At 45.9% G+C, this 71,459-nt stretch overlaps 1 protein-coding gene across 6 annotated transcripts; it reads right to left on the reverse strand.

The window, feature by feature from the left end:
• Window positions 1-866: 866 nt before the first annotated feature.
• Adamts10 (ADAM metallopeptidase with thrombospondin type 1 motif 10) lies at window positions 867-33,487 on the reverse strand. 6 transcript variants are annotated; one of them, XM_036170580.1, is made up of 25 exons: window positions 33,191-33,487; window positions 28,788-28,974; window positions 28,223-28,569; window positions 26,894-27,050; window positions 25,162-25,379; window positions 20,315-20,398; window positions 20,066-20,211; window positions 19,315-19,358; window positions 19,082-19,187; window positions 18,853-18,999; window positions 18,565-18,706; window positions 13,072-13,179; window positions 12,571-12,716; window positions 12,413-12,476; window positions 11,338-11,440; window positions 10,929-11,062; window positions 10,703-10,826; window positions 6,314-6,394; window positions 6,059-6,222; window positions 5,835-5,961; window positions 5,612-5,741; window positions 4,285-4,489; window positions 3,770-3,946; window positions 3,530-3,692; window positions 867-1,548 (listed from the first exon to the last, which is right to left on the reverse strand). In XM_036170580.1, the coding sequence occupies exons 2-25, from the start codon at window positions 28,873-28,875 to the stop codon at window positions 1,439-1,441; spliced, it is 3,315 nt and encodes a 1,104-aa protein (XP_036026473.1). In that variant the 5' UTR covers window positions 28,876-28,974; window positions 33,191-33,487; the 3' UTR covers window positions 867-1,438. The 6 variants fall into 6 exon arrangements, with proteins under 6 accessions (XP_036026473.1, XP_036026474.1, XP_036026471.1 ...); XM_036170581.1 differs by lacking the exon at window positions 33,191-33,487 and adding an exon at window positions 33,042-33,177 and having other exon boundaries at window positions 28,421-28,569; XM_036170578.1 differs by lacking the exon at window positions 33,191-33,487 and adding an exon at window positions 33,042-33,177.
• Between the last annotated feature and the right edge of the window lie 37,972 nt (window positions 33,488-71,459).

The following is a 71,459-nucleotide window of genomic DNA, read 5'->3' on the forward strand; positions in this document are numbered from 1 at the left end:
GTGAATTTGAGGCTAGCCTGGTCTACAAGAGGCAGTTCCAGAACAACCACAACTGTTACACAGAGAAACATTGTCTCGAAAAACAAAACAAAGAGGTTGTCACTTTTTCATGCCACGCACTGAGGATGTGGCTAAGACCGAACCGGACGGTTGAGTCTAGCAGGGACCCAGACTGTTGAGAATCTAGCAGGGACCTGTGTTCAGATCCATCTTTGGTCCATGTCTGAGGAGTGGGATGTCTCTGTGTCCTGTGCCCTCTTGATGAAGTGTGCCCCCTCCTGGTCATAGCTGAGAAGCCCCATCTCCAATATCCAGGGTAGTAGCACAACTCAATATGTAAAAAGGGGCAGAATGATCACATTTGGTTGGGAGTACAAGGAGACTGGACCTTTGAAAGCTTCTGTTAGAAACTGTACTTTTATCTTAAAATGATAATTTGTTTCAAGACAAGGTGTAGCCCTGGCTGTCTTGGAACTTGCTCTGTAGACCAGACTGGCCTTGAACTCAAGAGATCCACTTGCCTCTACTGTGGATTAAATGTGTGTGCCACCACCGAAGTCCTCTCTCTTGGCCGAAGATGACCCATTAGGAAGTGTGGGCACCCGCTCCACTTTTAAAAGATCTTTAGTTTGTTTATTCATTCATGTGTGTGGACACATAAGCCACGGCAAGCTTGTGGAGGGCAGAGTACAATTTACAGGAGTTGGTTCTCCTTGTACCATGTGGGTTCCAGAGATTAAATTTAGATTGTTAGGCTTGGCAGCAAGTGTCTTTACACACTGAGACATCTTGCCAACCCTAGCTGTGTTCCCTTTTGATCCTAGGGTAGGGACTGGATGAGATGCCTATACAGAGACACAGATTCATTCATGAGCACAAGACAGAACTTTATTGATGTAATGCTTCTTGGTGAGGAGTGTGTGGGCCCCAGGATAGGGCTTGTTAGCACCATGGTGGGGGTAGCCTAGACCTTGGGCTCCCCCTGGGGCAAGCAGGGTGGAGGCTGGGGTAGATCTTTCCCCTGGTCAGTCTGGAGGAAGGTCACAGGGAGGTGGCATTAATCCCACTCCCCCATAGCAGGTGTAAATCCCCCCAGCTCAGAGTGGAGGGATAGAACAGTGCTGGGGGGCAGGGCACCAGCATACCCCGTCCCCACCCCCACTCTTCACAGTACATATTCCGATCAAAGGGTGGGGGGAGTGTTGGGGGCTTAAAGATGTGTGCAACAAGGGGCAGTCCTCTCCCTTCCCTGTCAACTGGGCAAGAGGGTCCCTGGGGTAGCCAGCTCTTCTCCATCCCCTAGCCAGGAATTCTATAGGGTTACCCAATAAATAACTTTCAACTACATCTCACCATTCAATCCCAGCACCTCCCCCCTCCCCCAGGCCCTCTCCTGTGGGCTTTTCCCTTAGCCTGTGCTCCTGGAGCTGCACACCCCCTAGCGGCCTTGGCAGGTCTTGCAGCACATCTGGCGGAAGTAGGCTCGGCTACAGAACTGAAATTTGAGCACCAGGGGGCAGTAGGCCACTTTGTTCACATCCTTGCATTCTGTAGTGGTGGAGGGGAGGGACAGAAGAAAGAAGAGGGGGGGAGGGAGGGAGGGAGGGAGGGAGGGAGGGAGGGAGGGAGGGAGGGAGGGAGGGACAGAATGAATGAATATCAGAGTCCAGCGCTTCTCCCAGCAGTCGTGAGTTCTAGCTGGCCACTTGGCTTTCCTGTACAAGTTTCCTCATCCTTCACAGAGGATTTATAATCATGCTTGCATCACCAGCCTATTTTTGAGGATCTATGTACTTATTATTATTCTATATATGGTGTGTATGCACAGGTGTGCATGTCACAGCACACATGTGGAGGTCAGAGGACACCTTTGTGGATTTGGTTCTCTCCTTCCATTGCTATGTGGGTTCTGGGGATTGAACTCAGGTCTTTAAGGTTGCACTACCAAGCACCTTTTCTCACTGAGCCATTTCACTTTGTCTCCTGGTTATTGTTTTGAGGGTTTTGAATACAGCATCTGGAGCTGCCTAAGACTTATTACTAATAAGAAGAGCATTTCTCAGTCTAGGATCTCTCCTTTTTTTCTCTGCTGGAAACTGAACCTAGGGCTTTGAGTATGTGAGGCAAGTACTCTTAAGTTATATTCCCTAGCCCTCCTTTGACATTTTATTTGACAGTGTTTGGATAAATTGCTCAGACAGGACTCTATAGTATAGGCTGGTCTTGAATGTGCAATCCTCCTGCCCAGGCCACCCCAATAACTTAAGATGACAGACTGGTTATCCTTTTCATGCCTAGAGAACCTGTTTGAGGCCACCACCATACTAGGTTCCTTTGGCTTTTCAATAAACCTTGTGCTCAGCTCAAAGAATTCATATAAAGACTGAGAGAACATTCACCTAGCACCCAGGAAGCCCATAATATTTAACAGCCTCTGTTGGGGACCGTGGATACAAATTTTCACTTAGCAGTGGTATGTGGTTTCTTTTTTTAAAAAAAGATTTATTTATTTAGTGTGTATATATAGTGTTCTGCCTGCATGTATACCCGCAGGCCAGAAGAGGGCACCAGATCTCATTACAGATGGTTGTGAGCCACCATGTGGTTGGTGGGAATTGAACTCAGGACCTCTGGAAGAGCAGTCAGTGCTCTTAACCTCTGAGCCATCTCTCCAGCCTGGTAAGCTCCATATCCTTCATGTAACACTTCTTTCCAAATGAATGTATCATTTGTACTCTTCACAGATGAGGTTACTGATACAGTGTTTGAAAGGCAAACACCATAGTCATTTAGTTTTAGAGTTTGGAATAAATTTCTCTACTTGCCTCTATCCAAAAAAAATAAAAAAATAAAAAATAAAAAAAAAATAAAAAAAAATTACAGCTGGGTGCAATGGCTCACACACCTGTAATCCTAGGTATTACAGAGGATTGCTTGAGCATGGAGTTTGAGGTAACAATGCTTGATTTAATAAAAAAAAAAAACAACAAAAAAAAAACAAGCAATAAACCCCCAAAACAAACAAATAATGAAAAATAAAGAAAAGAAAAAAAAGTACTTAGGTGAAAAAAAAATAGGTATAGTCAAAAACATCAATAGTGCCTGAGTTGGGCTGGGGCTGAGATAGTAGCACCCTCGAATACAAGCCCTGGCTACAGTCACTGGCACTGCAAAAACTGGATGTGGTGGTGAAGTCCTGTAACTCTAGCACCCGGAAGGTGGAGGCTAGAGGGTCAGGAGTTCAAGGTCACTCTTGGTTGTATGTTGAGTTGGACATCAACCTGGGCTACATGAGATCTGAGTTTGAATCTGAGACCCACATCATGGAAGGACAGAACCAACTCCCTGCAAGTTACCCTCTGACCTTCACAGGAACCCCAAGGTAGATGAATCCCCATCTCACCCCCAAATTATGCAAAAACAAATAAAATTGTAATCGAATCTCAAAGACTAATAATCAGGAAACTTGGCCCATGCTCACTTGTGGCTTATCAAAGCCTGGTGCCCTTTTCCCCTGTGGTCCACATACCTTCTGGGCCATCCCCAGGGGGCATTGCGCTGTCACACTTTGCTTCACACTGCTGCATGGTGGATGGCCGCAGGGCCTCGGTGCACTCTCGAGATGGCTGGCCAGTGTGGCTGGTGCAGCGCACTGTGCGCTGCTGCTGGCCAAGGCCACACTGTGAGGAGCACTAAAGGGAGGAGCCACTGAGTCATCTCTCTAAGACCACAGTCCTCACCTTTATCCCACAGGGCAAGGCCCACCTACCTCACCCCACTCGCTGGCCACCCATCGAGCAGGAGGGCAGCGGCGCAGGTTGCATCGCATAGTGGCTGGTGGCTTGGCTGAGGGAGGGCAGTGCCCAGGAGGCAGAGTGGACCGCTGATCCGCACTCTTACAAAGGACTACTCGGTGGCGGAGGCCAGGCCCGCAACTTGGGGTGCACTGCAGTTAGAAGCGGTGTTTTATATTCAGTGGATGGGTGGGTGCTAGGTCAGTGTGACACAGGAATGGACCCTGTGCTGTTCTCCAGCCCAGTCTCTGTTACTGTGTCACTTGCAAGCCTTACCACCTGCCCCAGACTGGGACCACCTTTCATTTGCAATAGGCCATGCCAAGCCCAGAGTCCAGAAGCCTTGGTACCCATAATGCACCTCTCTTGATCATGGTAACAGTGGGGCTTGGGGCAAGATTGTTTCAACAGCTTTTCCACACAGACAGCCCAATTCCGTGTGCTTTCTGTACTGAGAGTGGGTTGGGTGGGAAGAAAGGTAGAAGCTGACCTCAGACCAGTCCAGGGCTGCCCACTCAGGAGGGCACAATGGGCCCTGGCAAGCCTCCAGCACAGGTGGGCGTGGCTGTGGACAGGCACTGTCGTCCAGGGCTTTCTCCTCAGCAGCAGACACCCGGCGCTGGCACACTACTGAGCGGCTTCGCACACCAGCATCACAGCTACGGCTGCATCGTGACCAATTTCCTACAACCCAACTGTGGGGGTGGAAAAATGGGTCTGAGTGCTGCACAGGGCAAGGCAGCTCAACCAGCGAGATTCTGGATTTGCCTATGCTAGTCTTCCCCAAACCGGCACTGGGGGGGTTAACCTATATCCAGACTTCAGACAGGAGGGAGGGCTCTAAAGAGAACCCATTTCTTGGGCTGTGAGGTTGACTACAGTGCATGACAACTCAGGCTGTAGAACAACTGAATGTTTTAATTGCTTTCTGGTGTATGTATGTTTGTCCATGTGTGTGCATGAGCATGTGTATACTTGTGATGCCAGAGGTGACCCCGAGTGTCTTCCTATACCACTCCCCACCTTTAAAAAAAAAAAAAAAAAGCAAACCCAAAACAGTGTTTCTCACTGAACAGAGCTCACTGACTGGCTAGCCTGGTTGCCATTCCAGTTTCAGGGTTCTGTTTCCACCCTCTCCTAAACTAGGGTTAGGTGCCTGCTAACCCATGTTTTGCTTGGGTATCTTACCTGTGACATAGGCACTTGTGACACATCAATTGAGCCATTCCTCAGTCCCTGTGTGTGATTTAAATTTTTTAATCTTGTTTTTATTTATGTGTATCTTTGTGCATGTCTGTGTGAGTGTGCACATACATTTGTATGTGGGTGCCTGTGGAGGGCACAGAAGAGGGTATTGAATCTCTTTGAGCTGGAGTAACAGGCATTTGTGATGCATCTAACATAGACACTGGGGTCAGAATTTCTCATAATTAAGAAGTAAGTACTCTTTAACTATGAGCCATCTCTGAAATTCCTGCTCATTGGTTTTTGAGACAAGATATTATGCAGTTCAGGGTGGCCTCTAATTCACTACATAATCCTGGTTGGCCCTGAACTCTTAACCCTTCTGTCTAAGCTTCCTAAGAACTGGGATTAAAAGCATGAACTATTATATTCAGTTGACAAGCTGACTTTGACCCTCATCCTGCTGAGCACTTGACACCTTGACCCTGTGAGCCCCATAATTCCAATTTTAGTATATGTGTTGCTGAAGTGAGCACAAGACCCATAATTCCAGTACTCTTCCTTCTGTCACCCCAATCCTGCAGTGATCCACTTACTTTCCACTCTCCAGTGAGGACTATCCCTATACTCACTCTGGTGGGCATGGTTCTGTGTTGCAGGCACGCTGTCTCTTGGGCAATTTGCTGTGGGCACTGCAATAGTGCGGGGCTACTGCTGAGCTGTCCAGCTGATTTCGGCACTCTACCACTTGAACCTGGCTGCCTGAGGGGAGGGAGAAGCCCTCTCAGCCCTGGCCAGCCCAGAGAAGCTCAGGTTGGCTGCAGTGCTGGTCCCTGGCCCGCACCCTGGCCTCACCGCCTGCACATTGGGCTGAGCATTTGGTCCAGGGGGCATAGTGCCAGGAGTAGGGAGGCAGTGCATCACGGGCAATGGGTGCATTGAAGCGGTAGCGGAGAGCAGGCAACTCTGCCTGGGCCAGCACCTGGAGGTACAGGAAACAGTCATTGGAGGTGTCATGGAATCCCCATCCCATAGGGTACTCAGGTCTTCCTGTACTTTGCCCCCAGCTTCATTCTTACCATGATAATGATAGATGCATTAATGGGCCCCAGGGCTTCTAGGCTCTGGGCCTGATCTGGGCCCTGTCGTAGATGAAAGGTGGTCCCAGCCAGGAGAAGGCGGTGAGGTTGGTGGGTCCCGGGTAGCCCCTCTAGTAGCAGAGACTCCTGGTCCCCCTTTAGGGCTGAGGTAGAGCACAGGGGTCAGAAATGAAGTCACTTTGCCTGCCCTCCAACTCCCATGGAATCACAATCCTCATCCCTGTCTTTGCTTACCCAGGTGACTAAGGGACAAGTTCAGATCTTGGATGAAAATGTGGACAGAGCCTTTGGGGATCCAGACGACGTCCTCATACCCTGGTGATGGAGTTCAGCTGTCACGCACTCAGCCTGCCTCCACACCCACCTGTGTCCCTCTCCCTCATCCTTCACCCCAATGGCTGCAGCTAGCCATCTCATGCTACATGCTTAAGGGGATATACCACGGCAAACTCATTTGGACTTTATAAAGTATGTAGACCATCATGTTCTCTCCCCTCCCTGTGTGTGTGTGTGTGTGGAGAGAGAGAGAGAGAGAGAGAGAGAGAGAGAGAGAGAGAGAGAGAGAGAGAGGAGAGAATAGTGCACAAGTACCATGGTATGTATAGATTAAAGGGCAAATTATAAGAAGTCTGTTTTCACTGGGCAGTGGTGGTGCACACCTTTAATCCCAGCACATGGGAAGCAGAGCCAGGGGATCTCTGTGAGTTTGAGGCCAGCCTGGTCTACAGAGTGAGATCCAGGCACCAACACTACACAGAGAAATCCTGTCTCGAAAAGCCAAAGCCAAAGCCAAAAGAAGAGGAGGAGGAGGAAGAGGAGGAGGAGGAGGAGGAGAAAGAGGAGGAGGAGGAGGAGGAGGAGGAGGAGGAGGAGGAGGAGGAGGAGGAGGATGTTTTCTCCTTCCACATGTGGGTCCTGGGGATCAAATTCAAGTTCTCATGCTTGAATTTTACTGACCAAACTATCTACTTTTGTCATTGTGTTTATTTTACAGATTATAAAACCTAGGTGGAAGCTATGCAGCTCACCAGGGGTTTACAGGTAAGAAGTGGCTGGCTGGGTTTGAACCCAAACTTGCCTGCCTCAGAGGAATAGGTGGATCTAAGTCCTCATGTCTCACTGAGCAGTAAGGCTGAACTGAGGCAGAGGAAAAGGGTATCATGGAAGCCACAATCTATACAGGTAACAATGAGATTTGAGCATCAGAGCTGGTCTTCCATGAGGCACCACCACTGACTGCCAGCTGTGACCCCTACATCTTTGCTCACCCATGCGTCCAAGATTCTTAGTTCTATGCCTGGACCCCCATATTGCCTTGCATCCTACAATCACCTTTCCCTTGGGCTGTATTTCTGCTTCCTACTCTAGTCAGTGTCTTTTGTTTGTTTGTTTGTTTGTTAGCTTGTTTTGTTTTTCAAAATAGGGTTTCTCTGTGTAACAGCCCTGGCTGTCCTGGAACTCACTACGTAGCCCAGGCTGGCCTCAAACTCAGAGATCTGCCTGCCTCTGCCTCCTGAGTGCTGGGATTAAAGGCGTGCGCCACCGCCTGGTAGTCTAGTCAATATCTTATCACCAGAGCCCTTGGTGCTGTGGACACTGCAGGGTTGGGTCAGGTTAGGCCTAAGAACCCCCAGTCTTTCATCTGTCTTTCCTCACCCTCTTATCACTTCACGGTCCTGAGTTCTTCACTCTGTCTCCCAGCCCAATGCCTTTTTTGTTCCTCTCAACGTTTCTCTTCAGAAACAGCTTATTGCTTTTCTCTGGTCACCTGGTCTTCTACATGGACTCCTCTTGCTATCCTCTACTGCACATCCCAGAACCATAAACAGCAGACGCCCTATTATCTAACTTCTAATCTCTTCTCTCTCTTTTTCTGTACTTTGTGTGTGTGTATTCATGGGTGTTCAGGTACATGTATGTGTGCATGTGCAGGTCAGAGGTCAGTCTCAGGACCTGATCTTCAGGAGCTGTATACTTTTTCTTTTAAACTTAAAATTTGAAAATTAATCATTATGTAAAAAAAGTTGAAACCCTAGATTTAATTCTTATTTTTTATTTTATTTTTCCTTGGGGCTAGTGACACATGCCTTTAATCTTAGCACTCCAGAGGCAGAGGTAGGTGGGTCTTTATGAGTTCGAGACCAGCTTGGTCTATATGAGTTTCAAGGACAGCCAGAGCTACACAGTGAGACCCTATTTTAATTTTTTTAGATTTACTTATTATGTGTACAGAAGAGGGCGCCAGATCTCATTACAGATGGTTGTGAGCCACCATGTGGGTGCTGGGAATTGAACTCAGGACCTTTGGAAGAGCAGCCGGTGTTCTTAACCTCTGAGCCATCTCTCCAGCCCAAGATCCTATTTTAGAAGTACATTGTTAAGTGTGTGTGTTTGTGTAGACCATAAGAGGGTACCAGAACCTCTGGAGCTGGACTTACAGGTGGTTGTGAAGTCAACTGATGTGGGTGCTGGGAACAAAATTTGATCCTCTGTAAGAACAGTATGTGTTCTTAGCCGCTGAGGTACCTGTCCAGCCCCCACATTGGTTTTTGAGGCAGCATTCCTCACAGGGATCTAGTACTTTTGGATTAAGCTAGACTGGCTGGCCAGCAACTCTCAGGGATCCTTCTGTTACTGCCTCCTCAGTGGTGTGATTATAAGCGCATATCACCATAACTGGGTTTTTGTATGGGTAATGGGGATCACACTCATGTCCTCATTCTCCTGTGGCAAGCACATACTGACCAAGCCATCTTCCAGCGCTTCTCACTTCGTTCCAGGCTCCTCTCAGTCAGCCAGCTTTACAGGTGTGTGCCCCTCTCACCTTTTGTATCCTCCCTCTCCAAATCTGAATCTAGGCTATGATGTAATTTAAGCTGCGTGCGTGCGTTTGTGTGTGTGTGTGTGTGTGTGTGTGTGTGCGCGCGCGTGCGCGTGCGTGCGTTTGTGTGTGTGTGTGTGTGTGTGTGTGTGTGTGTGTGTGTGCGTGTGTGCGTGTGTGCGTGTGCGTGTGTGTAGAGATCAGGACAGCACATACACTGGCAGCTGGTTCTTTCATTCACCTTAGGTTCTGGAAATTGTTAGGCTTTTGCAGTAAGTGCTTTTACTGGTTCAGTATGTGGCCCATGCCTAGATTTTTTTTTTTTTTTTAAATGTGGGTTCTGGGGAACAAACTCAGGTCTTCACCCCTGCACAACAAACACTTTACTGACTGAACATCTCCTCAGGCCAGATGTTTTAGTCTTTTGTTGTTGTTTTCAAGACAGGGTTTCTCTGTGTTGTCCTGGAACTCACTCTGTAGACCAGGCTGGTCTGGAACTCAAGAGACCTGCCTGCCTCTGCCACCTGAGTGCTGGGGTTAAAGGTGTGTGCCACTACCACCTGGCCAGATGTTCTATTATTTTGTTTTGAAGACAGGGTTTCTCCATGGAACAGTCCTGGCTGTCCTGGAATTCACTTTGTAGACCAGGTTGGCTTCGAATTCACTGAGATCCGCCTGCCCCTGCTTTCCAAGTGTTATGTTCTATTCTTAAACTAACCAAAGAACCAACGAAACAAACAAACAAACCACCACTAGTCTAACCATGCCTAGGGAGTGACACACACATTCTGCAACTCATTCTTTGTGGTCCCTGCCAATTATATACCATCTGGCCACAATCCCTCTGCTAACTTTCAGCTCCTTCTAGAACCCTCTTATCATCTCATCCCTTCTCCTTGGGTGCTCTCTTTCTCATCCCAAGCTGGAAATGGTGTTCTGAACACCCTCCTAGTTCCCTGACTGTAGGACCTCCCATACCAGTATAGAGGGTTCCCCAGCTCCTTAGACTCACAGGATGGAAAATGACCCCTTACATTCATCCTGAAGCCCCCAGAATGGTGGAGGGAGAGATCTGAATCCTCAGTCCCAACTCATATGAATTTCCATAAGCTAAATCCCAAGCCAGTCGCTAAGCCCCCCCCCCCCTTTTTTTCTTTCTTTTTTTTCTTTAAGATTTATTTATTTATTATGTATACAGTGCTCTGTCTGCATGTGTCCCTGCAGGCCAGAAGAGGGCACCAGATCTCATTACTGATGGTTGTGAGCCACCATGTGGTTGCTGGGAATTGAACTCAGGACCTCTGGAAGAGCAGTAGGTATTCTTAACCATTGAGCCCGCTAAGGCCCTTCTTAATTATGACTGTGATGGGCTAACATGGATTGGCAACGTCACAGGATCTAGAATCACTTGGAGACAAGTCTCTGGGAATGTCTGTGTGGGATTTTTTTAGATTGGGTTGACTGAGATGAGAAGGTCCACCCAAATGGGCAGCACTGGTCCAGGGCTAGAGGATCAGACCGCATAAAAAGGAAGAAGAGAGCTAAGTACCATGATGGACTGTGTTCCTATAAACTGAAAACCATGTGAAATCTTCCTTATTTCTTGTGAGGTATTTTTGTCTCAGCAACAAGAAAATTAAGGGCAATTCTGTGCTCCCAGGACTTTTGGGGTTCCCCAGACCCTCACTATAATTCAGATTCCACAGGATCCCTAAAGTCTAAGGAGTTACTGGTCTTGGCTACTATAATAAGGCTAACCCAGATCCCAGCCATGGGAGGGAAGTAGAGGCAAGGGTTCTTACCACTTCCTGGTAAAGCTGGGCTGAAGACCCCCTCGATGGTCTCACAGGCACTGCCATCACCCCCACACACTCGACATTTGTCTTCTCGGAGATCAGAACCCAGGACCCGGTCACAGCCCACATGCTGCACAAGAAGAAGATGGTGATGTTGATAGTGTCATGGAGACCTCTCCCTCCCCTAAACTTCTCCCCAGCCTCTTTCCTCCTCTTTGGGAGTCTCCTCTACCTTGCACTCGCCACTGACACAAATGTCCACTGTGTCGGGGCGGCAGGGTGTGCCATCCACCACAGCTGCTGCTCTCTCCGTGTAAAAGTTGAAGCCTTCCGCTAGGCAAGTCAGTGAACAGGCCTTCACGCCCCCTGGGGGGCACAGCCCCATCAGACCTGGAGCCAGGTCACCCTGGAACTCCTTGTCTGAGGGGAGGTAAGGACAAGAGCAACAGACCCCAGACTTGACACCATGGGCAGAGGGAACAGCGATATTCCCCTACATATAAAGTACCATTGAGTTATATCAAGGACTGAGTTATATCAAAGACAACTGTTTCCTTGGGTAAAGGATGAGAACTCCATGAGTCTATAAGCCAACTGCTGTTGTCCTCAATGGTTCCATGGCCTCTGGGAGGCTCACTCACCTCCTCGATATGTCTTCCACGTGTAGAACTTTCCACGGAAAGGAACACTGTCAAATTCAGAGCACTGCATTTCTCTGAAGTCCTGGGAGCCAGGGGGACAGTCCTGGGGCAGGTGTGAGGAAGAATTAGGGTAGAGAAGTTTTGTTCCAAATGGCATGATTCTGATGAGTGAGACTAAGGCAGAATGGTCCACACAAGCCACGAAGATGCATAAGATGGCTGTGTGTATGTGAACATTTGTGTCTGTGTTCCTGCCTGGGTGCTGGGCATCTGAATTGACCTCATAATTGCACTGTAAGCCCTTTACCAAGTAAACCGTCTTCCTATCCCTTGTGTATTTATTTTTGAGACAGGCTCTTGCTGTAGATAGGCTAGGTTGGCCTCAAATTTGTAATCCTCCTGACTCAGCCAAGTGCCAGGATCGTAGGTGTACACCACTGTTCCTGGCTTGTGAATGAGACCTGAGTGATTCATTAAGTTAAGGCTGCACTGGGGGTAGATGCCTGGGTTCTGAGTTCAAACTTTTCTCGAGACAGGAGATACAAGATGGAGCTGGTTTGAGGAAAAGGACTGAATTATTTTTGAATGTGAGTGGTATGTAGATGCTCTGATAATCCCTATGCAGGGGACCACAAAGGCCACTGCTTGTTCCCAAAGCTTCTGACTTCTGAGCATCCCTTGTTCTGGCTTGGTGGCCCACATACCTAAATATCTCCATGATTAGGTAATAGAGCTAGAGAGGGCCCTAACATTTAAGGGGGAGCCAGCAGGAAGCTCCAGAGGGCAACTGTGGTGAGGGGATACACTCAAGATGGGCTTCAGAGAGATGCTGGTTTGGTGAGAGCATGCTCAATCAGGCTTTGATGGATGACAATGAGTAGGATTTAAAATTTGGGGCTAACTGAGCTGTGAAGGTGAAGACACTAAACTGTACTTAAGAGTGGGGTCAGGAGAATGATGGCAATTATTTTGAGGGAGCTGACTTCTATAATGAAAATAGTCTGAAGACTAGATGACAGGAGGTACTAGGTTGGAGGGAGCGTGATAGGATGGGGTGGGGTCAAGGAGAACTCACATCAGTGTTGCAGGATCGGTGCCTCCGTCTCTCGCCTAGACAGTACTTGCCCCCAATGGTTGGCCTGGAAGGAGCAAAGGACAGTGGAGAGAGATGAGGCAGGGGGTGATGGATGTTGAGGGTTGCTTCACTGTTGGGAGAGGGTCCCAAGGACTGACCTGGGGCTGTCGCAGTGACGACTAGAAGATGACACACCACCACCACATGACCTGCTGCAGTCGCCCCATGGAGTCCACGGTCCCCAAGCCCCATCTACACCCTCTGGTCGAGACCCAAAGGGGACGCACACTCGTTTGTAGCACCACTGGGTAAAATGTAGGGGGTGGGGAGAAAAGTGTGAGTGTGACTTTTCAGAGCTCTGGGTTCAATGCCTCTTCTCTGTCTACCCACAAATTACAGGCACAATCCCTTCTGGAACTGGGGATATGTGTGACATGAGAAAAGGCTGGATCTGAAGGCAGGAAGTCCAACACACTGAGTCACAACTTGAATCGAGGCATGGCTAAGGAGTAACACTGTTCAATTAAAAGACACAGCTTAGGTAGAAATAGTACCAGAGCCTATTAAGCAAATGTGAGGAGCATGGCTTGAGATGCCAGGGGCTGTGGCCTCAAGCAGGACGGGCAGGGCCCAGGGGAAGACTCTTGGCTGGTGCTTACCCCTTTGTCGATGGTGTGCGTTTGACACAGTGTTCCCTCAGCAGCTGGGATGCTATTGGTGATACACCGATTGCTCTTGCTTAGACACCACAGTTCGCTGCAGACCTCCTGCAGAATGGAGGAGATGCCTCAGGCCCATCATCCTCCACAACCATGCCTTGGGGGACCCAGTACCCTCCTTTAGGATCATGGCCTGACACTTCCCTTTTGTCAGTCTGTATGAAACACTTATACTTGCTATAAAAACTTCTTTGGACATTGTGACCCCTATTTCAGTGCTAGAAAACCCAGATGCAGAAAGACAAGGTTCTTCCAGGCCATGAAGATGGCTTATCAGGTAAAGACACTTGCTGCCAAGTCTGAAGACCCGAGTTCATTCCCTAGGATCCACATGGTGGGAGGGAACAGCTCCTGAAAGGTGTCTTCTGACCACACACATACTATATGACTACTTAGCTAGATGTCACACCACTTCTGTGGGACAGCTTAGTCTAACTCAGATCTTTGAAGTAGATGTTGTATTTTACTGATTTCAGGTCCTTCCAAAATCTTGGACCTACTATGGAAGACAGGAAGGATTTTCAATTCCTTTTTTGGACCAGCCAAACAACACAGGAGAGAACAGTTTGAAAAGTCAGGGCTGGCTCAGGGCTAGAGTTTCTTTGTTTTTTATTTTTTCCAGTGATGAGTGTATGTGTAAGACTCAGACTAATTCTATGGGTTATTCCATTACTTCCTCTGAATCCTGCTTGGACTGGCTCAGAGTATTTATTTGTAGCAATCCTAGAAAGCTATTCTGACCCTTTAGGTCAGTGGTTCTCAACCTGTGGATCACAACCCCCACAAGGGTGTGTGTGTGTGTCAAATGACCCACATATTCAGATATCCTGTACATCAGATATTTACATTACAATTCATAACAGTAGCAAAATTAGTTATGAAGTAACAATGAAAATAATTTTATGATTGGGGGTTACCACAACATGAGGAATTGTATTAGAAGCTTTCAGTTTTAGGAAGGTTGAGAACCACTGCTTTAGGTCAAGGTTAGTATCCCTGGAGAGAAGCCCCACCAGGTTCACGTATGGCCACATTTCACATTACCCCACCTTCTCAGAATCTTTCCATCCAAGGATTCATCTGTAATCTTTGAACAGATCCCTTACAAGCCAATCCCCGAGTTCCAGGCCAGTTTGAGACTTGGACTGAACTAAGCAATGGCTGTAAGAAGGTAGCCTTCTAGGGTTAGCCCTCCCAACATCAAAAACAAAAAATCACTCCTTCAACAACATCTCCTCCAGAGAGTCCCTCGACTTTTGCCACTCACAGGGACATGCCAAGTTTTCTGCCTTCACCTAGCTTGTATTTTCATGGTCACTTATAAAAGTATCAAGCCATTCCAGCTTCAACTCCACTTCTGACACTCCTTAAGGTATACTTATTGCAGCCCTGCTTTTGGCCCCTGCTCCACAAGGAGGCACTTTTGTATATGTAGTAATTCCTAGGCCACTCCAGGTTCTAACTTTGCACTGACCTGCATTTCACCACTTTACCTGGGCCTGTTTTTGTATCTATACCATGGCCAGCTTTCTGACAATATCAATGAGATCACTTATATAAATGTTCTCCAATTGTATAACAATGGGCACAGATAATCCAGGACCAGGGGCTAAGTTCTTCACATATATCAACCAATTATTCTTTTTGTTGTTTGTCATTCACCACCATCACCCAGCTCAACCAATTATTTTTATTGAGATAGAATCTTCTGTAGCCCAGGTTGGCCTCCATCTGATATGTAGCCAAGAAAGACCTGGAACTTCTGACCTCACAAATGCTGGGATAGAACCCAGACTTCATACATGCTAGGCAAGCTCACTACCAACTCAACCCCAGCTCCTATCAACCAATTTCCATGCAGTAAATGATTTTCTATTATGCAGGGACCACATGTAAACATACAGGAAGCACATTCATATGCAGAAAACTTTAAATGCCATTAAATAAACCAGGTATGGCTTGATGAGGCAGAAACAGGTGGATCCCTGGGGCTCAGTGGCCAGCTAGGCTACCTTAATAGGTGAGTTCCAGGCCAATGAAAGACCTTGTTTCAAAAGCAAGGATGCAAATAATTGGTTCAGTTTTAACATATTGCTGTGTTGTAGAATATTGTTTTAAGGTGTGTTACTTTTGTTCATGTTGCATTTGTTTAACTCTGTGGAGCTGTGTTACTGTGCCTGTCTAACACACCTGACTAGTCTAGTAAAGAACTAAATGACCAGTAGCAAGGCCGGAGGAAGAAAAAGGCAGGGCTGGCAGACAGAAAGGATAAATAGAAGGAGAAATCTGGGGAAAAAAAAAACAACCCAAGGGGTTGGGGATTTAGCTCAGTGGTAGATAGCAAGCGCAAGGCCCTGTGTTCAAAACAAAAAACAAAAACAAAAACAAAAAGAAAAGAAAACAAGTAGCCAGAGGAGGCAGACTTCAAGGGCCAGCCACCCGGTTACACAGCAAGACATGGAGTAAGAGTAAGATTTACAGAAGTAAGAGAAAAGCCCAGAGGCAAAAGGTAGATGGGATAGTTTAAAGTTAAGGAAATCTGGCAAGAAACAAGCCAGGCTAAAGCCAGGCATTCATAAGTAAGAATAAACCCCTGTGTATGATTTATTTGGGAGCTGGGTGGCGGGCCCCCAGAAAGAGTAAAAACAAACAACATTGCCGGTCTCAGCTCAAGCTTGCTATTCTGACAGTTCCTCCTTACAATGTCCTTTTGTATAATATAAAGTCAAAGAGCAGTCTGAGGGTAAGGAGGTTGGGTGTTGGGCCAGAGATGGGTCAGCAGTTAACACTGGATGCTTGTTTTGAGGATCAGAGTGGGGATCCCAGCTCACAAACACCAGTAACTCTAGCTCCAAGAGATCTGATGCCTGTCCTCTGGTCTCCAGTCATTTGTGCATGTACACACATGCACAAAGACACATAAATAATACAAGTAAACCTGAAAGAGATAGATATCTATGCTGGCAAGATGTCTCAGTGGGTAAAACCACCATGACGACTCGAGTTTGATTCTTGGAGCCTATGGTAGATCTGACTCCCACATGCAATTCTCTGGCATGTGTGCCTTGTACATAATATATAAACGGAAAATGTAAAGACTGAAGCAAAATGCTGACTTAAAAGGGAATTCAGGGGGCTAGAGAGATGGCTCAGTGGTTAAGAGCAACAGCAACCACCTGTAATGAGAACTGGCGCCCTCTTCTGGCCTGCAGGGACACATGCAGACAGAGCACTGTATACATAATAAATAAATAAATTTTAAAAAAAAAAAGGGAATTCAAAGTACATGTTCAGAGTACAGCTGCTCAAATTCTTACAATTGTGGTCAGACATACTACCCTCCCAAAGCTGACTCTTAATGTGTAATAGGTTTACTGGGAGTTTAAATGAGATGATGGGGGTGCTGGAGACATGGCTCAGTGGTTAAGAGCACTGACTGCTCTTCCAGAGGACTTGGGTTCAATTCCCAACACCCACATGGTAGCTTACAACTATCTGTAACTCCAGTTCCAGGGAACCTGACACCCTCATACAGACACAGACAAAATACCAAAGCACATGAAATAAAATAATTTTTAAAAATGAGATGATGCACACCACATGCTTAGCATACACCAAGTGCTTGGTAAGCATCAGCTACTATCATCTTAAGTTCCAGGACACAAAAGACATTCAGAGGTGAGCCAAGAATTACTTAGAAGGTGCTGTGATGACCAGCCAAATCAGAATTGCGGGTGGGCCAAGAGTAAAAAATGTCTGGCTGTGCAGTGGCACAGACCTTTGATCCCAAGCAGCAAGTGGATCTCTGTGTTGAGGTCAGCCTGGTGTACACAGCAAGTTCCAGGCCAACTAGGGCCACATAGTGAGACCCATCTTCAAAACAAAACAAAACAAACAAACAAAAAACTTTGCTTGAGGATGCATTTCTTGGTCTTACAGTGAGAAAGTAAGGAGCAATTTGATAGTCACATGCTCTTTTGCATCCATCTTGGGAATAGTTGTTTAAGCACAGAGGCTTCCCGTGAAGAGTGTGGAGCTGGGCTGGGGTCACTAGGGCCAAGGGTGAAGGGGGCCAGAGTGTGATTAGGATAATGATGGAGCAGAGCAGAGGAGGGGCTAATTGAGCCAACTGTCACCAAAGTAGGAACCAGCAGATCTCCAGCTTTTAGGACTTGGAAGGGGAAGCTGGTAGTGGGGTCCCCTGCACCCCAGTTCACTTCTTTATCTCCTAGTGTATCATGGTATCACTTTCTGCCTTATTGCCTTGAGACAGGGTCTCTCACAAAAGAGTGCCTGCAAGTCCCAGTAATCCTCCTGTCCCCACCCCCACCCCCACCGGGGTACTAGGGTTACATAGCTACGCAGTTTTTTCACATGAATGCTGGCATTTTGAACTCAGACACTTGTGTCTATGTAGCAAGTGCTCTTACTCACTGAGCCATCTTCCAGGTTACTCAGATCATATTTTTGAGACAGGGTCTCACTGTGTATAGCACTGGTAGGCCTTGAACTTGCTACGTTGTGAAGTCAGACAAGCAGGATGACTTCAAACTCACAGAGGTCCACCAGCCTTTGCCTCCGCCATGTTGGGATTATAGGTGTGAGCCACACCCCGACCCTTTGAGAATATGAACCTCGGGGAAGATGGGGAGTTGGTCCGAGTCCCTGGAAGGCTCTCTCCAGTTCATTACCAAGTAAAGTAGATGGCTGCATCTCTAGGGAAATTATTTCCACAAAGAAGTCTGGACATGTTGCTCAGAACTGCCTAGAGGCCTTAGAACCCAGGTGTTGCAGCCCCCAAGTGGCCTTTTGTGTGGAACAGAATGGGGCTCTCCCTAGGCCAGCCCTCAAAATAGCTGTCTGGACATGTAAGCCATCCCATCCTCTGTATGCATGTGTGTGCTCTTGAATTTGTGTGTGTGTGTGTGTGTGTGTGTGTGTGTGTGTGTGTGTGTGTGTGTTTGCAAGCACAGGGGCAAGTGACCCACATGCATGTTGCGACTAGAGGTTATCCTTGGCTATTGTTCCTCAGAAGTTGTCCATCTTCTTTGAACAAGGTTTCTCACCGAATCTGGGATTTGTCACATGGGCTGGCTTAGCAGTGAGCATGAGGGATCCACCAGCTTCTGCCTCCCCAGTGCTAGTTTATAAACATGTACCACCATACCCAGCTTATGTATGGTTTTGCTGAGCAAACTCAGGACTCAGGCCTGCAAAGCCAGCCCTTTCTGACCGACTCCCTCCCCAAGTCCAGCATCATTCCTACTCTCAATCTTTGTTGGTCTGCTTGGTATCTGCACACTCTGGTCCTCCTAGGGTTCCTACAGGGAGTAGGGGGGTCATTTCACTTCTGCTTCCAGGTTTCCAGGAGAAGCTTCCCACCCTGTAGCCACCTCCCCTTCCCAGGAAGGAAAGCAGGAAGGCTCTCTCTACCCCGTATTTACACTGACGCGATTTGACTCCATGTTGGAATCGGCACTGCTCATCAGCATCATAAGCCTGGCCAGGAGCCACCGTTGGGTACACGAAGTCCTGTCTGGGAGGCCGGTTATTCAGGCAAAGCCCCAGGCCCGAGCTGTGATAAGAAAAAAACAGCTATAATGCCAAGGGCCTGCAAGGCCATGACCTCAGGATTATATATACCCAGCTAGGTGGGGTGGAGGAGTCAGCTCCCACATGACCATGCCCCCACTGAGTGGGCAATGTATGGCCCATCCTCACTCCAGAAAGCTGGTGATGTAGTCTCGACTGCATGATGACCACACGAATGGATTAGTCTTCATGGTGATGTGGGCAGCCATGAGCTTTGCTGGGTCTTGACCACGGGCCCCGCAGCCGTTCCCCACACCATCGTGATTCATGCCGAATCTGAGAAGAGGGTCGTCAGCTAGCTAGGCACTGATGGGACCCATGCAGCTCCTCTCCCCCCACCCCCTGCCCCTGGTCTCACGTGTGCCCGATCTCGTGGGCAATGGTGAACGCCGTGGCCAGGCCAATATCTTCATTGATGCTGCAGCTCCTCTCCCGCTCACACATCCCACCCACAGGGGCCAGGCCTGGGAAGGGAGTGTGGGGCAGGTCAAGGGACCCGAGGCTGAGCTGGCTAGGTCCTATCCACCACGGGAGGTCTCCCCAGGATCAAGGCCACCCTCCATGGGGCCTACAACCAATGGGACTCAATACCTAGAGTGCCGCAGGGTTTGTTCTTGTAGATGCAGATGTCATAGCTGTGGAAACAGATGGCAGTGAGAGGGCTGGGTGGCCTCCCTGGCTGACGCCAGAGTCCTCAGTTCTGGGGAAGAGGGTGTGAAGGTGTGTATGTATACACGTGTGAGTATGAGCTGCAAGGTCTTTTGTGGTCCTGGATGAACTTGAATTCTCCATAGAGCCAAGGATGACCCTGAGCTACTGGTCTTCCTACCTCTACCTCCCAAGTACTGGTATTTTAAGTGTGTACTAATATGCATGGTTTTCTATGGTACTGGAGATTAAACCCAGGGCTTTATGAACGCTACTCAAGAACTCTACCAGCTGAACTACATCCAAGCCTAACCCCTACCCGAGACAAGGTCTCACAAATCCCAGGCTGACCTTGAACTCCTGATCCTCCTACCTCCTCCCATGCTGGGTTGACAATTGCATGACAGGCTCTGGGGGTTGAATCTTGCCTAAGCCTCATGTAGTGTCCCCAATAGAACCAGTCAGCTGATCTTGGGGATACTGACAATAAATAACTGACTTACTAAGTGACTGATGAAGGAGTGCATGTTTAGGGCTCAAATGTCAACCTCCCATCTTCAGGTTCTCAGCATCTTTTCTCCTTGGTTCCTAGCCCCTTCCATCCACCAGCAACTGTCCTCCTTCCTTAGGCTCTGATGATCCCATTTCCACCTACTCCATTGGCCTTTGCCTTGGAGTCCCCCCTTTTTCTTACCGTGTGATGAGCACGGCTGTGTCATGGTTGGCCACACCATTCTCTGGGATGGCGTTGCCATGGCCATTGTGGCTCACAATGGATTTCTGCCACTTACAGAAGCTGTCCAGTGATTTCCCAGCATGATGGGTGATCTCCAGGGTAGGCTGGAGATGGGAAGATTGAGGTGCATGGTTGCTCCACCACTCTGGAGACATCAGGCAGCAATAGTGTGGCTAGAGAAAGGGTGACACATCCCAGATCCCGCACCTGGTCCTCCGTGAGCAGGATAAGGCGAGTGACGAGGATGTTGACGGTGTTTCCTAGACTCGAGTCCTGGAAAAGTTTGGCAACCTGACCTCCAAGAAACAAGAGAGACCGAGTCTTAAGAGGAGCCCAGAACAGTAAAGGACACAACTGTGGTGATGGCTCAGTTGGTAAAGCACTTGCTACACAAGAATGAGAACCTGAGTTCAATTCCCCAAACCCACATTAAAACCAACTAACAAAAGACAGGCACAGGTAGAACCCTGGGGAGCCAGGTTAGTTGAATGTACAAGTTCCAGGTTCAGTGAGAGATCTTGTCCCAAAAGTAAGGTAGAAAACAAAAGCTCCACCCCCTAGTAAGGAGCTATTGTCAGTTGATGGCTTCTAGGAGAGAGAGGGGGACAGTTTTCATCAGAGATGTAGTCCCTGGTTGGTTGCCCAAACACATACAGCAAGAATTATTTGGACTCAATAGGTTAAAAAAACAAACCAAAGCAAACCAGGTGTGGTGGCATACTTTAAAATCTTAGCACTCAGGAAGGAGAAAGAGTTCCAAGACAGCTGGGGCTGGGGAGAGGGAGAGGGAGAGGGAGGGGGACATGGTTGGGGAAATACGGGAGGAGTTATGGAGGTAGGGAGTAGAGGGTGGACATGATCAAAACTGTATACACATGACATTCTCAAGGTTCAAATAAAAAATGTACATATAAAAAGGAGAGCCACTGCGGAAGACACCAGTGTCAGCCTTTAGCCTCCACCCCTGTGCACACATGCCCCTCTGCCCTGAAACTAAAGAGCAAAAAGCAGTGATAGTCTGCTTTGAATACCTGCTGTGTGCTGGGTGCTAGTTAAAGTGTGCTGCCTGTAGCATTTCATCCCCATCTTAAAGATGAAGGTGCTGATGCACAGAGGGCAGGCACATGCTGCTGGTGCCATAGGTGATATTCCAGTCTGCACTGCTGACCAGCATGTCTCTCTCTGACAGTCCCAGTTCAGTTTCTCTCTACCTGTCCTCCATCTCCCATCCTTGTCCCCTCCCTACATGCCCAGCGGTTGCATGAAGGATATACCTATGTCCTAACACCTCTGCAGCCTGAAGGTACCAATTTAAACATCAGTACCGGAGGGTGGAAGGATGAAGGCCAGAGGCGATGGAGAAGCAGTAAGGCATGAAGAGGAAGTAGCCTAAGGGTTAGTTAAGTGAACCCAAGTGATGGAGATCAGGCAAAGCAGGAATCTTAAGAGTACTGGGCTATCACTTTCTAACTGGAAATCCCCAGGAAGCCTGGCAATGTATGAAACATTGAAAGCCTGAGCAAAGGATGCAGGACTGGAACAGAACTCAGAGACAATGTTGTCAACATCATGTGTCATTTATTAGTCTGCTAAAGTTTGTCTTTAAAATTACATTGTGTGTGTGTGTGTGTGTACACTTACATGCTCTTAAATGTGTGGATGTCAGACAACTTCTGGAGATCAGTCAGTTTTCTCCTTCTACCATAGAAGAGAGAACTCTGGTTGTTGAGCCTGGTGAAAGCACCTTTACCCACTGAGCCATCTTGCTGGCCCTTGTCTTTTTTTTTTTTTTTTTTTTTTTGGCTTCAATGAAGCAAGAACCCATTCATTAAACCTTACTACATGCTGTGTGTTCTACCACAAAACTGTCTTCCTCTGTAGTTACTATAGAGCCTGCTAACAGGGGAAGGAGTTGAGGACCAGGGAGGCACAGGACCTTGATCAGTTCTGGTATAGGAACTGAGTACAGATGGCACCATGGATCCCTAGATTTGTCACCCACAGACAGATTAAATATATGGACAATGGGGTGTGGTGTGGTACACTATTAATCTCTGCACTTAGGAGGTGGAGTTAGGAAGATACTGGGTTCAAAGCCAGTCTCAGTTACATAAAGAGTTGAGTCTGGACTACATGAGACCCTGTCAAAGGACATGAAGAAGGAGAGAGAGGAGTAGAAAGAGAAAAAAATACCTCACAAAAATTTGCATGTTGGGCAGATGGCTCAGTGGATAAAGTGCTTGCTGTACAAACTCGAAAATCTGATTTTGGATTCCCAGCACCTCTATCTATAATGGCAATACTAAGGGAGCAGGACAGGCAGATTCCTAGAGCTCAAGCCAGCTTTGCCAGCTGCTGAGCTCCAGGTTCAGTGAGAGACCTTGTCTCAAAAAGAAGACAGAGGGACTGCAGGGTCAGTCCAGGAGTTAGGAGCACTGGTGGTTATAGAGTACCCAGGTTCAATCCCTAGCACCCACTCGGCAGCTCTAACCACCCATAACTCCATTTCCTGGGATTCCAATGCTCTCTTCTGGTCTCCAAGGACCCTAAATGCACATGGTGCACAGACAGGCATTCAGGCAAAACACCCATACATCTAAAATAAATAATTGAAAAAAAATAAGATGGAAAGTGATTGATGAAGACACCAGTGTCAACCTCTGGCCTTCATATGCATGTACACACACCTGCACACATATGAGATCTATCTATCTATCTATCTATCTATCTATCTACTATCTATCTATCTATCTATCTATCTATCTATCTACCTACCTACCTACCTACCTACATCTATATCTGTATCTCTCTATGCCATACACACAGAAAATCACATATGTATTAAATACATACAGACTTCCCCTGATTATTATTCTTTAAGTAATACTGTCTAAAGCCAGTTTAAAGTCTTTGAGAGGATGTGCATAGGTTATATGAAATTCTCCATAGTCTAATGTGAGAAATAAATACTTGGAGGCTTTGGCATTTATAAGGGTCTTAGAACCAACTGCCACTAGACACAAGGGATGTTGTAGATTTGAATGTGGAGCAACAAGGTTATCTGTTTTTGTTTTTGCCTGAAATGATCTCACTATGTAGTCCTGGCTGTCCTAGAACTCACTGTGTAGCATAAGATAGTTTCAAACTCAGAGATCTCTTGCCTCTGCCTCTCAAAGGCTGGGATTAAAGGTTTACACCACCACACTTGGCCAAGGAGGTTATTGGTGTGAATGAATAGGTAGATACGTGTGTGCAAGAACACTGCATGCACAGATGTGCATCTGTGAATGTATTGCCAACCTTAATGAGTACTTGTAAGCTGTGTGTTTTAAGTGTGTGTGTGTGTGTGTGTGTGTGTGTGTGTGTGTGTGTGTGAAGTAGCCAGAGGTAACAGCTGGTATTTTCTTCAGTTGTTCTCTACTTGTTTTTCTGAGATAAGGTCTCTTACTGAACCTGCAACTTGCTGACTGGGCAAGGCTGGCCACCCGGCAAGCCTGAAGGATCTGCCTGTCTCCCTCTCCCAGGTGATAGGATTACAAATATGTACCACCATGCCCAGCATTAAAAAAAGAGAATGTGTGTGTGTCTGTGTGCGTGTGTGTATGTGTGTGTGCGTCTGTGTGCATGTGTATGTGTGTCTGTGTATGTCTGTGTGTGTATGTATGTCTGTGTGTGAGTGTGTGTGTGAGTGTGTGTGTGTGTATGTGTGTGTGTGTGTGTGTGTGTACATATGCCATAGCATGCATGGGGAGGTCACAGGACAACTTGAAGAAGTCAGTTTTCTTTTTCTATAGTGTGCGTCCTGGGAATCAATGAATTCAGATTTGGCAGCAGGCACCTTTATGTGTTGAGACATTTCACTGACCCATTTGTTTTTTTATTTTTTAAATGTGGGTTCTTATGCACAACAAAGCACTTTACTGATGCACCAGCTCTTCAGCTCCTGCAAATTTATTTATTTATTTATTTTTGGTTTTCCGAGACAGGGTTTCTCTGTATAGCTTTGCGCCTTTCCTAGAACTCACTTGGTAGCCCAGGCTGGCCTCGAACTCACAGAGATCCTCCTGGCTCTGCCTCCCAAGTGCTGTGGTTAAAGGCATGCACCACCACCGCCAGCTGCAAGTTTATTTTTATATAAAGCAAACATGTAATGTAGCACCTACCATGGGTTATGCACTGTCTCATTTTTCTTTTTTCAAGACTAAAATAAATCTTTTTATTTATTAAAAATTATTAAAATAAATTTTTAAATTATGTGTATGTATGTGTGTTGGCATGTGAGTATGTACATGTGAGTGCAAGTGAGCAAAGTTGGCCAGAAGATGGTGTAGGATTCCCTGGAACTGGAGTTATGGTGGTTCTGAGTTGCCATTATGTGGGTGCTGGGCACTGTACTCTTTACCACTGAGCCATCTCTCTGCTTTCCTATAACCTCTGCTATCCTGTGCTCTTTTGTTTTTTTGGTACATCTTTGACTTGCAATCCTCCTTCCTCAGCCTCCAAGTGCTGAGATATTAGGAGCTTTGGGATCCCAGAGCCTTGTATGTATTAGGCATGCCATGCACTGTTATAAAAGCATATCTGTTCACTGGGTCTACTGCAGTTTTTACATGTGGTTAACACAAGGCAGAGAGGTAGAGTACCTTGCTCACTTAAGGCAGTGGTTCCCAACCTATGGGTCCTACATATCACATATTGACATTATGATTCATAACAGTAGCAAAATTACAGTTATGAAATAGTAATGAAATAATTTTATAGTTGGGGTCAGCACAACATGAGGAACTGTATTAAAGGGTCACAGCAGTGGGAAGGTTGAGAACCACTCATCTAAGGGGACAGAGCTGCAAGTACACCATCTCCACTAGAGCATCTGGCCCTAGACCTTTGGTATGACACTTCTTCCTAGCACTCTACACAGACCTCTTTTCTTATTCCTCTGTCTCCACTTTATTGTCTTGGCCCTTGGTTGTAGATCAGTGGTGAGGGTGTGACACCTATAGGCTACCTGCAGGTCCCCAGGACTCCAGGCCCAGGAAGTGGGAGGCACTTACAATGTTCATGATGGCCAGCACATACTGTTCCACATCTCTCCGCCCATGGTAGGCCACCATCATCTTGTCAGCTACCACCAGGGTCTCCACATAGCGCTCCCTGCTGACTGATCGCTTCAGGCCAGGCTGGCCTCGCTCCGTTTCATTGCCCAGGGGCCTGGCAGGCGGTGGCTTTAGGGTACGCAACCACCATGGACGACCTTTCCATGGTTTCTCATCTGGGAGACAAAGTAGAGCCACTGAGCACCTATTGCTGGTGGATAACAGAACTGCCTTACAACTCTCATACAGAACTCTAGGCTATCTGTGACTCTTCTGCCTAATAGTCCTAGTAGACAGCATTTGTTCTGGAACTCTCTCTTTGTTTTTTTGTTTTCGTTTGTTTTTTGAGACATGGTTTCTCTGTGTAGCTTTGCGCCTTTCCTGGAACTCACTTGGTAGCCCAGGCTTGCCTCGAACTCACAGAGATCTGCGTGGCTCTGCCTCCCGAGTGCTGGGATTAAAGGCATGTGCCACCACTGCCCGGCTGAACTCTTTTTGAAAAGATGTATTTATTTATTATTTATTTATTATATAGGAGTGTATGCCTGCAGGCCAGAAGAGGGCACCAGATCTCCTAACAGATGGTTGTGAGCCACCATGTGGTTGTTGGGAATTGAACTCAGGACCTTTGGAAGAACAGCCAGTGTTCTTAACTTCTCCCTCCAGCCCGTCTCCACCTTCCCAGTACTCTGATGATGGGTTTGTGTTCTCACACTGGCTTCATATAGCTTTCCTATTCTCTCACCTTCTAAATGTTCCACCTGTCATATTTTGAACATGATTGTATGAATAATACTCACGCCCTTCAGCTGATTGCCTGAGTGTGTTGTATATGTGGAGACCAGAGGTTGACACTGGGCATCTTCCTCGACTGCTCTCTACTGGATATATGGAGGCAGGGTGTCTTACTAGAGTCAGAGCTCACTGATTCATCTAGTCTAGTACCCAGCTGCTCCAGGGATCCCTGTCTCTGTCTCCCTAGCCCTAGGGTTTTAGGTGGCCTGCCATACCCACCTGGGTGCTAGGGATAGGAACTTATAAACCCTGGCCTTGGGGCTGGAGAGATGGCTCAGAGGTTAAGAGCACCGACTGCTCTTCCAGAGGTCCTGAGTTCAATTCCTAGCAACCACATGGTGGCTCACAGCCATCTGTAATGAGATCTGGCGCTCTCTTCTGTGTACATAATAATAATAAACCCTGGCCTTCATGTTTACAAGGCAAGGGCTTTACTCACCAAGCCATCTCCTTAGCCTTGCTTCTGTGTGCATATTTTGTAGGACCTTGTGTAACTGGGGTAAACATTCTACCATGGAATTCACTCCTAGCTCTTGGCATTTTGGCTGCATAGTCACTCAAGTGTCTGCTATGACCACTCTGCAGCTTAATTGTGTGAGCTGGCAATAATTCTTTGTAAGGAATGTTTTCCCTACTGAACACCTATCACAGACAGCTGGTCACAGCAATGATGGGTTACTCCACTGCCTTACAGCATCATCTACATCTTTTCTGGCCTCTTGCCCGCAGATGAATGAAGCCCTAGAATTCAATCGCTGTTCTTTCACAACAGTGTCTTTCCTCATTATATAGGACCCTGTTGACCTTTGTTATGGAAAAACTCTGCTGCCTATTTTTGCCTCAAAGGAGTAATGTCATGTAACCTCCCTGCCCATCCCCAAAGACACAGGAGTACCTCTCACTCCACAGGCTGTGTCCAGATGGGGGTGACGCAGAGAGGAACGCTTGTATACTACGTGGGGGCCACTCTCTTCTGGGCCACGGCGACCTTTGGGCCCACCTTGCAGGGGCTCAATCAGATACTCTTCCTCACCTGCCACGATCAGACCATGCTGGGTGGGGACAGAAAGCTCACTTCAAACTCTGGTATCCTGGACCCCCTGTCTATGATTTCATACCTTCCTTCCCCTTTTTCATTACTGGGAATCAAACCAAGGACCTTGTGCATGCTAGGCAAGCATTCTACCACTGAACTACATACCCAGCCCTTCTTTTGTTTGGTTCTTTTTTTCTGATGTGGGGGGGTCTTATGTAGCCCAGGCTGCCTTAGAACTCACTCTGTAGCCCAGGCTGGCCTGAAACTTACTATGTAGTTGAGGATGACTCAGAACTTCTGTCTTCCCCTCCCAAGTGGTTAGGATTGTGGGCTTGTGTCACCACACACCTGGTTTGTATTCTGTTTGTGTGTGTGTGAGTATGTACACATTGTATAGAGATGCCCAACCTGAGTACTTGTGCACAGGCCAGATGAGGAGAAGGTCTACCCCACACTCTCTGCTTTATCTTCTCCAGATAGGGTCTCTCCCTGGATTTGGAGCTTGCTGTTGTCTGGCTAGAGTGGTAGGCTATGAAGCCCTCCAAAATCTGCACGTCTACACCTACCACCTAGCACTTCATTTACAGGTGTGCACAGAACTGAACTCAACTCCTTGTGTATAAACTCTACTAACTGAGACTCCTCCTCAGTCCCTCCCTTAAAAGAAAGAATAAAAGATTTAAAAAATTTAAAATTCAATTTCATTATTTCTCCCCTTTCCTCCCTTCAATCCCTCCTAAACTTTTTAATTCCTTAAAAAAGGTGTTTTTACATTTATTTGTGTGTGGGTGTACACATGCCACAGCACATGTGTGGAGATCAGAGGACAACTTGAGGAAGTTATTCTCTCCCTCCAAGATGTGGATCCTGGGGACCAAACTCAAGTCTTTAGGTTTGGCATCAAGTGCCTTTGTCCCCTGACCATGTCACGGGCCCTACTGTTACTGACTTTACCGTGCTATGCTATTTGTCTACTTTCTTGAGAAAGATGTCCCTTTACTTTCAGCCTTACATAAAGCTTATCATTTTCCTTTAAGTACATCTTCAGCTGCATCTCAAAGGACCGACCAGCTCAAAATACTTTTAAAACACCCCACTATGATTGCTCCATTCTGTTGATTATGTATTTTTCTAAACTTCCAGAAGGAAGTGAGCATTTCCCCCTGCTTCCCAGAATCCTCAGCTCACCAGGCCCCCACAGGTGCTGATGGCCACGTGGGAGCTACCAGCCTGGCCTTGTAGGTGGCCAGCGTAGAGGCAGTGGGCTCGGGCAGCCCTCTGCCAGGCCAGGCCCTCCCGTGTCCAGTATTCCACGGAGACGTGCCCTGCCAGTAGACGGGGGCTGCGGGTCAAATTCAGCAGAAAGTGAGTGCTGGGTGCGGCCACCTTGTAGAATAGTCGGGACTCCGCTGTGGCCCCTGTACCCCGACGCTGCCTCCGGAGGGCAGGTTGAGAGAAGGCCAGCATTGCCCCGTTATGGTCCACGCGAGTTGGGAAGGCAATCTCATAGCTCTCCAAACTGGACAGGAGTTCATCTGTAGGTAAAGGGATCAAGACTGGGGTCGGTCCCTGCTGCTGTAGCCAGTAATGCTGGCCTCACCTATCCCTGAATCTAGGTCACCAACTATTCAGCCTATACACTCCCAGGACCCACGAATCCCCCCAACCCTAGTCCACTGACTTTTTCTCAAGGACCAACTGGCTTCCTTAGTTTCTTGTTCCATTCGAATTGCTACCAATGGATGTTTCCTACCTTGAGATCTGAAGGCATGCATGACCTTGAATGTGAGGCCCAGCCCCAGGGCAAGGGCCCAGCGGAGGATCTGGCAGGCAGAAGCCATAGGGGCTACGTGTCCACATGTCTCTCCCCAGCCCCGGCTGTTGGCAGCCCCTACAGTGCTGCCTCCCCTGTTCACAGTCTGGGCAGCATCACTGGTCTCCTGGGAAGAAAGACTGAGTTAGGAGGGGCCTTAGTCCCACTGCCCAGCATAGCTAGTGCCAAGAATTCTTGCCAGACTGAAAGGGGCGTCTTGCAGCCTCTCCATGACCAAGGCACTTCTAGCAAAAGATTCCTGAATAGTTTTAGTATTTGTTCCCATCTGCTACCTCCTCCCCATCATGTCCATTCAGAGGGAACAGGGACGGGGATAAGAAGCCACCTTCTCAAGTAGATGATCTAGAACTACCCGGGAGGTGGGCCTCTGAACATGCCTGTCAGGTGTAATACTAACTGAGGTCACTGAGTTGGGAAGACCCAACCTAAAAGTGGGTGGGACCAATCCCAGGGCAAGGAAGGGATCCTGGACTATATGAGAAAGTGAGCTAGCGCCAGCAAGATGGGTTAATGGGTAAGGATGCTTGCCACCAAGCCTGACAACCTGAGTTCAAACTCCCAAACCCACATAGTGAACAGGGAGAACTGACTGACTCCTGCAAGTTGTCCTCTGATTTCCAGTTGTGCCTGATTTACACACACACACACACACACACACACACACACACACACACACACACCCCAAAACAAGCAAACAAATGTAACTGAAAAAACAAAGCAAGCAAACAAACCAAACAAAAAACCGAGTCATTTGAAAGCTGGGGCGATGGTCAGGAAGAATTTCCAGTCCATAATTAAAATCAAAGCAGGCACTAAGATCGTCCAGGCTTCCTTCAAGTCCTCCATCATCTTGGTATCTGGCTTTGGATCCCTGTTTTTTTGTTTTTTTCCCCCCTCTGATTTTTCCAGACAAGGTCTCTCTGTATAGCCTTGGCTATCCTGGTACTCACTCTTTTTTTTTTTTTTTTTGTATGTGGAGCTGAGGATAAAACCCAGGGCCAAGCAAGCGCTCTACCACTGAGCTAAATCCCCAACCTCGGTAATCAGACTGGCTTCAAACTCAGAGATCCACCTGCCTTTGCCTCCCTAATGCCAGAATCAAATATGTGCACCACCATGCCTGGCTTTTATAGGTAGGTTGTTAACATCCCACATCATCGTCACATATTCCCAGGGGCTTTCCCTCATTCTACTTACCTAGCCTTGCTCTTTAATTTTTAAGAAATTACATTCCTTTATTTTGTGTGTATGGAGGTCAGAGAACAACTCTCGGGAGTTGGTTCTTCCACCATGTGGGGCCAGAGGACTGATCTCAGGTCATCAGGCCCGGCAGCTTCTTTACCCACTGAGCCACCCCACCTCACTTGCCGCTAAGCTTGGTCTTCACTCTGCCTTTGCTCTCAGGCCCAGCGGGCGTGTCCTCAGGCGTCTGCCCCAGGCTAGTCTTTTGCAGACACTTCTTTGGGCTAAGCACTCTGTGCCAAGCCCCTTCCCTGCCCTCTGGTCTCCACCCTCCACCTCCTCTTCTGTACAAATCCAAGCCCCCCTTAATCACACACTGTCTTGTTTTCTTTGCATTCCAGCCAAGTCTGAGAGTCAGTCCCCAAACAGGGCAGTTTGGCAGCAGAGAGAGAAGCCGGAATTTCTCCAAGATGCTAGCGGAGAAAGCCACATTCCCTACTTCTGCTTGGGTCCTTCCAGTAATAGGAGGCTCTCTCAGAGATTTTGAGACTCTGCAGTTTTGTTCAGCGGGGCTAATGTATTCCCTCGGTTGAGTGGTGGGTTCCTCCGTCTTCCTCTCAGCCCCCATTTCTGAGGGGGAGGGGGGCTCATTTGTTAGTATAATAGTTCAACTTGTTAGGCACTGGGCAAGGAGACCCAGCCCCAAGGGGTACAAAGGGAAAGAGGCAGGTTGATCTTCAGCCCTAAGCTGCGCTTTGTTTGTTTGGTTTTTTTTTTTTGGAGACAGGATCTCATATCCAGGTTCACCTCACAGATGTTTTGTGTAGCTAAGAACTTGAATTTCTGATTCTCTTGCTTCCACCTTCCATGTGCTGGGATGCCACCATAACCAGTCTATGCAGGGATGGGGATTGAACCCAGGCCTTAAGCACTCTACTAATTGAGCTATATTCCCAGGTTCCTTGAGATGAGTTTCTGGAGTTCAAAGTTTGCTGAGTCTTCTGATGCCTTCCTTGGGCCTGATAAAAATCCTCTTGGTCTTCATCCTGCCTCAGTTCCTAAAGTAACATCTCCCACTCTCCCAGAGGCCTTCCCTTTCCTTCTTGCCTCTTTCCCACCACTCCACCTTCTGTGGAGACCTCAACTAAATCTGAGACTCACTCAAGCAGCAGGCGAGACAGCTCAGTAGTTAAGAATGCTCACTGCTCTTACTCCCAGCACCCACATTAGGAAGGGTCACAACCACTTAGAACTCCAGTTCCAGGGGATCTGATGCTCTCTTCTAGCCTCCATGGGCACCTACATAAACATGATACACATAAACTCGTGCCAAAACATACACATATACATTTATATAAGTAAATATATTTTGAATATATTTAAATTTTAAAAAGACTCTGATCATGATCCCCTCCAGCCTTAACTATTCCACTTCCACTCAAGGTACCAGCAATCTCAATGCAAGAGAGGCAGTGGACCCAGCCTCCCAACTTCTGCGCCTTTCCCATTCTAGTCCTACCAGGGGTAGAACCCGATTGTGGTGCCTTTGAGACCCCAACCCCTAGTCCTCTACTCTTGAGCTCCCACTACCCCCAATAACTGCACAGGCTATTTAGTGTTTCTGGCTCAGGTGGGGATCAGAGGCAGGGTAGAAGGAATCCACTGGGTGAGTGACTGATGGAGGTGGGGGCGGTCGCCTGCCCACAGGGTGATAACTTCTGGTAGGAGTGGTACAGCGCCCAGATCCCAAGATGGGAAAGACCACAGATAAGTCAGCAGGTCTGGGGAGACAAGGCCTATTTGAGGATGGCTTCCAATTGAGAAGGACCTACACTACGAGTATGTATATGTACGTGCGTGCGTGTGTGCATGTGTGTGTGTGTGTACCTAGGCTTGGCCCCTTTCCCCCAAACCCCTCCTCTAGCTGGCTGGAGGGAGGCCACCAGCTTGGGGGAGGGGGCAAGGGCTGCTCCTCCTGGAAACTATGGCTCCATCTCATCCCTGGGATCCTGCAGAGACCAGCACTCCACACCAAGACCTCAGTAGGTCAGGCTGTCAGGGAAACCCTGGAGCAGAAGCTTCTTAGTGGAGGACATAGTTTCTCTGGCCAGACATAGGCAGCCATTACCCTGGAGCAGTAGGCTTCCTCCAGGCATTTCTGGCCTGGCTGCTGTGAGCAGATAGACAAAGGCCCAGCCAGAGAGGAGGCCTGAGGAGGAGGGACTGTTCAGGTCACCACCCCCATTCCCACCAACCAGCTGCTAATTAAAGTAGGGAGACACTCTGCCTTGAGAGTACTGTGGCCTAGGTTGTCCCAGCCAGACACACAAACAAACACATTCTATAGGGCAACCACACCTGTATAGCAGGAAGGCCTGGTTCACTAAATCCAAACACACAAACTACATACTCCCAAACCTATGTATACATAAACATATTTCCACATGGACACCCAGACGACACACAAGCCCAGACAAACATGTACATCAGAGGCACACACTTACACAAGCCAAGACAAATCACAAGCCTAGGGGCCTACACACACTCGAATTTAACACGGAAAGCCAACTCAGAGACACACACATGTGCACCACAAGCTTACACATTCACAGAAGAGGAGACAAACTCAAATCCTACAAATTCAAACATATATACACACAGGCATTTCCACTAATCACACTAAAAATATGCAGCTATTCAGAGACAGACACACTTGGCATCTACACACACACTTGGCATCTACACACACACACACACACACACACACACACACACACACACACACACACACACGACAGGCACTTTTCTGAGTGCAAACACCAGTTTACCCTCAAAAATCCCCCCAGAGTCTCTCCCAGATGCTGACAGCCACAAGGAGACACAATCCGAAGAAGCACAACCATTTGGATTCGCGGTTGACCCCGATTCCCCCCACCCCGCGCGCTCCCCGCCCGCCCCAAACCTGAGCCAACCCAAACAGGCGTTCTGTACCTGCATACTTGGGGACATCCCGTACCAACACAACACTGCGGGATCCATGCAGCATATCTTGTCCCCGACACACACAAAGTCACTCAGTCACTCATAGTCACTGCACTCCGGGAACTGCGCCGCCCAAATGGGTCCCCGATCGTCGGTACCTGTGTGCCTGGGGCCTCTAGTCCACGGTGGCCGCAGTCTCGCCGCCCAACGCGCAGGAAGAGAGGGAGCGAGCGCACGGTGGCGTGGCCGGGGGAGGGGGCGCGGGAAGGCACTCACTTCCTGAGCAGCTTGCCAGGGTTATAAAAAACCCCAAACTCCGCCCGCCGCTGCAGCCGCAGCCGCAGCCGCCCAGGGCCTCAGGCTGGACCGGAGCCAAGGACCCCGGGGCCCGGATTACCCCGCCCTGCAAAGGGCGCCCCGCACGGGTGGAGATGCTGGGGAGGAATTTGGAGTGGGGGTTGGGATGGGGAGTTGGGGAAGGTGTGTGTGTGGCGGGGGGAAGCTAGGGACGGGGATAGAAGGCGGGGGTGAGGGGAATGAGATGGAGAGTGGAGGAGGAGAGGGCGCACACAGTAGGGGGATGGGCGGGGAGACGGAATAGCAGGTCTCGGGTTTAGGCGGGAGATGGTTGGGGGAGGAGAGTTTGAAGAGAGGTGGAGGAGGTGGGGGCATGGAGGAAGAGGCAAAATTGAGTTGGGTGGCGAGGGGGATGGGACAAGGGGGAGAGTCCACTGTCTCGCCGCGTCAACAACAGCTGTTATTTATTGAGGGCTGGTCCTTGCTCCAGCAAACATTTATTGGGCGCCTCCCCGTATGCCAGGCACGGTGCCCGAGGGTGACTGAATAAATCTCAGTTGGGTCCCGGCCTTCATGAAGCTCCTGTCAGGGGGCGGCTTTGATCTCCCTTGGCTCCGCCCTTGAGTTGACTACTCTAACTCTCTACAGTGGAGTAGGCCTGGCCAGGCCCATTTTACAGATGTGAAAACTAAGGCCAGCCAGAGGGTGTTGTGGTCATCTTTGGGGCACAGTGCTTAATCCAAGAGGAGTCAGAACATGAAGGAGATGACCCGTACAGTGGAGCAAGACTGGGATTCCAGTCAGCTTTATCCCAGGCCTGATTGTGGGGGTGTTAAACAGTTACCCATGGTCTCAGAATTCCAGGCCTGGCCTCCAGAGAGAGCTTTGACCTTGGCCTTGACCGTCGCTGATTCTAGGTTTACTTATCCTTAGAATGGGGTAATGATAGCCTTTGTAGGGAGGAGGGTGGTTGCGGGAGGGAGCAGGGGAGTTTCAACCACAAACATTGACTCTGAGCTGGGTTCAGCTAGGGATACAGTCTCTAACCTGAACCTCAACTCAAACCTGAACTTGGAAATGACATGTATGCATGCACGGACGCCATCCAGAGGGGCAGCTAACCCTTAGATACTGCAATCGCTAGAACCCCCACCCATCTGTAAAACTGCTGCCCTCTGGGCCCCTTTTCTGACCTGCCTGCCCTAGCCCTCTTGCTCAGGTTGTACAAGTGTTGAAGGCTGCTCCAGCCACCTGTCCCCAGTTTGGGGATGGCTTCTAGACTCACAGTGGGAATATTTTCAGGACTATTTTGAGCTGGGTGGCTTCTTCCTAGGTGATTCCCAAGTCCTGCTACTTACCAGCTTTGAAACCGAATCCCCTCAATTCTTTTGCAAAACCATGGCTTTGCGCTTCCATCCCCTCTCCCCTTTCTGCTACAACCCCAGAGTTTTCTTGGGGCCTCCTTTTCCCATCAGGGTGGCACATGTGGCTTCAGGGATTGGAGGGTGGCGGTGTTGGACATGACGTCTTATCCTCAGTGAGCTCCTTTGGGACTTTTGCAGGGAATTCTGGGGCTTTTACTTTGATGTATTTTTGACTTAATTACTTGTATTTTTATGTATATATGTGTCTGTGATGTGGGTGCACTTGTTGGGGACGTGTAGTGGACAGAGATTGCTGGATGTCCATCTCAGTTGCTCTCCAGTTTATTTACTGAGGTAGTTTCTCACTGAACCTAAGCTCTCTGGTCCACTTAGTCTATCTAGCCAGTTTGCCCAGGAGTTCCCTGCATGCCTGTCTGGATTTTATATGGGTTCTGACGATCTGAACTCAGTTTCTCCCACCCCACCTCCGGATAAAGAAAGGCTTTTTATTGGGGGCCGAGGAAACGAAGCATGCAGAGGAAAAGACCCTCAGCAAAACAGAGAGAGTGTGTGTGGGTCACTCAGGAAGCTGAAACACCAAGCTCAGGTTCTCGAGGTAGCACAGCAAGTACTTTATCCACTGAACCATGTTCCTGGCCTTTTCATTTTATTTATTCTTTTTTTTTTCTTCGAGACAGTGTTTCTCTGTGTAGCTTTGCGCCTTTCCTGGAACTCACTTGGTAGCCCAGGCTGGCCTCGAACTCACAGAGATCCTCCTGCCTCTGCCTCCCGAGTGCTGGGATTAAAGGTGTGTGCCACCATCACCCAGCCTATTTATTTAATAGTTAGGTCTCACCATGTTGTCCATGCTGGCTAGAAACTTCTGTGTTCAATCATTATGCCTGGCTCACTTTCCTGAGGGCCTGAGACAAGGGTTGCACATCACAGAACTTGAATGGAGTGAGATTTAAGACAAGGTGTAGTCAAGAGGGAGAGGAGACCTCCTCCTGCAAGCATGAAAACAGAGGCAAAGGAGACAGTGCCCTGGGGCCATCATTATATGAGGGCTGAGCTGGCTGATCCTGAAACTGACAGCTGGGCTTTCATACATTCACCCCATCTTTATTGATCACTAATTTGTGCCAGGTATCTACCCTAGGACTGTGAGCACAAGACCAGGAGCAAGTGTCCATTCCATGCCTCAGAACCTTTGAACTTGTTCTTCCTACTTCCTGCTATATTCTTGTTAGGAGTATCCAGTCTCAAACATCACTCAGCAAGATTGTCCTGACCTCACACTTCAGAGTCACACCCTTCCACATCCCCTTTCCCATTTCCTGGTTTATTTTACTCTTGCCAGAAGTCACAATCATCAAATATTCTAAAGAGAATGCTTGTTTGTTTTTTATTGATATTCCATCTTGTCCACAAAAAGACCAGCTTCATGAGGGGAGGATTTTTTTCTCTTCCATTTATTTATTTTCAAATATATATTTTAATTTAGGAGGATTAGAATAAAATCACATCATTTTCCCCTTGCCCTTTCTTTCTTCCAACATCTCCCATGTACCCCCCTACCACACTCTCAAATTCATGGCCTCTTTTTCTTATATGTGTGTGTGTGTGTGTGTATTTATTAATCATTTAACCTGTCCATATAATGTTAGTTTATGTATGTTGTCAGGTCTGACCATTTGTTATTAACCAATTGGTGTGCTCTTCCCTGTGGAAGACCGCCCATTTTCAGCATTCCTTAGTTCTTTGTCTGGGGTTGAGGCCTATGAGATTCCCTCATTTCATGTTCATCCTTGTTCAGGTCATGTATAGGCAGCCATGCTGGTGAGATTTTATCTGTGTAGCTTCTTACAAAGAGACACAGTCTTAGAGCAAACTCCTTGATGCTCTGGCTTTTACTATCTTTCTGCCCCTTCTTCCGAATCCACTGGGACAGGGCTCCACAACTCTGCATTTTGCTCCTTTGTGATTTTTCTGGAATGTTCTCTATCTGTTGCAAAGAGAAGTTTCCTTGATAAGGAGCAACAACTACCTTTATTTGTGGGAGGGATGGTTTTTTTCATCTCTGTGGCTCACAGGAATATTCTCTAGGATCTCACACTGAATGAATAACAATATTGAAAAAATGAGGTGATAAAAGGCAGAGTGGTGCCATGGTGCTTTTGTTTGTTTGTGTTTGTTTGTTGAGACAGAGTCCCATATAACCCAAGCTGGTCTTGAATTTGTTTAGTTAAAGATGACCTTGAACTCCAGATCCTCCTGTCTCTACCTCCCAAGTGCTGGAAGGACACCCTGGGCCACTGAGTCCTGCTGATGTAGTTTGAATGTTAAGAATTTGTTCTGGGATAAGGTCTCAGTAAGGGCAAAGCACATGTGAACAACAGTGTTTTAAGCCAGCTTGGACTGACTTTTAAAAACTCCTTTGGGGGAAGATGTAATTTACAGTGAATGTTTAGAATCCTAAGGGATTGCACTACAGGGCTGGCACTGGGGGTGCAATGGAATCCTGTTGTTACTTTAGGCTTTGGAATACGGCAAAAGATGGGTTGGTTAATAACAGTATGTAGGGCCTTATCTTTTAGGGGTGTGTGTGTGTGTGTGTGTGTGTGTGTGTGTGTGTGTGTGTGTGTCTGTGCTTACATGCCCATGTGTGTATGGGTACAGATAAAGGCCAGAGGTTAACCTTTGGTCTCCTTCCTTTCCACTTCTTAAATTGTTATTAAAATTTTTATTTTATGTTAAATTATAAGTATGTATAGGGTGTGTGTGTGTGAGTATATGGATCTAAGTGCAGGTAGGTGCCCTTAGATGTCAAAAGAAGGTGTTGGCTCTCCTTGGAGTTGAAGTTACCGGTGTCTTGTGAGCTTGGGAAATGAACATTCTTAACTGCTGAGCCATCTCTTTAGCCTGTTGTTGGTTGTTTATAACTCTTAGCTCTTTGCGGGGGGGCCTGCCACCCAGCACCCAAATAATCACACACATGGAGTCTTATTCTTACTTATGAATGCTTGGCCTTAGCTTGGCTTGTTTCTTAAACTATCCTGTCTACCTTTTGCTCTGGGATTTTATCTTTCTCTGTTCTGTATACCTTTTTTTACTTCTCATTCCAGGGCTTGCTGTGTAGCTCTAGTGTCCTCCTCTCCTTCTCCCTTTCATGCCTTAATCTTCTCTTTCCAGATGTCTTCTCCTGTTTATTCTCTACCTGCCAGCCTCACCTATCCATCTCCTGCCTATCTATTGGCCACTCAGCTCTTTATTACACCAGTTAGGTGTTTTAGCTAGGCAAAGTAACACAGTTTCACAGAATTAAACAAATGCAACATAAAAGAATGCAACACATCTTTACATCATTAAATAAATGTTCCACGGCATAAACAAATGTAACACATCTTCAACTAATATTCTACAACATCAGCCCATTTGTTCTTTTTGGTTTTTTTGAGACAGGGTTTCTCTGTGTAGCCCTGGCTGTCCTGGAACTTGCTCTGTAGACCAGGCTGGCCTTGAACTCAGAGGTCTCCCTGCCTCTGCCTCCCAAGTGCTAGGATTAAAGGTGTGTGCCACCACTACCACCCAGTTATTTATTTATTTTTTATTTTTTTGTTTTGTTTTTTGAGACAGGGTTTCTCTATGTAGTTTTGGTGTCTGTCCTGGATTTCACTCTGTAGACCAGGCTGGCCTCGAATTTACAGAGATCCACCTGGCTCTGCCTCCCGAGTGCTGGGATTAAAGGCATGTGCCACCTCTGCCTGGCTAATTTTTTTTTTTTTTCTTTAAAGACAAGATCTTATGTATCCCAAACTGGCCTCAAACTCACTGTGTAGCTGACAATGACTTTAGAATCTTGTTTCTCCAGCCTCTTCCTCCCAAGTGCTTGGGTGACAAGGCATATACCACTGTAACTGGTTTAAACTGTGCTGGGAAATCAAGCTAGGACTTCATGCATGTACTTTACCCGCCTTAGCCTTCATCTTGTGTTTTGAGACAGGGTCCCCATCTCTGGGAATTGATGCTTACTGATTAGACTAGATGGTCTGGTCAGTGATCCCCAAGGAATTATCCAGTTTCTGCTCCCCAGTACCTGGATTATACATGTGTAGAACCATACCTAGCTCTTTGTATGTGTGCTGAGACTCAACTGCAGGGCCCCAAGCTTTTGCAGCCATCCCCCAGCCTTGAGGCACAAAGAGGTTGAGTATGATTGTGGTCACACATTTCTGGAGAGAAGAACAACTAAAGCTTTGATGATGAAGATACTCCCCTAAGGATAGGAGGGGATCCCAGAGGCCTCTGGAAGTGAGTTGCAAAGGAGTGACCCCCCTTTCTAATGACCAGTGCTCCCATGTCCTCTTAGACCATTTGCCAGGTGTTTTTCCCAGATGGTTTAGAGGCCTCTTAAATCTTGAGACAAATTGTATCTGCTAAATGGATCAGGTGAATCATTAAAAAAGACCAACCCTACTGCTATCCTATTTAGCAGACATTCTAGGTGCATAGAAGTATTCACGTAGCTCGGGCAAGAGGTCTTGTATTATGCTCTCTAGAGGAACAGAAATGATGGCATGAATGTATATGGGAAGATTTATCAGACTTGAGTTTGGCTCCAGCACTTAATGTACAAAAGCCAAGTGCAGTGACATATACCTGTGGTTGGATCCCCACACTGGGGAGACAGAGACAGGAGAATTCTTTGGGCTCACAGGTAGCAGTATAGCCCAATCAGTGAGCTCTAAGTTCAAGGAAACACTCTGTCTTACAAAATAACACATACTGAGTTCTGTTGAGAGTGCTACCCTTAGCATGCAGGACTCTCTGGGTTTGATCCAATAGTGCATAAGATTGGGCATGATTGCACAAAGCTGGGATCCATCCCATCCTTGGGAGGTGAAAGCAGGATTAGAAGTTCAAGGTCATGAGCCTGTGAGATGGTTCAGTTTGCAAAGAGACTTGCTGCTAAAGCTGATAACTTCAAGTTGCAGAACCCACACAGGGGAAGGACACACACACACACACACACACACACACACACACACACACACATACATAAATGTAAAATAATTTAAAAGGTTCAATCAGGATAGCTGTGAACCATGTGTCTTAGTTGGAGTTTTATTGCTGAAACACCATGTTTATGGCAACTCCTATAAAGGAAAACATTTAATTGAGTAGCTTAAAGTTCAGAGGTTTAGTTATCCATTATAGTTATGGTGGGAAGCATGGTGGCTTGCAGGGAGACATGGTGCTGGAGAAGGAGCTGAGTTCTATATCTGGATAGGCAGACAGCAGGAAGTAAATGCCACTCTAGGCATGGCTTGAGCATCAGAGACCTCAAAACTCACCGTGACGCATACTGCCTCTCACAAGGCCATATCTTGTAACAGTGCCTCTCCCTATGGGCCTATGGGGGCCATTCTTATTCAGCCCCCACACTATGCTTAAGGCCCGAATGGTTCTGGCCTTTCCTGTCCCGGCTGTCTGTTAGCCTATGGTTTTCTAGAAATCTCATGAACACTCCCATGTACAGGAAAGGACAAACTTTAAGCCCTTTGTGCAATCCTGTGACCCAAGATTTCATTTTTCTAGATTAAAATCCTATCCTAGGCACCTTAGATCCACTCTATAATTTCATTTATCAAAATAGTTGGGGGAAGAGGAAGAAGTGATTTTTTTTTTGGTTTGTTTTTATAGCTGGAACTATAAAGTTGAGGTACAGCTTTTAAGTCACTGAAATTGTGTATTTGGCTAATGGTAAGACTTACTCTACCTTGAGACATCTACACCCACAGTAAGTGTATCTTAGTATCTTATCCTTTCACTGAGCAGCCTGTTCTTAAACTTGTGTTAAAACCTGTTTCTAATCCACAAGGATGACCCCACCATGGACTGCTGGCAGTGGTCCAGAGGGTGCCTGGACTTGTCTACTCTGGTGACCGGTCTAGCGAATAACCTAGCTGTCATCATAGAGCCTCTGTCCAGTGACTGATGGAGGCAGATGCAGAGATCCACGGCCAGGGACCAGGCTGAGCTCCGGGAATCCAATCCATGAGAGAGAGGAGGGATTCTGCAGGCAGGGAATGTTGAGATTATGATGGGAAGATGTGCAGAGATGACCGGCCACACTAGTAGAAGCCCATGAACTATGGACTGGTGGCTGTGGAGCCCCCATGGAACTTGAATAGGCCCTCTGGATATAGAAGATGGTTGTTTGGCTTGAACTGTTTGGGGGGCATCCAGGCAGCGGGATTGGGATCCATCCCTGGTGTATGGGCAGGCTTTTGGGAATTGGGTGCCTGTGGTATGATACCTTGCACAGCCTTGGTGTAGTGGGAAAGGGCTTGGACCTGCCTAGACTCAGTGTGCTGGGCTCTGCAGACTCCCCATGGGAGACCTTGATTTGGGGGTTGTGGGGATGTGAGGTGGCTTGGGAGAGAGGGCTGAGGGGTGGGAGGAGGGAGGAAGTGGGATCTGTGGGTGGTATATAGAGTGAGTAGAAAATTTCTTATTAAAGAAAAAAAAAGACCTTTTCCTAATAAACTTCCTTTGTGCTTCATACTGGCTTGTCCTGAATGTTTTGGTTTGTTTGTTTGTTTTGTTTTTTTGAGACAGGGTTTCTCTGTGTAGTTTTGGTGCCTGTCCTAGATCTTGCTCTGTAGACCAGGCTGACCTTGAACCCACAGAGATCCACCTGGCTTTGTCTCCTGAGTACTGGGATTAAAGGCATGTGCCACCACCGCCTGTCTGTTTGTTTTTTGAGACAGCATCCCACTGTGTAGCCCTGGCTGTTATGTAACTCACTATGTAGACCAGGCTGGCCTTGAACTCAGAGATCCGCTTGCTTCTGCCTCCCCAAGTGCTAGGTTTACAGGAGGGTACCACCACACCTGGCTCCTGAAATTCTTTTCTGCAGCAAGAAGATTAATTCCTTCTTCCCTTGGGTAATAGTCTCTGAAAAGAACTCTCCATGGGCTGAGGAGACTACAGAACTGGTAAGGTATTAACTGTGCAAGCATGAGAGGCAGGATTGGGATTCCCAGCACTCATTCACATAAAAGTGTGGTTGCACATGTCTGTAGCCCTAGTGTAAGGGCACAGGATAGGGAGCAGAGATAATGGATCCCCAGAATTCCCTGCTAGCCAACTGGCGAGCTCTGGCTTCAATGACAGACCCTGGCTTCAGTGACAGATCCTGTCTCTGAAGATAAGGTAGGGCTGCAGTGATGGCTCAGCAGTTAAGAGGGCTTGCTCCTCTTGTAGGGAACCCAAATTTGGTTCCCAGCACCCTCACAGGGCAGCTCACAACCACCTGTGATCCACCAGTTTCAAGGGATCCATTGTTCTCTTTGGGCCTCTGAGGGTATCTGCATGCATATGGTGCACATACACATATGCACAGGCACATATATGTAAAGATAGAATAAAAAGTAAAGTAGAGGTGAAGGGGAGAGTAATAATAGAAGATACTTGATGTCTACCACATACATGCACATGTACACCCCTCCTCTTCACCCTACCTCCTCACCTTTCCTTTGTCACCCCGCCCCCCACCTTTCTTTGGTCTAGCCCCTGTAAGCTGGCCCTCAAAGAAGATTTCATTCTCTAGGCTGAGGCTGTAGCTCAATGGGTAGAGTGTTTGCCTAGCACCGAGTGCAGTTTACACACTGATGGATCTAGAACTTGAGAGGTAGAGGCAAGGGGATCAGAAGTTCAAGGTCATCCTGGGATACCTAAGACCTTTCTTTTCTTTTCTGTTTGTTTGTTTGTTTGTTTTTTGTTTTGAGACAAGGTTTCTTTGTGTAACAGCACTGGCTGTTCTGGAACTCACTTTGTACACCAGGCTGGCCTTGAATTTAGAGATCCACCTGCCTCTTCCTCCTGAGTACTGGGACTAAAGGCATGCACCACCGCTGCTGGGCTCTGAGACCTCTTTTTTTTTTTTTTCATAAAAGAAACTATTTAATTGGGGGCTTACAGTTTCAGTGGATTAGTCTGATATCATCATGGCAGGGAGCATGGTGGCATGGAGGCAGACATGGTGCTGGCAAGGTAGATGAGAGCTACAGCTAGATCCATCCATGGCAGCAGAGAGAGAGTCTGGGCCTGGCTTGAGCTTTTGAAACCTCAAAGCCCACCCCAGTGACACACTTCTTTCAACAAGGCCGCACCTCCAACACCTACTGATCCTTTCAAATAGTGCCACTCCCTGGTGACCAAGCATGAAAATCTATGTGCCTGTGGGGCACATTCTCTTTTTTTTTCCATTTTTCTTTATTAAGAAAATTTCTATTCACTCTACATGCCACCCACAGATCCCATCTTCTCCCTTCTTCCACCTCCAGCCCTCCCTCCCAAGCCACCCCACATCCCCACAACCCCCAAATCAAGGTCTCCCATGGGGAGTCAGCAGAGCCCTGCACACTGAGCCTAGGCAAGTCCAAGCCCCATCCCAGTGTACCAAGGCTGTGCAAGGCATCACACCATAGGCACTGGGCTCCCAAAACCCTGCTCATGCACCAGGGATGGATCCACATTACCCTGTCTGGGTGCCCCCCAAAAAGTTTGAGCCAAACAACCATTTTCCGTATCCAGAGGGCCTAGCTGAGACCTTATCTTAAATATAAGATTTCTATATGAAGATTTCACTTGCTGCTATGGTTCGAATGTGATGCGTTTCCCATAGTCTCATGTATGTGGACGTGGTCCCTAGCTGGTGGTACTGTTTTAAGAGGTTGTGGAATCTTTAAGACTATGGCTTAGTTTGTAGAAGTGGGTCACTGGGTGGGCCTTGAGGGAATTACCCGCTTCTGATGCTGGTCTTTCAATGAAAGTGAATGTTCCTGTGGCCATGATAGATTGTATCTACAGAAACTGAGTCAAAACAAGCTTCTGTCATATACTTTGTCACAGCATATGAGACCAAAGGTTGTGGCTTGAAACCCACCTTCCCTATTTTTTATTTTCTTTGTAGTTTCTTATATGGAAAATAGGCCTAATAGCTTGGTGTGGCTGTACACCAAGTAGCGGCTCACAACTGCCTGCAACTGTTACCAGAGGATCCAGCACCCTCTTCTGGCCTCTGTAGGCACTTGCATTCATGTACACACACACACACACACACACACACACACACACACACACACACACACACCACATGACACATAATTTAAAATAAAAGATACATTTTAAAAAACTTGAAACAATACCCCCCCCCCAAAAAAAACCCCAACAAACAAGTATAGCAGTGAAATAAGCACTAACATTATGGATCTCACAGCTCGTGCAGGGTCTGTGTGAGCATATGGATATGAAGTTTGCATGCCTGGCCAGAGTGTGGTGGCACATGCCATCATGGATAAGCTGGAAGTGCCCAGATACATATAGGCCAAATGACAGAGACAAGGATGAAAGAGACAAGGGATGGTTTGACCAGGTGCATGTGTGTCTGGGTCTGACTGCCCCCAGCTCTCCTATGGGCCCACATGCAATTTACTGGGCCATGGCTGGTCATGGCATTGGTCCATGGAACTGTGATAACAGAGGGGCTAGGGCTACCCTATGCAGACCTTGCCAGGGCCTCTAATATACTCACATGCTTTGCACAGCTTTCTAATTTGTACCTTGATACTGTCCCCCCAATCCCTTGAAATCATCTTTTAAGGGCACTAGTTTGTTTTTGTTTTTGTTTTTTGTTTTTTGTTTGTTGCAAGTAATACTGGAATTGATGCCTTAACCCAAAGGGAAAGCTTGAATATGGAATTTCAGGCAGGCATAAAAAGTTTCCTCTTGGTTATTCTCTGAGGACCTGGGCACTAAGATCAAGGCTGACGTCCCGTAGCTCTCTCTGGGGTGGCCCAGTGGGGTTGCAAACTTTGGAAAGGCCAAATTAGGAACTCAAGGGAAAACTGCAGGATCAGGCCAAGCTGGATAGAGTCTGGGCTGATGGAGACAGAAAAGATCCTGAACTGGAGTTCTGCTTCAGCCCTTGGATCATGTCCTTAGATCTGGGGCAGGGATGGGGTGTTCCAAGGTGGGTGGGTCTTCTGGGAAGGCTGTAGAGTCCCCTGGGATAAAGTCCAGGGTTTGCTCAGCAGAGAAATATTTGATTTCTTTTCCTGCTCCTCTCTTGTCCCCCAGTTTGGAGTCATAGTGGGAGACTGCAGATAGCCCCACTCTTTTGAAAGTAAACCCACTGCCAGCTCTTCTTGGCTTCCTTCCATCCATACCAGCCAGCCAGCGCTTTGCTCAGCTCCCCACTCCTGCCTTGAGCTCCACTGTCTCAGCGTCCTTCAGTCCATTTGGAAAGAAGGCAGGGAATCTGGGAAAAGTTTGGAAAATGAACAAGGCCGGAGTATCTTCCTCTTCCTCCTCCTCTTCCTCTTCTTCCTCCTCTTCTTCCTCTTCCTCCTCCTCCACATTTTCTGTCCTTTCTCCTCCCTTTCCTCCTGTTTCTCCTCCTCTTTGACCTTTGTCTTTTTCTCATTTTGAGTCCAGGCAGGTCTTGAATTCATGACCCTCTTGTCTCAGCTTCTTCTTCTTCTTTTTTAAAAGATTGATTGATTGATTATGCATACAGTATTCTGTCTGCATGTATCCCTGCGGGCCAGAAGAGGGCACCAGATTGAGTTTCAGGTGGTTATCAGCCACCATGTGGTTGCTGGGAATTGAACTCAGGACCTTTGGAAGAGCAGCCAGTGCGCTTAACGGCTGAGCCATCTCTCCAGACCTTGTCTCAGCTTCTTAAGTGTTGGGATTGTTAGCACCAATGGCATGGGTCAGGACACAGCTTCATGCTCCCCTTTGCCATAATTTAAACAGTTCTTTTTATAGACCTCCACTCAGATGAAGATGGAATTCTTGATTTCGCCACTGAAAAGAATTTCAGGACTGTTGTAGTTAGGGTTACTATTGCTATGAAAAGACATCATGACCATGACAACTCTTATAAAGGAAAATATTTAATTGAGATGATGGCTTACAGTTTCAGAGATTCAGTTCATTATCATCATGGCAGGGAGCACGGCAGTATACAGGCAGATGTGATACTGAAGCTGAGAGTCCTATATCTTGCAGGCAACAGGAAGTCGACTAACTGTCACACTGAGTGAAGCTTGAGAAGAAGACCTCAAAGCCCTCCCCTACAGTGACACACTTTCTCCATCAAGACCACACCTCCTAATATTGCAACTTCCTTTGGGGGCCATTTTCTTTCAAACCACACAAGGAAAAGGTAGTAAAAAGCAGAATATGAGTTTATTAGGAAGAAAGTTTAACAAAGATTTTTTTTTGTTTTGTTTTGTTTTTTTTGCCAGAGCTGAGGACCGAACCTAGGGCCTTGCGCTTGCTAGGCAAAGCAAGGGCTTAATAGAAAAGAGAGGTGTCACCATCTGGTGGTGGCACATGCCTTTAATCCCAGCTCTTGGGAGGCAGAGGCAGTTGATCTCTGTGAGTTTGAGACCAGCCTGGTCTACAGAGCAAGTTCCAGTACAGCCAGAGCTACACAGAGAAACTCTGCACCAAAAATCCACCCCCCAAACAACAATAACAAATACAAACACAAAGAAAGAGAGGGGGCGGGGGAGAGAGAAAGGAAGGAAGGAAGGAAGGAAGGAAGAATGAATGAATGAATGAAAGAAAAGAAAGAGGAAAGAAGAAAAGAGAGTGACCTGTCCAAGACACATGCAGATGGAACTTTTCAAGGGAGAGTTGAACTCAAATGTTTTAGCAGTAGCCATATTTGTGATTTTGGTGGTTTCAACCTACATCTCAAAGGGTTGATAGGGAACTTTATTATTCTGCTTTTTCAAGAAATTAAGGTATGAGAGGTGTTTTGGATTGTAATTAATGCTCACAGGGTTGCTTGCACTAGGGGAGTTAAGACGTTGTACTGAAAATGGAGTTTCTGGTGAGGTTCCTTGAAAACTGGAAGTTTATAGCTGGGAAAGGAGAAAACCTTTAAGGATGGTTCATTGCTATTTTAACATTTGCATCTGAAATATCTCTATGTAAAAGAGATACCGTCACTATGTAGGCAACCTGTACAGGAAATGTTAATTGTGTTGAATAGTTTCCCTCTATCCTTTGAAAGCATTCATTTATTTTTATTTTTTGAGGATGAGAATTTTGCCTGCATGTATGTAAGTGTGCCTGGTGCCCTGAGAGGCCAGAAGAGGGTGTTAGGTCCCCTGGAACTGGAGTTACAGCCAGTTGTAAGCTGTCATATGGGTACTTAGAACAGTAAGAGCAGTAATTGCTCTGACCACTGAACCATCAATCTAGCCCCAATATTTCTTTCTTTCTTTCTTCCTTCCTTTCTTTGTTTTAAGAAAACAATTTAATTTGTTTATTAATTGTTCTTCTGACAGTTCGATCCATGAACACAATGCATGCTGTTTGCTCTCACCCACACCATTGTTACCCAGCAGCCCCTCTTTCCTACAAGTCCCATTCTAGCACTTGTGTCTTTTCATTGTATCCTGTGACCACTGAGATGAACTGGGAACATCTGTTTCACCAGGGCCTTTGAAATATCTGTTAGAGCCTGGTGGGTTCACCAGTGAACTAAAGAGAATGACTGCCACTTCCCTAGACTCAGCCAAGATATAAAATTTCAGCACAATGAGGTATATCCCTGTGGGCATCTCCCCAATTGGTAATTCACAGTCGACAGGCCGAGTCTAGTGCAGGCCCACTGCTGCTCTGAGAGCATGTCTGCAATGACTATGTCATACCCAGAATGTAGCCCCTCTTCCGCCTTCTAGATATTACATTCTTTCTGCCTCCTCTTCCTTGATGTTCCCTATCTTGGTCAGGGTTTCTTTTTCTTTCTTTTTTTCTTTTTTCTTTTCTTTCAAGGCAGGGTTTCTCTGTAGTCTTGGCTGTCCTGGAACTTATGCTACCACTGCCTGGCTTTTTGATCAAAGTTTATTTTATTTATTTATTTATTTATTTATTTATTTATTTATTTATTTATTTATTTATTATACAGTGTTCTGCCTGCATGTATCCCTACAGGCCAGATGAGGGTGCCATAGCTCATTTACAGATAGTTGTAAGCCACCATGTGGTTGCTAGAAATTGAACTCAGGACCTCTGGAAGAACAGCCAGTGCTCTTAACCACTGAGCCATCTCTCCAGCCCCTTGGTCAGGGTTTCTATTGCTGTGAGAAAACACCATGCCCAAATCTACCTGGGGAGGAAAGGATTTATTTCAGCTTACATCTTTTAGTATACATTCCATCACTGAGGGAAGTCAAGGCAGGAACTGAAGCAGAGGCTGTGATGAAACACTGTTTACTCACTTGCTTGGCTTGCTTTCTTATACACCTAAGACCACCTGCCCAGGGGTGTCAAGTTGACAAAAACCCAACCAGGACATTCCCCGAGCTCTATAGGAAGTGATGTAATGTCACTTTTAAATTATTTATTCATACTGTCATTTATTCTTGTGCATCTCTACATTCATAGCCTTTCCTTGTAGAGAGAAGCTTCTCTGACTGAGGTTGAGAGTAGCATTTATCTATAGATATAAATATTGATGGGGCAACTTGGAACTGTGTCTGTTTAGCTAAATAACAGTACTAAGTTCCACCTAGGGTTCACAAACCCCTCAGCCATGGGTTTTTTACTATGTTTACAATCCATCTGGAAAGACTTGGATCAGACTGCAAGGTCTGATCCTTTCTCTTCCCATGTCCCCTTAATTTTCCACACTTCCTGGGATGTTCCCCAGCCACCATGGAACAGTGTCCTCTGATGATACTGAAACTGGTATCCTGCATCAACTCCTGCCCTAAAGATGAGTTTCCTCTGGCTTCAACTCTTTGTCTTGGATCAGACCTGCACGATTTATTTATTATGTGTGTGTGTGTGTGTGTGTGTGTGTGTGTGTGTGTGTGTTGTATATAGTTGTTTATGGGGACATGTGTCCTGGTTGTTTTTTTGTCCACTTTATTCAAACTAGAGTTATCCTGGAATAGAAACCTCAAATGAGAAAATGGCTCCATCAGATGGCCTGTATTCAAGTCTGTGGAACATTTTCTTAGTTAATAATTGATCTGGAAGGGCTCACCCCAAAGTAGGCAGTGCCACCTAATCCTGGGTTCTATAAGAAAGCAGGGTGAGAAATCAGTGAGGAGAAAACCACTAGGCAGGACTCCTCTATGGCCTGTGTTTCAGTTCCTGCTTCCAGGTTCCTGCCTTGAGTTCCTGTCTTGACTTCCCTCGGTAATGGAGTGTGATGTGAGAGTTTACAATGAAATATGTCCTGTTACTTTGGGTCATGATGTTTTATCATATCAACAGATAACCTATCAAAGACAATCTGTGTACTTGTGTGCATGCACATGGAGTCCAAAGGTTGACTTCATGTGTCCTCTTAAATTACTCTCATTATTATTATTATTATTATTATTATTATTATTATTATTATTATTATTTATGAGCATAATCTTTAATGGCTGAACCATCTCTCCAGATTTTTACCATATATATGTGTATATATAATATATATATTAACATTCATTTATTTTATGTGGATGCTGAGTGTATGTCTGTCTGTGTGCCATGTGCATGCAGTGCCAGTGGAGGTCAGAAGAGGGCATCAGATCCCCTGGAATTGGCATTGTGGGTGGTTGTGTCAGCCACCGTGTAGGTGCTGGGAACTAACTAAACCTGAGTCCTCTGCAAGAGCAGTAAGTGCCCTTAACTCCTGTAGCTCTTCCACCTATTTTTTTCTTTTTCAAATTTTCTTTTTTTAAAAAATTTTTATAATTAATTTAATTTTACATATCAGCCACGGATTCTCCTGTCCTCCCACCTCCCATCCCCTCTCTGCCCAATCCACCCCAATTCCCACCTCCTTCAGGGCAAGGACTCCCCTGGGGATTCAGCTCAGCCTGAGGCAGGTCCAGTCCCCTCCTCCCTTCACCCAGGCTGAGCAAAGTGTCCCAGCATGGGCCCCAGCTTGTATATGTATGTTTATGTATGTGTATGGAGGCCAGATATTGATGTCATTGTCCTCCTTATTTTTAAATTCTATTTAAATTTTATTTTAAACTCTCCACCTTATTTTTTAAATTACATTTACATTTATTTATTTGGTGGCTGTTTGTGCATGTGCCATGGTAGGTACACATGAAAGTCAGAGGACAGCTTTCAGGCTGCAGTTCTCTCCTTCCACTATGTGGGTCCTGAGGAACAAACTCAGACTGTCTGCCTAGGTGGCACCTGTGAATATACACACACATGTATACTGGGGGCAGGAGTCAATGTTGTGTCTTTCCTTGATTGCTCTCTTTTTTTTTATTGAAAAATAATTATGTGAGGTGTTGCTCAGAGATGACTGAGAGGGTAAAGGCACCTGCTGGTAGAGTCTGATGACCTGAATTCAATTCAGGGAACCTGTAGTGGAATATTATTGTAAGGTGTGTTACTTTTGTTTATGTTGTATCTGTTTAACTCTGTGAAGTTGTGTTACTGTGCCTGTCTAAAACACCTGATGGTCTAATAAAGAACTGGCCAGTAGCAGGGCAGGAGAGAGGATAGGCGGGCCTAGCAGGCAGAGAGAATATATAGATGGAGAAATCTGGAAAGAGAGATCTAAGATCTAGGAGCCAGAGAAGGAGAAGGACTCCAGGGGTCAGCCACCAGTGAGCCATGGAGTAAGGCTTATAGAAGTCAGAGAATGGGAAAAGCCCAGAGGCAAAAGGTGGTTGAAATAAGTTAAGGAGAGCTGGCAAGAAACTAAGCCAAGCTGAGACTGGGCATTCATAATTAAGAATAAACCTCTATGTGTAATTTATTGGGAGCTGGGTGGTGGGCCCCCCCACAAAAGAGCAAAAACCTTCAACAACAGGAACCCACATGATGGAATGACAATACCCCTAAATTATCCTCTGACCTCTCCACATGTGCCTTGATGTGTACAACTACCCAATAGTAAATGAAATTTAAAAAAATGTTACCTTTATTTTTACTTATTTTGCACATGCATGTGTGTGGAGGTCAGAGGGCAACTGGAGAGAGTTAGTCCTTTCCTTCCACCATGGGGATCCTGGGGATCAAACTCAGGTCATCAGGTCTTGCTTGCATTGTGAGGAGCAGAGCTTCAGGGTAAGACTAGGCAACCTAAAGTACTAGAAAATGAATGTTTCAGCTCTGGTCAGTATCTGAAAGAAAGACAGAAGAGAGAGAAAAAAAGGTAAGAAAAATAGGAAAAAAAAAGAAAAAAGAAACCACTTTATCATTTATTGAAAGAGGAAAAAATGGGCTGAGGGAATCCCTTAGAGTCTTAGTCACTGTTCCATTGTGGTGAAGAGATACCATGACCATGGCAACTCTTATAAAGGAAAGTATTTAATTGAAAGCTGGCTTATAGTTTCAGAGGTTTAGTTCATTGTTATCATAGTGGGAGCATGGCAGCACTCAGGCAGACATGCTGGAGAAGCAGCTGAGAGTTCTACATCTGGATCAGCAGGCAGCAGGAAGAAAAGACACTGGAATTGGTTTGGGATTTAGAGACCACAGAGCCCACTCCCAGTGTCACACTTCTTTCAACAAGGCCACAACTACTCTGACAAGGCCACCCCAATCCCTCTCAAGTAGTGCCTAATGACAAAGCATTCCAATATATGAGCCTATGGGGCCATTCCTATTCAAACCACCACACTCAGCAATCTTCAAAAGCCACCAAAATCATATATATGATGACTGCTAAGACACAAGGACAACCCTCCTTTCAGAAGCTTCTGCCTGTTGTAGGCATGGACCTGAGTCCCCATCAGAAGATCCTGCATACCTGCTGAAGTATCCAGTTTCTTGTGCCCTGTGGCAAAGCACTGGATCAGGACACGTGGTTAGAAATAGAAATAGAGGCTATTTATTAAGAAAGGGGGGGCTTGAGAGAGGGCTCAGTGGTTAAGAGCACTGACTGTTCTTCCAGAGGTCCTGAGTTCAATTCCCAGCAACCACATAGTGGCTCACAACCATCTTCTGGACTGCAAGGACACATGCAGGCAGAACACTGTATGTATAATAAATAAATAAATCTTTAAAAAAAAAAAGAAAAAGAAAAAAAGAAAGGGAACACATTCCAGAGAATGGGAGAGGGTATGTGAGCCGAGAGGGACACATGCTCAAAAGTGGTGTGTGGTGACCCTTTATGGATGCACGTATTACACACCATCTGTGACATGAAACTCAGATGAGGAAGAGCATCCAGCTATGCCAACTGACTTTTTAATTAGAAAACTTCCTACTTTACATTTATTGACTTTTTCTCTGTGTGGGTACATGTGGACAGTGTATGTGTGGAGGAAAACCTGTGGGAGGGAGTTGGTTCTCTCTTTCGTTATGTGAGACTAAATAAATTCAAGTTGTCAGTCATGGCAGCAACTACCTGTCGAATCTTCTCAAAAGTCCTGTGGGCTATCTTTACCCTTCTAAATAGCCATTTATTGACCACCTCTGTGTGACCTAGCATATTCATGACTCTTGATAAATTCTTTTTGGAATGTGTAGAGCTTTGCCTAGCTTCTGGCGACCCAAAGGCTAAGAATGTTACCAGGTTCCATGGGAAGCCTGTAGTGAAGATTTTCCTTTGCTGTATTCTGTATACTTCATGTTTCCATCAATGTGTTTTAAAATTACCTTGGTGCCCCCAGTGGTGTACACCTTTAGTTCCAGCACTTGGGAAGCAGAGGCAGATGAATCTCAGTGAATTCAAGGTGGACCTCTATATAGGGAATTCCAGCTAGGGCTACACAGTGAGACCTTATCTCAAAAACAAAACAAAACAAACCCCCAACAATCTTGATTTATGATTTTCTTCATTCTATCACTATAAAATTTTCACAAAATTATTAGAACATTAAAATATGGAATTTAGGATAGTCTAAATATGTGTTCCCCAGACCATGGTCATTCATATTTGACTCTAGAATAAACTGTTATTCTCTGTGAGATAAAGCATATTTGCAATGACAAATGTGTGCAGTGGGTCAGGTGGGGAGATGACATTTGGGAGATGAGAATGGAGAATTCTTGGTCGAAGAGAAACAAGTGCAAAGGCCCCAGGGCAGGAATTTACTTGGCTGTTCATAAGGAATGGGGCTGGAGAGATGGCTCAGTGGTTAAGAGCACATACTTCTCTTGTAGAGGATACAGGTTTGGTTCCCAGCATCCTATCAGGTGATTCCAGGGTATCCGATGCTTCTAGGCTCTGAGAGCACGTACACAAAGACACACAGACAGACACACAGGCAGGGAGGGAGAGGGAGAGAGACAGAGTCGCAGAGCAGAGCAACAAACACACAGAGAGACACTGAGAGAGACACAGAGAAACACAGAGTGACACACAGAGAGAGACTCTCACAGAGAAAGAGAGACACTGAGTGACACAGAGAGACATGGAGCGAGTCACACAGAAGACACTCAGAGAGACAGACACACACACACAGACACAGACAGACACAGACACAGACAGAGAGGGGTGAATGTCAGAGGACAATTTCAGGAGTACTTCTCACTTTCTGCTGTATAGGTTGGTATGGAACTCTGTCTCTCTTGGTGGCAAGGGTCTTTACCTGCTGGACCCCATCACACAGACCCAGGGCCAAAGTTCTTAACCCCTTAAGCTGCTATCTGAATAACTCCTGTGTAGGGTTGCTACATAGACTGTATACATTAATACACGTGAGATGACTCAGTGAGTAAAACCAATGCCAAACCTAAACACCTGAGTTTGATCCTTGGAACCTAGAGGGTGGAAGGAGAGAACCAACCTCCACACATGCACTGTGGCATGTGTATGTGCATGTGCACACACACACACACACACACACACACACACACACACCATAAATAAGTGTGAAAAATGTAGTGATGGTTCACTGGCATATAATGAGCATGCATTAAATATTAGGCTATCATTATGTATGGTAGACTTGTGCATTTTGGGGGTGTGTCTGATGTGTAGCCCAGGACTCCAGGAAAGAGTCTAGCAGTATTTAACCCCCACCCTCCCTGCTGGGTGTTTGAAAGACTTGCTGAGGTTGTGACTTTCTGGCTGGGGACAGCTCTTTTGTATAACAGATGTTACCCAGATGTCAAACCAGGGTCAATAGGAGATTTGGCGCCTGCCTCTCTCCCACGGCCTGCCTGGAGCCCAGTGCCCTCCCTGAGATGTCTGTGAATTCCCAGGGCCTCTGTTCTCATGGTTGCATCTTGGCTTGAGTTCTTGTCTGCTGCCCCCTCCTGGGGGCCATCCCTTTTGGCGGTGAGGGGAGGTACCAGCCCTGTTTGTTCATTCTTCCCTCAGACTGGCCTTTATGCATCTGATTGCTTGCAAGTTCATAATGCCTCCAAAACACAGTGCCCTCCCTGAGATCCCGTAATTCCAAGGGTTCTGACATTGTTTAGCTTTCTCCAGTAAGATCATGACTGTCAAAGAATTTCAGTGCTGGCAGGAAAAACTTGCACAGTTCTTGCATAACACAGCCAAGAGTGTTATGACTGGCTTAGAGCTAAACAGGCTGTTGAGAGAAGGGGAAATCTCGCTGAGGACACCCAAGGTCAATGGCTGTTTGAGGACGCTGGGCAGGCATTTTCCTTGGCAAGCTGGCGTAAGACTGAGGCTGGGAGTAGATGTATAAAGACTTTATTTATTTTTTAAATTTTATTTTGTGTATGTGTGTCAATGGCTCATACCACAGCACCTGTGTGGAGGCCAGAGGACAGCTTTCAGGAGTTAGTTGTCTCCTACCAGGTGGGTTCCAGGGATTCAAGTCAGGATGTCAGGCTTGGCTGCAAGCCCCTTTACCCACAGAGCCACCCTTGCCAGCCCAAGAAGCCTTAATACAGCTTACATGTGAGGCTTAAGAGGAAGAGAGACACCCAGAAGACAGGGTGGCACACCCGAGAGTGTGAGTGTGGCTAGCCAAAAAAGAGTCACAGAAAGTAAGGCCCACCCAAGGGTGATACGAGCTCCGAGTCTCAGCAAATCATTGCTCTGTTTTGTCTTTGAGACAGAATCTCACTAGCTCCCTCTGGCCCGGAACTCACAAAGATCCACCTGCCTGTGCCTCTATTTGCTGGGATCAAAGGTGTGCACTTCCACACCCAGCCATAGAATTTGACGGCACTATCTTTAAAGGATTGCTGAGGAAGCTGTAGCTGGGTGGTCCTCGGAAGGCGTCTGACAAGATTTTAATTGATAAGGTAAAGTCTGGTTATTAGCAATGTTTTTACTAAAAGCAAAAAAAAGCAGTGTTTTTTTTTTTTTTTTTTTTTTTTAGATTCCTACGAAATATCTGGGGAAAGGAATGAGACCCTTCCGAAACTTGTGTGTATTTAAAGATTAAGAGGGCCGGAGAGATGGCTCAGAGGTTAAGAGCACTGACTGCTCTTCCAGAGCTCCTGAGTTCAGTTCCCAGCACCCACATGGTTGCTCACAACCATCTGTAATGAGATCTGGTGCCCTCTTCTGTGTACTAAATAAATAAATCTTTTTTTAAAAAAGATTAAGCCTGGTTCATTATTATTTTAACATTGAATCTCTAAATATGAAAGCAACATTAACTCAATGTTGTCAGCCTTCACACCAAATACTGTGCTTTGATTCTTGTTTCTCAACTGGAGAGAGGGGTTCAGTTCCTTTGCCTTCTCATATTCCCATAATTTCCATGTCTTTCTTTTAAAAAAATCTTATTTTATGTGTATGGGTGTTTTGTCTATATGTATGCATGCCTGGTGCCCTGGGATGCTCTGGGACTTGGGTTTCATATGGCTATAAGCCTCCATGTGGGAACTAGCAACTGAACCTGGGTTCTTTGGAAGAACAGCAGTGTTCTTAGTCAATGAGCTATGTCTCATGTCTTTCTATTCTGCCTCATAGTGACAGCCATGTTAATTTAAGCAAGACTTCTAGAAATTTAGACAGGGGCTACAGCCAGTAGAACATGCTATGCATTGATCTGGTTCTTGTCATCACAAACTGGCTTCTTAGGGTGTGGCCCACTGGGGTCACAGGCTGAAGTAGCAGCAACAGGATCTTGCATGAGATGGAAGCATCCCTGGACTGGTTAGGATGAGTTGGACAGGCTCAAGATCAGTCTAGAATGAGGGTGTGGGATGTGTTAGAGAGATGTATCATTCTCAAGTCTGCAAGAAAGCTGGTGTTCTGATGAATGTGACCACATCTCAGTAATATGGACTGGATTGTACCTAAGACTTGCTTGCTTCCTGCCCTGCGTGTGATACCATTTGTTATGAGCTTGAACAGAAGCTTGGCCTGCACAAGGGCTGTTTGAGAGCATATTGACTGGCCTGCCTTCTGTCCTGCCTCTTTTTCTTCCTTCTTTACTTTCTTCCTCCCTTCCTCCCTCTCTCCCTTCATTCCTTCCTTCTCTTTGCTTCCCTTTCCCTTCCTTCCTTCCTTCCTTCCTTCCTTCCTTCCTTCCCTCCTTTCTTCCTTCCTTCTCTCCCTCCCTCCTTCCTTCTCCCTCTGCCCTGTGTTTGTTAGATGCATCAAACTGATGGTTTTTAGGTGTTTGTACACTGAGCTAGAACCCAAGTTCTGGCATACACTAGGCAAATCCTCTGCTTCAGCTTTATCCCCACCCCATTTTCAACATTTCTTTAATGTTTCAGGGTCAACTCTCATGTTGGAATCCACCCAAATCTAATTCCCCACCTCCCCAAATATATTTAAAATTATATTTGTCTGAAAGATTTTTACAGACCAGAAAATGGATCCTCAGCCTCATCCATGAAACTCATTCTGACCTAAGACCTGCTCCCCCCCTCAATAATTTCAGGGCTTTACACATGCTAAACAAGTGCTCACTACTGAGTCACACCCCTAGATGCTCTCTGTAGACTCTAGGCAGGCACTCCACCATCAAGACACTTCTCCAGACCCTTCTTGGACAAGTCTAGGCAGGTGCTCTAGCTGCTGAGCCATAGCATGCCTTTGAGTTAAGAACTTCTGGTTTAGTTAGAGTCTTATGTTTTACAAGTGAGGAAAGAGACACAAATGCCTAAAGTCTTGCTCAGGGTCACTCAGACAACCAGTGACAACACTGGCTATTTAGTCAGAAATGGATGTGCAAATTTGAGAAGAATGTAGAGTTATTGTGCCCCATTTTCCTCATCTGTAAAATGGAGAGAACAACACCGATGATGGAGCTAGCGCTCTGTGAGCAGTAAGTGGGAAGGCCCGTGATGAAAACTGAAAATGTACTATATATATTGTAGTGAGGATAAAGTTGAGGTTAGAAGAGTCAAAGGTTAAAGTGCCAGAGTCTGGAACACTGAGGAAGAGGGTTGGTAACTGGTATGAAATAAACAAACTGACCAGATAAGAGGAAGGAGAGGGTTCTGAGCCAGTGATGATAGGCTGGTTTCCTCTGAGCCTCCAAAGCCCTTGAGAGACATATAAATCATTCATGTTCTTTCATATATCCTGGCTCCTAATGCAGCTGTTCATAACAGATTAAGTATAGATAGCTTTTAAGAAAGCCTATACCTATTTTAGAAGACTAATCCAGAACACCTATAGACAAGAAGCTAAATAGGGACCACCAGGAAGACAGCTGCTACATCTTGGCGGCTGTGACAGGTGACTTCTCTGCCATGGTAAACTGACAGGGGCATTAGAAGACAGCATTAGAGACATGTGCAAGCACAGAGGTAAGCAACTCTAGTCAGTGACTAACAGCTCACAGAGTCACACTCAGTAGCTAACAGAGGAGCCTTCAGCCAGCCCTAACTGTGGGCAGCACACTGACAGTGCACAGTTATCTCCTTGGGTGGTGTACAGAGCATGTGGGCCCTGCATTGGCTCAGCTGAGAGAATTTACCAATCTCACAGCAGTTATTTCAGCTGCTGCCTACTCTGCTACCAACCTATAAAAACCTAGACAAGGAAGTTCAGTGGCTTCTCTCTCTCTCTCTCTCTCTCTCTCTCTCTCTTCTCTTTCTTTCTTTCTGTCTTTCTCTCTCCCTTTCTTTCTCTGAAACCCATGCTGTGCTTAGGAGAAAATTTCATTTTTCTTTAATTTCTCACCTTTTCTCCATGTCTTAGTTTTATGTAATTATTCTATTTTTTATTTTATTTTATTTATTTATTTTTAAGACAGAATCTCTTTCTCTCTTTCTAGTTCTGGCTGACCTGTAACTTGCTATGTAGACCAGGCTGGCCTCACTTAAACTCATAGATATCTGTCTGCCTCTGCCTCTGGTGTGCAGGGATTAAAGGGGCACACCATCACACCTATCAGTAATTCTCTTTAATAAAGCTTGAGTATGCCTTGTAGACTCCCAACACAGTCTGCATCTTTAGGCTCCCTGGGGAGAGACAACAAACTCAAGGACAATCTCAAGTTGAAGTTAAGCACCACTGGGCTGGGAAAGATCCTGTCAGACCCAGGAGACTCAGCAACAGTGCCTACTCTGTGGGAATTCCATGTGGATTAAGGTAAAACATGTAGAATTAATTCTTCAGTAAATCCTTACTTTTATCAGTCAAGGTCTTTTATTTTTTAATAAAATAATAATTAATAATAATAAACATAAAAAGGTCTTCCTTTGTGATCCTCAGACTGGTCTTGAACTTTTGGGCTCAAATGATCCTCTTGCCTCAGCACTGTAGTAGATGGAACTCTGGGTGCATGCCACCATATTTATGAGTGTTTTGCTTTAATGTATGTCTGTACACCATGTGAGCAGGCCATCAAATTCCTTGGGTTCCTGTGGTTATTGCCTGCTAGGAACTGAATCCAGATTATTCTGCAGAACAGTCAGTGTTGGTTCCTTTTTTTTTTTTTTTTTTTTAAATTGGAGACATAAATTAATTCCTCAGCCTGTAGCAGCTAGTGTAGGGCAGATGAAAGACTGAATTAAAGAACTTTTGCCACCTAGTGGTTCTATAGGGGAATAACATGATTTTCTTTTCTTTCTTTTTTTTTTTCCCCGTGTAGTTTTGGTGCCTGTCCTGGATCTCGCTCTGTAGACCAGGCTGGCCTCGAACTTACAGAGATCCACCTGGCTTTACTTCCCGAATTCTGGGATTAAAGGCATGTACCACCATTGCCTGGCCCAGGTTTTTCTTTTAAAAACTGTTTCATGTGTCTCAGGCTGCCCTCTAACTCATTATGGAGCCAAGGGTAATCTTGAACTCCCAATTCCCCTGTCTCCACATGCAAATTCTGGTTGCAGATGAGCCCTTATGATCAGTCTATGCTGTATTTGGCTGGAACCCAGGAATTCGTACATACTAGGCTAGAGAGTGCTCTGGCGGCCTAGCTACAGCCCCAGACATATGGTGGCAGGGAAACTGTCTCCCCTTCCCTGGTAAGGATGGAACCCAGGACTTCCTGCATTTTGTGCATCTGGGTTGTATCCGTATCTCTAAGGCATTATTGACATTTTGTCAACTTAGCATGGGTTGTGGAACTAAAACCTCACTGTGTGTGAAAGAGTATCCTTATAAGGACTGTGTGTGTGTACTCGTGTGTACCACAGTAAGCATGTGGAAATTAGAGAACAGCTTGGAGTTGGCTTTGCCCTACCACATATGTTCCAAGGATTTCAATCAAGCAAGGTCGCTCTCTGGATCTAGGCTCACTAATTGGCTAGACTGGCTGGTTAAGGAGTGCTGAAGATTCTTCTGCCTCCACTCCCTCAGCTTTGGGGTTATAGACTTGTACTACCACACTTGATTTTCAAATGTATTCACCCCTGTTCCTTAACTCCTCCCAGATCCATCCTTTCCACCCTCACCTCCCCACTCACACAATTTCCAGGTGTCATTGTCTTCTTCTTCCCCTTCTTCTTCTTCCTATTTATCTTCCTTCTCCTCCTCTTTCTTTTTCCATCTAGTCCAATTTGTATTGCCCATGTACTACTGAGTATGGGGCCTGCCTTGAAATATGGTAGATTCAGCAGGAGAAACACCCTTAAAAAATTCTGCCTCTCCTGGCAGCTGTCAGTGCCCAAGTGCCCTCAGTGATGGGACTTTCTCCCCTGCTCCATTTTGCCTGGCTTGAGCTTATTCAGGTCTTGTGCTTTCTGTCACAGTCATTATTAGTTTGTATGTGCAACTACCCTGTTGTGTCCCCAAACACCATTTCCTTATAGTCATTTAGCACCCCTGGTATCGGTGACTATGGGGGTCCATCCCCTCGATAGTCCCCTCCCAGGGTCTGGGAAGAATCTACAACCAGCTGATAATTTAATCTTTGATGATAAGAAATGAATCTATGTACACGAAACTCTCTAGTCCATACACTTTATTCTTGAGTCAGTTTTCTCTCTACATTGCTTCTATTCTGCTTTTTTTGCCTAGCTCCTTTCTTGCCTGATTTCTCTCTACATTTATTTGCTGTCCTCTAAGTTCTACCTTAATTCTCTCATCTTTGTTCTGCCCCTTCTAGGTTCTCATCCATCTAGTTCTTTCCCATCTTAGTTCCTCTCTCATCTCCTTCTCTCTCATCTTGTTCTTCCTCATCTTGTTCCCCATCTGGCTCTTCCTCATCTCCCATCTCGTTCCTCTAGTTCTCTCTTCTAGCCCTTCAGTCTAGTTCTTCCCCATCTCAGTACATTCCTCTCCCGTTCTTACCCATCCAGTTCTTCCATTCTCTTTTCTCTTCTCTGGCTAGTCCTACTCTGAAAATAAAACTGCCTTTTTATCCCTTTGACCCTTATCTCTCCAAGTTACCTCTGCTCCTGCCGTTTCTGGCAAGTGTGCTGGGTCGCTAGGTAACTTGGCTAGCAACTTCTATCATAGCTAGATGTACCTATAAGTTGGACCCCAGGATGGCCCTGGCCAGATGCTGTTAATGACAGTAATTACAGAAAGGCCTGAAATTAGGGGTCCTGGCTGTGTTATTGCTCAGAAGGTTATCTAAATATTCATTAGTAGAGGGGAAATTGTGTCCAAAGAATGATAGAAAAGCTACAATAGTACATGAGAAATTCATAGTAGGAAATGGCTAATAACCAAAAGCCAATATCACCAAGACTCCTTGAGCCTCAGCTTGACCTCTGGAAGGCCCTCAGCTTGTCATAATCAGCCGAAATCCTATTTCATATATTTTTGTGGCTTGCAGCACCCTGGCTCTTACAGTTTTGCCACCCCATCTCCTCAAAGATCCCTTAGCCTTGTGGGGAGGGGTGTGATATGTACCCATTAGGGTCAAATGCTCTGTTTCTTATTTTCTGAATGTTGACCATTAGAGAGTCTCTGTGTTAATTGCAAGCTTCTCTGCAGAGTGTTGAAAGATGTTCTGATCTTTGGTTATAGCAATAAGTCATCAGGAGTCATTTTAGTTCCATATTAGAACACAGTGCAGGAATGGAGTTGTGTGAGATTTTCTTTCTCTCTCTCTCTCTCTTCTTCCCTCCCTCCCTCCCTCCCTCCCTCCCTCCCTCCCTCCCTCCCTCCCTTCCTTCCTTCCTTCCTTTATCCTGCCACAGAGCCACCATGTTCATTACTGCTATATTCAGAACAGACAGAAATTGGAAATAATCTGGATGTCCCCCAATAGAAGAATGGATAAAGAAAATGTAATACACATATAAACTGAGAACATGACCCCTCCAAGGGATGGTTGAGGAGAAGGTTTTTATTGTAGATATGAGGGAGTGTACAGCCAGAGACATCTGGAAGAGTCTGGAGCAGGGAGAGATAGTGGGACACTGAAAATGGCCAGCAGACTGAATGAATTATTTTTTATTTTCAGCAGACTAAAAAGGTCATGAGAGGAGAGGGGTAGGGTGGGGTGGAGAATGGGAGAGGAGGAGAAAGAGACACCAAGAGAAGGGGCAAGAGAGGAAGACAAAAGAGAGGACCAACAAGGCACATGGCTGAAATGGCTGTTATATAGGAATGAGAAGCAGGGGGAAGGGAAGCCCATGAGCTAGAGAAGTTTAGGGTAGCTCCCCCCACTTCTCCCTGAGGGTGAGAAGAGAGGAGAGGAGCCGCAGGTACTGAGCTTGGAGGCCAGTGTGTGCTTTGGTATGCTAATAGGTACTACTGATAGCCATTTGTCCCAGATAAGGAAATAGCTCCTTTGGGAGAGGGAAACAGGCCTGAGAATTTGAGGGAGTGTTTCCTTTGGACCTGACAGAACATTTACACAATGAAGTATCATTTAGCTGTTAAAAAAAAAATGAAATCACTTCCACCCCCACTTGATCCCTCCTGTTTCCAACTCCACCTGCCCCAGTCCACCCTTGAAATCTATTCTATTTCCCCTTTCCAGGGAGATTCTTGCATCCCCCCCCCCCCACCCCAATACCTCCTTATTACCTATGTTGGATCCAGGGTCACGCAAATAATGGGGACAGACCACCAAAGTCTGTTAAATCAGAAGCAAATTTTATTCCAGAAAAGAAAAAAAAAAAAAAAAAGAGAAAAGAAAGAAGAAAAAAATACCTATCACAGTGGGTCAAAAAGGCTTATCAGCTAGCTGAGACCACAGCCAGAGTTAGATTCTGAGGCTGTGGCAATGCAGGCAGGTTCTGGCCCCCATTTTACAGTAAGGGCATCAGGCATGCTGGAAGTACATGCTAGAAGTCACATAGAAACATCTATTAAAAGTTAACATTGGTCCAGGCAGTTGTTGGCTATAAGGGGCAAGGGGGTTAAAAGTTAACTCCTGGCTATTGAGAGAGGAGCTGGATGTAAGCAGAGAGCCATTGTTAGAAGTTAACCTTTAGAGCTGATAACTGTCAGCTTTTAATTTTTTTTTTTAGGTTTACAATTTTATATTTTGCCGGGTGGTGGTGGTGTATGCCTTTAATCCCAGCACTCGAGAGGCAGAGCCAGGTGGATCTCTGTGAGTTCAAGGCCAGCCTGGGATACCAAGTGAGTTCCAGGAGAAGTGCAAGGCTACACAGAAAAACCCTGTCTTGAAAAACAAAAACAAAAACAAAAACAAAAACAAAAATTTATATTTCTATACTCCTGATCCTTCACCTAGCCTCTCTGAGTCTGTGAATTGTAGCATGATTATCCTTTGCTTTACATCTAGTATCCACTTATAAGTGAGTACATACCATGTTTGTCTTTCTGGGTCTGGGTTACTTCACTCAGGATGATTTTTTTCAAGTTCTATCCATTTCATGATGTCATTGTCTTTAATAGTTGAATAATACTCCATTGTGTAAATGTACCACATTTTCTTTATCCATTTTTCAGTTGAGGGACATCTAGGTTGTTTCCAGTTTCTGTCTATTATGAATAAAGTAGCTATGAATGTAGTTGAGCAAGTATCCTTGTGGTATGATTGAGCATTCCTTGGGTATATGCCCAATAGTGGGTCTTGTGGTAAATTTGGATTCCCAGTTTTCTGAGAAACTGCCACACTGACTTCCAAAGTGACTGGACAAGTTTGTCCTCCTACCAGCAATGAGCTCCACATCCTCTCCAGTATGAGCTGTCACTTGTGTTCTTGATCTTAGCCATTCTGACAGGTGTAAGGTGGAATCTCAGAGTCGTTGATTTGCATTTCCTTTATGGCTAAGGATGTTGAACATCTCAACCATTTTGGTTTCCTTTGTTGAGAATTCTCCTGTACCCCATTTTTTATTGAATTATTTAGTTTTTTGGTGTCTAGTTTGTTGAGTTCTTTGTATATTTTAGATATTATCCCTCTATCAGATATGGAGTTAGTGAAAAAGCTTTTCCCATTCTATAGGCTGCCAATTTGTCCCATTGACAGTGTCCTTTGTCTTACAGAAGCTTTTTAGTTTCCAGAGGTCCATTTATTAATTATTGATCTTAGTGTCTGCACTATTCAGGAAGTTGTCTCCTGTGCCAATGTGTTCAAGGCTACTCCCCACTTTTTCTTCTATCAGGTTCAATGCATCTGGTTTTATGTTGAAATATTTGATCTACTTGGACTCGATTTTGAGCAGGGTGATAGATATGGATCTATTTGCATTCTTCTACATGCTGACATCCAGTTAGACCAGCACCATTTGTTGAAGATGCTTTCTTTTTTCCATTGTATATTTTGGGCTTCTTTATGAAAAATCAGGTGTCCATAAGTATGTGGATTTATGTCTGGGTCTTCAATTCAAATCCATTGTTCCACCTGTCTGCTTTTATGCTAATAGGGAAGGAGAAAATACTGGGAGAAAGAACTGGAACTGGGGCCATTCTTTGGGTGAGAAGAAAACCTGGTGCAAAGGAAATTCCATGGAATCCTTGAGAGTAACCCTAGTGAAAACTCCTACAGATGGGAGACATGGAGCCTGAACTGGCCATCTTCTATAAGGCCCCAAGTGGAGCAATTGGGACACCAACCAGCTATAAAACTTTTGACCTACAATTTGTCCTGCCTGCAGAGTGTTCTGGGAATAGAGTCTACAGAATAGTTATCAGAGAGATCAAAGAGACTTCATTTAGCAACTGATGAAGGAGATGCAGAGTTCTACAGCCAACCATTAGGCAGAGCTCTGTGAGTCCTGATGAGAAGGGGTAGGAAGGATTGGAGCATCCAGAGAGGATAGGGACACCACAAGAACATGGCCCACAGAATCAACTTACTGGGACTGATGGGGGCTTGCTGAGATCAGGGATCCTGTAGGGGTCTGACCTGGAACCTCTACATGAATGTTATAGCCAAGTAGCTTGGTGTTCTTGTGGGACTCCCAACAGTGGGAATGGGGGCTTCTCTGACTATTTTGCCTGGGTGTGGGACCCTTTCCCTCCTCCTGGGTCACCTCATCCAGCTTTGTTGTGATGGCAATTGCCTGGTAGCGTATTATGCCTAGTTAGTTGATGTCCCTGGCAGGCCTGCTCTTTTCTGAGGGGAGACAGAGGGATCTGGGGGAGAAGAGTAGTGGTGGGAGAGAGACTTGGGGGAGGCTAGGGCAGGGAACTGTGGTTGGGATGTAATATATGTGAGAAGACTAAAAAGTTATATACCGGGTTGGGGATTTAGCTCAGTGGTAGAGCGCTTGCCTAGCAAGCACAAGGTTTGATCCTCAGCTCCACATACAAAAAAAAAAAAAAATGAAATCAGGTAATTCTCAGGCTAGAACTAGAAAACAATCATCCCGAGTGAAATATCACAGACACAGAAAGACAAATATGGTATATATTCACTCATATGTAAATATTAGCTCTTAAGTCAATGATAACTAAGCTACAATCCATAGAATCATAGAGGTTAGGTATAGAGTAAGGGACTAAGGGGAACTGATACCTTGTTAGAAAAGGGAATAGAATAGATAGTTATGGATGGATGAGGGAGACTGAAATAGGAGGATCAAGAGGGGGAGGGAAGGGGATGAGGAAGGGAATATGAAGAGAGATAGTTAACTAAGGGCAGTTTGAGGCAGTATGGAAACCTAATACAGTAGAAACTTCATAAAATGTGTGTACACACACACACACACACACACACACACACACACACACACACACACACACACACAAGTGAAATCACCAAATAATGGGAAAGACAGAGACCAAACCAGCCATCTCTTGTCACCAAATACAACTTCCAGTCCTGGGATTGGGTTCCATTTATTTGAGTTGCTGGCCCAAAGGGTCCTATTGGAATCCCCAAAGGAATCCAGGCCATTGCCAAGCCTATGTAGGTTGCTCTCCACAAATTGATAGCAAGGCCTCATTGTTGAAGACAATACCTACACAACTGATTAAACATGAAGACGTCAAGATGGTGCCTACATAGAGCCTTCACTCTTACGTTCTAGCAACTTTGGTGTAGGAAGGTACTCTTTAGGCTACCAAAGGAGAAGTGTAAGCTCCAAGCCAGCCACAAACCCTTTGATCTACAGTGGTGTCCTGCCTGTAAGACGTGCTAGTGCAATGGTGGTACAAAGTGTGAGAGGAGCCAGACAACATCTCATTTAATGTAAGGCCCACTCCATGATATGGGACCAATACTAGCCACTGCTTGGGTAACCAAGAACCTGAGAGTAGATAGCCCAGGGACCTAGGGTAAAACCAAATACTATTGTTCTAAAAAAGTGTAGCAATAAAATGACTCCTAATGACATTGTGCTATCCTCATAGATCAGCCATCATCCTGCAGCAATTGGAAACACACACCAAATTAAATACCAAATACCAAATTAAAAATATATTTACTTATTGTGTATTTATTATTGATTGTGGGTATTGTTTGTGTGACCCACAGCTATACATTATGCAAGGTGTGAGAGACCTTGGAATATTCATCCCTGAATGGAAAGTCTTCAACAAATCTTCCCTTCAGGGCTTGAGAAGAGGAGGGCAAAGAGTGTAAGAGCCAGAGGGGTGGAGGACACCAGGAAACAAGGTCTCTAAACAGACGTGATCAAAGCTCCTATGACTCAGAGACCGAAGCAGCAAGCACAGGACCTGCATGCATCTGCACCAGGTCCTCTGTGTTTATATTATGGCTCCAGGTTAGTGTATTTGTGGAATTCCTGAGTGTGTGAATGAATGGGTCTCTGGTTCTTATCCCTTCTCTTGGGCTCTTTTTCTTCTGTTCATTTTGCTCAATTCCAATGTATTAGTTTTTGTTTTATCTTATTATATTTTTATTATCATCCCTTCGAAGCCTGTTCTTATTTATTTATTTATTTATTTATTTATTCATTTATTCATTCATTCATTCATTCATTCATTCATTCATTTATTATGTATACAGAACAGGGCACCAGATCTCATTACAGATGGTTGTGAGCCACCATGTGGGTGCTTGGAATTGAAATCAGGACCTCTGGAAGAGCAGTCGGTGCTCTTAACCTCTGTGCCATCTCTCTAGCCTGGCCTGTTTGTTTTTTAATGAGAAACAAAAAGAGAGTGGATATGGATATGGGTGGGAGGGGAGGTGGGGGAGAGCTGGGAGGAACGGTGGGGGGGGGCGGGGAGGAGAAACCACAATGAGGATATATTATGTGGAAAATTCTGTTTTCTTTTCCTTTTTTCTGCCTTTATTTTTTATTTTTTTCTGAACAGGTTGTGGTGGTATTGTGTTCCCCAAAATATTGTGCACCCAATAAACTTTTCTGGGGTCAGAGAACAGAACCGCCACAATATTAAACATAGAGGATAGGCAGTGGTAGCACATACATTTAATCCTAGCATTCCAGAGACAGAGATCTACCCAGATCTCTGTGTGTTCAAGGATGCAGCCAAGCATGGTGACTCACGCCTTTAGTCCCAGAAAGTGAGCCTTTAATCCCAGGGAGTGATGGCAGAAAGCAGAAAGATACATAAGGTGTGAAGAGCAGAAACTAGACGCATTTGGCTGGTTAAGCTTTTAGGCTTTAGCAGCAGCTCAGCTGAGATTCATTCTGGATGAGGACTCAGAGGCTTCCAGTCTGAGGAAACAGGATCAGCTGAGGAACTGGCAAGGTGAGGTGGCTGTGGCTTGTTCTGCTTCTCTGATCTTCCAGCATTCACCCCGATAACTGGCCTCAGGTTTGATTTTATTAATAAGAACTTTTAAGATTCCTGCTACACAGGGTTTCTTTGTGTAACAGCCTTGGCTGTCCTAGAAACTCACTTTGTTGACCAGGCTGTCATTGAACTCACAGAGATCCATCTGCTGGGCTTAAAGGTGTGTGCCACCACAGCGTGGCAAAAGAAATCTATTTTCAATAGAAGGGAAAGAAACCCTACACATTTATTCATCCATTGTATGTGGTGTATATACACTTGTGCATTTGGGTGCATGTGACTGAAGGAAAGAGGCGACACTGAGTGCTCTTCTCTGCCACTCTCTGCCTTGTCACTGAAGCTGGACTTGCCGGCAGCCTCAAGCCACCATATCCCTGGTCTTTCATTCTTTTTACTATGTTACCAGAAACTGCCACAGCAAAACCACGTGATGTGCCATCAGTAAATACTACATGGGCCTGAGGAATAGGAGTCATCTGTACTATCTTGGGAAATATGACAGGATGCAATTTAAAAAAATTGACACACATCATTGGAGGGGTAGTGAGTATCAAATTGACCCTGCATGGAGCATGTCAGTATGGTCCAATCATTATCATTAGCTTGCAACCATGCTATTTGAGACTGGGTGTATGGGGCCACTGCAGTATCTGGCTCCTTACCAAAAGTTTGAACACTGATCTTGATTCCCTTAAATATAATCTGAGGATAAGGAGTAATGATTTTCACTGGAGAAGCTGGGGAATGTACCCATAAAATAGGACCTGTTTGCCAAAATACTCCAGTAGGTGAATGAGTAAAACAAAATATTTATGGCCTAAATAATGATAGGCAAAAGACACCTATACCTTTTCTGGGGCTATCTGTAAAATAGCCAGGCTAAGAACCTCTTGTAATTTAGAAAAAACATCAAAAACAAGTTTTTATCTTTAGCAGCCAATAAATTATCCATAAGTCAGTCACAATTAAATGCCAATGTTTAGGAATTGCCACAGGGGCAGGCAAGCCAGGCTGTGTTGCTCCCATGCGAAGCATGGTTTTATTTACAGCTCTAAGATCCTGTAACAGTCTCCATTTTCCTGACTTCTTGTAGAGGCCAGTTGGGATCTCAGGATTCTTGTGAAATTTTAGATATATCCAGCACCAGAATCCAATAATCTTTCAGTCTCAATCCCATATAATTTTATTTTTAATTTAAGCCGTTTATCATTGATAACTGTTTGACAAACACCTTTTCTCCTGAACTTCCTAAGCCTCCAGTTCTACATGTAGGCACCGTTTTGTTTTTAAAATATGATAGCAAATAATCATTGAGCAATTCTATCACCAGCTTTTATTTCTATGGTCCTTTTTACATATGCCAATTATAAAAGCATTAAATACAATCTCTATAGGATTTGAAGAGGTAACTTTAGGCAATACTCTTGAGTATTTATAAAATCTTAAAAAGAAGAGGATCCTTCTTTATAGATCCCAAGTAACACATTAATGCAAAAAGCCAATTATTAACAATGTGGACCAAACAATTTATCTGTATTTTATTTATTGGAAAAATAATTTTGTAACCTCTTTATTAGTAAGAGATTATTTTTTTATGGGTTTATCTTAGCAACATTATTTAAAAAGCTAACAACCCAATCCATTTCAGGTGTTATATTTCTATAGCATTAAACCAAGAATTTCTAGAAAGCAGCTTAAAGAGCAGAGCCAAATTTTCAGTAAATATCAACAGATAAGAGCATACCTAATATATATAGTTTAAAATTATGAATACTGTTCCTTTAGTTTATCTACCATGAGAATCAACCATTTATCCAAACATTTATTAAGACAATCAAAAGAACATAACATCCTTTATTCAATAAATGATTAATATTCCTGGAAATTCAAACTGCATTGACTTAGCATTGCATGCCCTGACCAAAACCTTTTTCACCAGAAGTTGTTGGGCCTCTTAAACTTTTAGTACCTGTCCCTCTCCAGGCCTCTGTTCGCTTGGCATGGGCTTCGGCTTTGGCTCTGCAGGGTGCTTGGGCTCTAGTGCGGACGCCTGCCTGGGCCGCGCTCCATGGCAGCTCCACCTCCCATGGTGTGTACCTGCCGGCCTGCTGCTCTGAGCCATCTCTCACGCTATCACAAGCACCTTTGCCCGCCACACACACATGCACTTCCATTTAAACTTCCTCTTACTCCCATGAAGGGACTACCTAATATTGAGTTATTCCCACCATAAGGGAAAAACAGAAAAACATTTCCCACGAAGGTCTCCTAAATATTAAATTATTCCCACTCGGAGGGAAAAATAGACAACAAAACTTGAACCTCTGGGCTTGCTTGCTTGTTCAGCCAGCAGCAGTGAGGCCTACCTGCCGACTCCCTGAAATTCAGATGCTGCGGCTCTGCGCTGGCAGGCAGAAAGAGCTCAGAGCGCTAGCTATCCTGAAACTTCTACATCGGAAAGAGCCCTTTCTTCCTCCATTCCACTGGGAAGAGGCTTTTCTCTTTCCTTCATCCTTCCTCTACAAGGCCCCAAAATCTTTAGGCCTAGTTTCAAAGATTTTTCCCCTTTTTACCGGGAAAATCCTTTTTACTTGATTAAAATTTTCTCCCTTTTCTAACGGGAAATTTCCTTTCCTTCCCTCTCTTCTCCATTGGGAAGATTTCCATTTTAATTTTAAATCTTTAGCCGTCTTGCCCTTTCTTACCTTTGGTGCCTTCCTGCTTCAGCAGTCCAATTAACTGTGAGCTACCTGCACTCATTTCAATTCACCCTTCTCTTTTTTCTTTAAATTGCTGGCGCCAGACTTACCCGGGTGTCCATCAGCTCTTCCCTTCTTTCTCGGATCCTGGTAGAACCTCCATTTGTTGCGGTAGCGCCTGCGCTACCACCACCCATTCACCATGTCTGAGCGAGGGGCTGTGGATCGAAAAACAGAGACAAAAGACAGCGGGTCATTCATGCCAGGGGAGGCCGAATGCCATTTATTGAAGAAGTGAGGGAACCTTAAATACAGGCTTACAGCATAATGGAGGAACCCCGGAGGGCAGAAGTTTGCCACTGAATATTCTACATTCTTGCACCTAAGCTGTTAACACCAAATGCAGGAAACACAAACAAGGAACTCCCCTACAGCATTCAGGAGGGTGGAGACCGGCAGGGAATCAACATAGGGAGGACGTCAAAGTCAGGCAAGCAGGGCGGCAATTACCCAACTTGGGAGTTCCAGGGCCATACAGCCGCAGGAAGCAAAATTACTGAATTTCTTATCAGCTTGCTCCTGTATCCTATCCTTTAGTGCTATATTTTGTGTAGGTTCCCCCAAAGTCCATATGTTGGGGCTCTAAGGTCTCAGTGCTGCAGTGTTGGTGTTAGGGTCGGTGTACAAAACAGAGAGCTTCACTCCGATATCGGGTCACAAATAAAGCTTTATTTTAGCACGAGCTCGTGGGGTACCAGTGCGAGGAGTAGCTGGTGACCCCGAGTTTAAGGCTCACAGGCCTTTTATGAGGCAGTTCTACCAGGGCAGGGGAGTGGGGTCACCCAGAGTGTAGACACATAGACGCCAGATTTCTCCACGGTCTTTCTCAGAGTCTGGGTAGGTAAACGAATTCCAAGCTTATCTAGCAAGGGGTTATTTGGCAAGCATTCTTCTCAAGCAATTTATCTTGCAAACACAACCCCAGGGGTTAATTGGCAAGCATCCTGTTAGCACAGCATGGTGGGCTAACTTTTCTGATATGGGGTATGGGGGCAGAGTGCAGTATTTCCCACTGAATCTGCAATTAGCAGAGCTAGTGGGGGGGGGGCCTTGTTTCCCTTACAATGGCCTTTCATTGGGACCTGGAGGCTTGTGGGAGATGTTTGCTTTATGGGGCAGATATGTCCCAAATGGATTAATACCTTTTCTTTTCTTAAACTTTTGTTGTTGTTGTTACAAGTTAGTGTGTGTGTGTGTGTGTGTGTGTGTGTGTGTGTGTGTGTGTACATGCCACAGTGTGTGATTAAAGGTCAGAGAATAACACGAAGGAGTCAGGAGTCGTCTCTTCTTTATCCTGTGGGTCTTAGGTTTGAACTCAGATCATCAGTCTTGGTGGCAAGCTCTTTCACCTGCTCAGCCCTCTCACCACCACCCCAACCCCCCCCACCCCATCCCCAGCTTCTGGCAATGTTTAGTGTAGATCAGGCTGGTCTCCCAAATGAGTTGCCTCCCTAGCTTCAGAATTAGCACTTCTCCTGTCAGAGAAGGTTAGCGCTCTCAAGCAGGTTTGTTCTTCCTCTTCCCGCTAAAGCAGCAGGGAGTCTTAACCAGTAACAAGTGCCCAGAAACATGT

This window comes from Onychomys torridus, chromosome 21 (assembly GCF_903995425.1).
Source record: "Onychomys torridus chromosome 21, mOncTor1.1, whole genome shotgun sequence".
Lineage (NCBI taxonomy): Eukaryota > Metazoa > Chordata > Mammalia > Rodentia > Cricetidae > Onychomys > Onychomys torridus.

Bases quoted from the DNA above. Each gene is read 5' to 3' on its own strand.
- Adamts10 (XM_036170578.1), bottom strand. From the start codon at position 33,089: ATGGATCCCGCAGTGTTGTGTTGGTACGGGATGTCCCCAAGTATGCAG. The intron at 19,188-19,314 runs GTATTGAGTCCC...CTCCCTTCCCAG, and splicing joins CAAACCCTGCGGCACTCTAG to GCCTGGCCCCTGTGGGTGGG. The intron at 18,707-18,852 runs GTGAGGATGGGC...TTCTTATCACAG, and splicing joins TACATCACCAGCTTTCTGGA to CTCGGGCCTGGGGCTTTGCC.